The sequence below is a fragment of the Zingiber officinale genome, chromosome 9B (genome assembly GCF_018446385.1).
Source record: "Zingiber officinale cultivar Zhangliang chromosome 9B, Zo_v1.1, whole genome shotgun sequence".
In the NCBI taxonomy this organism is placed as follows: domain Eukaryota; kingdom Viridiplantae; phylum Streptophyta; class Magnoliopsida; order Zingiberales; family Zingiberaceae; genus Zingiber; species Zingiber officinale.
This window is the reverse complement of record NC_056003.1, coordinates 32,546,992-32,619,080: the sequence shown is the minus strand read 5'-3', so window position 1 is coordinate 32,619,080 and position 72,089 is coordinate 32,546,992. Positions and strand designations below refer to the sequence as shown.

At 38.8% G+C, this 72,089-nt stretch overlaps 10 non-coding genes across 10 annotated transcripts; all 10 read right to left on the bottom strand.

Annotated features, from left to right (window-relative positions):
- Window positions 1-37,037: 37,037 nt before the first annotated feature.
- LOC122026002 lies at window positions 37,038-37,248 on the bottom strand. The gene has a single exon (XR_006123988.1). It is a non-coding gene; the product is annotated as a small nucleolar RNA U3 (small nucleolar RNA).
- A 1,264-nt stretch (window positions 37,249-38,512) lies between these two features.
- On the bottom strand, window positions 38,513-38,723 carry LOC122026001. Its single transcript, XR_006123987.1, has one exon. It is a non-coding gene; the product is annotated as a small nucleolar RNA U3 (small nucleolar RNA).
- A 1,264-nt stretch (window positions 38,724-39,987) lies between these two features.
- On the bottom strand, window positions 39,988-40,198 carry LOC122026000. The gene has a single exon (XR_006123986.1). It is a non-coding gene; the product is annotated as a small nucleolar RNA U3 (small nucleolar RNA).
- A 1,263-nt stretch (window positions 40,199-41,461) lies between these two features.
- LOC122025999 lies at window positions 41,462-41,672 on the bottom strand. The gene has a single exon (XR_006123985.1). It is a non-coding gene; the product is annotated as a small nucleolar RNA U3 (small nucleolar RNA).
- A 1,264-nt stretch (window positions 41,673-42,936) lies between these two features.
- LOC122025998 lies at window positions 42,937-43,147 on the bottom strand. Its single transcript, XR_006123984.1, has one exon. It is a non-coding gene; the product is annotated as a small nucleolar RNA U3 (small nucleolar RNA).
- Window positions 43,148-44,410: 1,263 nt separating this feature from the next.
- On the bottom strand, window positions 44,411-44,621 carry LOC122025997. Its single transcript, XR_006123983.1, has one exon. It is a non-coding gene; the product is annotated as a small nucleolar RNA U3 (small nucleolar RNA).
- A 1,264-nt stretch (window positions 44,622-45,885) lies between these two features.
- LOC122026005 lies at window positions 45,886-46,096 on the bottom strand. The gene has a single exon (XR_006123990.1). It is a non-coding gene; the product is annotated as a small nucleolar RNA U3 (small nucleolar RNA).
- A 1,356-nt stretch (window positions 46,097-47,452) lies between these two features.
- LOC122026007 lies at window positions 47,453-47,663 on the bottom strand. Its single transcript, XR_006123992.1, has one exon. It is a non-coding gene; the product is annotated as a small nucleolar RNA U3 (small nucleolar RNA).
- Window positions 47,664-48,550: 887 nt separating this feature from the next.
- LOC122026004 lies at window positions 48,551-48,761 on the bottom strand. Its single transcript, XR_006123989.1, has one exon. It is a non-coding gene; the product is annotated as a small nucleolar RNA U3 (small nucleolar RNA).
- An 885-nt stretch (window positions 48,762-49,646) lies between these two features.
- On the bottom strand, window positions 49,647-49,857 carry LOC122026006. The gene has a single exon (XR_006123991.1). It is a non-coding gene; the product is annotated as a small nucleolar RNA U3 (small nucleolar RNA).
- Window positions 49,858-72,089: the final 22,232 nt, after the last annotated feature.

The window sequence follows — 72,089 nt, the reverse complement described above, 5'->3', positions numbered from 1 at the left end:
CCCTGGTGATATCTATAATACCAATTCAAATTATTGAACCTTCTAAAATTGGTTTTAGATGAGCAAGCAGAGTTTTTCAAGTTTTCTACTTGAATTTTTAAGTTTTGAATTTCTAATTTTAATTTTTCATTTTCTAAATTTGATTTATCTAGCATTTCTAACGGACAAGATGTAGCTAATATTGCTTTTAAATCTTTATTTTCATTTTCTAATTTGCAGCAATCTTTTGTTAAAATTTTAATGAATTTAAACATTTTATTAGGAGGAAGAGATCGTACCTCACTTACCTTGTCGATCTCGTTGTCGGTTTCTCCCCCTGAACTGCTGCTCTCTTCGGACGTGGCTCCCCCTTCATTGATGCTTTCGATGCTCATTTCGGAAGAGCTTGATTCGCAGTCGTCGTCTTGATAACTCGCCATTAACGCGAGCCCGGAGAACTCCTTGACTTCTGATTCCGACGACGTATCGTCCCACGTCGCTTTTAGGGCCTTGCGATTTTGGATAGGCTTCTTACCCTTGTCCTTCCCGTTGTTCTTCAGTTTAGGGCAATTGTCCTTGACGTTCCCTTCTTCATCGCAATGGTAGCAGCGAATGGTTCTTTTCTTTCTTCCTTGCGGATGGTTAGATTTCCTAGATTTACAAATATTTTTAAATCGTCTTACCATCATTACCATTTCCTCGTCGTCGAGAGAAGATTCTGACTCAGGTTCGTCTCTCGAAGCTTTAAGGGCGACATTATTCTTGGGCTCCTTCGGACCTTAGCGAATCTCGGTTACTTACCTCTTCTCCGAGATTCGTAAGTCTGGTGATGAGTTCCTGAATCCTCGAGTGTAGATGTGCAATTGTTTCACCTTCTTCAAATCGGAGGTTTGTAAGCTGGTTACGAAGTAAATCCCGTCTTGCAAGTTTGGCTTCGGATGTTCCTTCGTGTAACTCAAGGAATTTCTCCCAAAGCTCCTTTGCCGAGTTGTAGGTACCGACTCGATTGACTTCTTGTGTTGGAAGTACACTTAGCAGATGAAATTCTGCTTTCTTGTTTGCCACGTGGTCAGCCTGCTCCTTCTTTGACCATTGATTTCTTGCTTTGCCCTCTGGTGCTTCATAGCCAAATTCCATTGTTAGTAATAAATCATAATCTGTTTCAAGAAATACCTCCATTCGCTTTTTCCAGCTAGCGAAGTCCCCTTCGAATTTTGGTGCGTGGATGTTGGATCCGGCCATCTTGTTGCTTCGTTCGGGGGTTAGTCCTCCTGAAGCCTGGCTCCGATACCACTTGTTGGACCGATGCAGCCGGGTAGAAGAATAGCCCTGAAAATCAAACACAACCCTTTCTCGCACGATTAAGCTAATACATAAAATATAGATTAAAGAAAATAAAAAAATGAGGCACCGAATTTGACTTGGTTACAACCGGGAGGTTGTTAATCCAAGGATGAAGATCGCACTAAGAGCTCCTTCAGCGGAGAAGCCTCGTTTACAGCACAGAAAGAATGAAGCTAATCTAAACATTGGAAGCACACAAGTGTTGTTTACAATTTATGAACCGATGAAGAGCTTTTTGACCAAGGCTATATTTATAGCCTTGGTCGGGCGCTGGAAGGGTTCCGGCGCCCTGGGATAAAGTTTATCCCCAACGTTCAGATCGCGTAAATTGCGATCTTGGTCAAAATCAGGGTCCGGAAGCGTTCGGGCGCCCGGAGCAAAAAGTCAACTGCGGTTGACTTTTGTCCGGGACCACTTCTCCGTTAAGTCCCCGTCTCGGTCCGGGTCTTCTGCTCCGGATCCGCTTGATTGGGTGATCTCTGACATCCGGAATAGGGCTCACCCGAACCCATCTTCCGGTCTTCTCGAGCGTGCTTCCCTCCGGCTTCTCGTCCCTCGGAATTGCCGCGTGTCCCTTCTCGTCCACCAGTGTACTCATCCGCAGACTTCGTCCCTCGATCGCACCCCGTGCCGACCTTCGCGCTAGCTGCGTCTCTTGCTCCCCGAGCAATCTTCCGCTTCGGCTTTCGTACCTCGGAACCATCGCGCGCACTTCCTTCTCGTCCGCCGGTGTACTCTTCCGCAGCGCCTCGTCCCTCGGACGCACCGCGTGCCGTCCTTCTCGCTAGCTGCGTCTTCCGCTCGAGTACCTGTGCTCCTAAGCTCCTGCACACTTAGACACAATGTTAGAAAACAACAGAACCTAACTTAATTTGTTGATCACACCAAAACCAACCTTGGGGTTCCAACACTTCTCATATTTGTACTAATGTGCAGGCGCTGAGAAATAGCAGGGCATTGATGAAGGGCGAGGTGGGCCTACGAGTAGGCAATGGAGCACGGGTTGCTGCTGTTACTGTTGGAACTTACTATCTATCTCAACCCTCTGGGCTTTTACTAGAATTAGATGAATGTTGTTATGTGTCTGCTCTTACAAAGAACATCATTTCAGTCTCTTGTTTAGATAAGAAAGGTTTTTCTTTTGTAATAAAGAATAAATATTATTTTGTTTATTTAAAAGATATATTCTACTGTAGTGCACCTCTGATGAACGGACTCTACATTCTAGACTTAGAGAACCCCATTTATAACATAAGTACCAAAAGGTTCAAGTCAAATGAAATGAACCAAACCTATCTCTAGCATTGTCGCTTAGGTCATATAAATGAGAATCGCTTATCCCAGCTCCATAAAGATGGTTTACTGGAATCATTTGATTTTGAATCATATGAGACATGCGAGTCATGCCTACTGGGCAAGATGACCAAGACTCCCTTTAGTGGACACAACGACAAAGCGACTGACTTGTTAGGACTTATACATAGTGATGTATGTGGCCCTTTCAATGTCATTGTCAGAGGTGGTTATGGGTACTTTATTATATTTACTGATGACTTCAGTAGATATGGTTATGTGTATCTGATGACACATAAGTCACAATTCTTTGAAAAGTTCAAAGAATTCAAGAATGAAGTACAAAACCAGCTAGGCAAGAGTATTAAGATACTTCAATCAGATCGAGGTGGTGAATACCTTAGCCATGAGTTTCATGACTATCTAGCTGAGTGTAGGATTCAATCCCAACTCACTCCTCCTAGAACACCACAGTGGAATGGTGTATCTGAAAGGAGGAATCGTACCCTATTAGATATGGTACGGTCTATGATGAGTCACACAGATCTTCCTATATCCTTTTGGGGATATACTCTAGACACAACAACCTTCACACTTAACCGTGTTCCATCCAAGGCTGTGATAAAGTCACCATATAGGATATGGACTGGGAGAGATGCCCAGGTGTCTTTTATGAGGATTTAGGGTTGTGAGGCTTACGTTCGACGTCAAGTCTCGGACAAACTGGGACCCAAATCTGATAAGTGCTATTTTATAGGATATCCCAAGGAAACGAAGGGATATTACTTCTACATTGCCAGTCAACACAAAGTGTTTGTGGCTAAGACTGGGGTATTTCTAGAAAGGGACTTTGTTTCTAGAAAAACTAGTGAGAGTACGTTCAATCTTGAAGATGTTCAAGATATGGACCATAGCACTTATGCCTTGATGGAAGTTGAACTGGAACCACAAAATGTTGTGGATGATGAGATTGTTCCACAAGGAGTTGAGGAACAACAACCAGTTCAAGTAGACCTACCTCTTCACAGATCTGACAGGATACGTCGTCAGCCTAAGAGATACTCGTTTCTCTTGCCTGACCATGACGATATTATGCTCGTTGAGAATGAGCCTACCTCCTATCAGGAAGCTATGATAAGACCAGATTCTGAGTCATGGCTAGAGGCCATGAGATCCGAGATGGAATCCATGTACACCAACCAAGTATGGACTTTGGTTGATTCACCTGAAGGTGTCAAACCCATTGGGTGTAAGTGGGTCTTTAAGAGAAAGACTGATATGGATGGACATATTACCTATAAGGGTTACTTGGTAGCTAAAGGTTTCAAGCAAATTCATGGTATTGACTATGATGAAACCTTTTCTCCAGTAGCGATGTTTAAGTCCATTTGGATCATGCTTGCTATTGCAGCATACAACGATTATGAGATCTGGCAGATGGATGTCAAAACTACGTTTCTGAATGGAAACTTGCTCGAGGATGTGTACATGACACAACCTGAGGGTTTTGTAGATCCACTGCATACTGGCAGAGTATGCAAGCTGCATAAGTCCATTTATGGACTAAAGCAAGCTTCTCGGAGCTGGAATCTTTGATTCGATGATGCGATCAAATAGTTTGATTTTATCAAGAATGAAGATGAACCCTGTGTCTACAAGAAGGTTGTTGGGAACACAGTTGTCTTCCTTGTATTGTATGTGGATGACATACTACTCATTGGGAATGACATCCCTTTGCTGCAGTCTGTAAAGACTTGGCTAGGGAATTGTTTCTCAATGAAGGACTTAGGTGAAGCAGCCTGTATTCTAGGCATAAAGATCTATAAAGATAGATCTAAGAGATTGCTTGACTTAAGTCAAAGTACATATATTGACAAGGTATTACTATGGTTTGCCATGCAGAATTCCAAGAAAGGATTTCTGCCGATGTCATATGGTGTAAGTCTTTCAAAGACTCAAAGTCCCTCTTCTAGAGAGGAGAGATACTGCATGGATAAGATCCCTTATGCTTCAGTCATAGGATCTATCATGTACGTCATGCTATGTACTCGTCCTGATGTTTCGTATGCTTTGAGCATGACGAGAAGATACCAGTCAGATCCAGGTGAACATCACTGGATAACAGTCAAGAATATTCTTAAGTACTTAAGAAGGACTAAAGAATATTTCTTGATATTTGGAGGCGATGATGAGCTAGCTATAAAGGGTTACATTGATGTCAGCTTCCAAACTGACCAGGATGATTATAGATCACAGTCTGGGTTTGTGTTTTGCTTGAATGGTGGTGCTGTGAGCTAGAAGAGTTCACAGAGGCTAACGTTACTAATCCCTTGACAAAGGCTTTGGCACAGAGAAAGCATGATGGTCACACTAGGTCATTGGGCTTAGAGCCTACACTGATTGGCACTAGTGCTAGTGGGAGATTGTTAGTTAGAGCCCTAGAGCCAATCATTTGATGATTGTATTATGGACTTGTTGTATCATATTCTATATAAATAAAGGCATTTGGTTTTTGGTTATTATACTTACTTGTATTGGTGCCAAATAAACTAAGTATAATAACGTCCTTAAGTAGAAGGTTCTTATCTATATCAATCAATTGGTTGAATTGATAGTGAGATGATATAGAGAATACTACTCTTAATCATTCCTAGTCAAGTATTAACATTCAGGGACAATGTTAATGCGATGAGATTAGCATGTAGGTCAACTCGATGACTTGATCTCACAAGTCATGGATATAGAGATATCAAGTTGACACATGGGTATGCATTGGAGAATTGTATACTGAATGACCCGCCATAAGAAAGTATCATGGATTGTTATATGAGTGTCATATACTTTCTCATGTGACTATTAGTATGGCTATCAGTCCTTGGACCTGAAGTCACCATGGTTCCCTACATAAGGAGTTGCATACTTTGGCTTCATCAAACGTCACCCATAACTGGGTGGACTATAAAGGCGATTACTGGGTATGTAATAAATTATGCGGAGGGATATGAGTGATGTAGATGGGATCTATCCCTCCTATATGATGGGAGTGACATCATGATTCTTGATAGAGTGAGACCACTAAGTGCATGGTCATGCCCAAATAAGTCAATATGAGATATTGAGCTCATTTGTTTAGAGTGAGTCTACTTGGAGTTCAAGACATAGATTGATTCGAGGATGACATGGTCTATGCCTCAGTTGATCAATCTAGATGTCAATGATAGAAGGACATTGTCACATATTGTGAGAGTCACAATTAGTAGTCACAAAGGTGATATTGGATCTCAACATTCTTGTAACTTGGGTAGTAATGATGTGTTGCTAGATACCACTCATTACTTATGCTTCTAAATGTGTTTAGGAGCATTGCCAACGTTACAAGAACCTATAGGGTCACACACAAAGGGCAATTAGATGGAGATTAGGTTCATATGATGAACCAAGAGGATTAGGTTCATATGATGAACCAAATTGGATTAAGTATAATCCAAATTAGATTAATTGAGTAAGACTCGATTAAGTTAGACTTGAGTTAGACTCAAGTGAGGCTAGACTTGAGTTAGACTCAAGTGAGACTTAATGATGATATTCATTGAATTTTGAATTCAATGATAAATGGTGACATTCATTGAATTATAAATTCAATTTGAATATTAGATTCAAATTTCGATTCAAATTATGAAGAGAAGAGGAGTTTCAAAATGGTCATTTAATGAAGAATGAATATTCATTAAATACTCATTAAGACTCATTAATGAGGCTCATTAATGGAGTTAATGAGCATTAAGTATTTTCATTAGATGAAAATACTTAAGCCATTTTACTCTTATTTTTCAAAATAAACGGATCATCATTATTCTTCCTCTCTTCTAGCTCTCTCTCCCTCTCCTCCATTGCCGAGCCACCCAAGAGTGTTAGCACACTCTAAGTGGTTCTTCTCCACCTATTGTCCGTGTGGATATGTATAGAGGAGTGTACGCTTGACACTCTCGAGATCCGGCAACCTTTTGGACGAGCGGGATAAGTGAAGGGCTTCGCAACAAGGGTAACGCTTCTTATTCATGTAGATCTAAGGTAGATCTAGGTTAGAAACATGTACATGATTTATTTTATATATCTTCACACAGATCCGTGGCAAGACTTCGAGGTTTCCGCAACGCAAAAAGCGGTTTTTGTGGCTCGAAAGTCCCAACAGGTACAACCGCTCGGTCAAATAAAGTTGGTCATATCTTTAGGGGAGGAGCCCCTAATGAGGACAAGAAGATCTCACTTCATGGTGGTGGATGCCCCATCCGCCTATAATGTGATATTGGGTCGACCGGCCTTAAATGAGTTTAGGGCGGTTATTTCTACTTTTTGTCAGAAAATTAAATTTCCTGTTGGTTACCCGGTTGGGGAAATACGTGGTGATCAGAAGACGGCTCGTAAGTGTTATGTGGAGATCGTCAGAACTGAAGCCGATGCCGCCCAGAAAATGCAAAGAATGAAGGTCAGTACTATACAAGAGAAGTCACCTGTCCTGGTTTATGAGGAGAAGGAAGAGGTCCAGATACAGACCGGTCGACCTCAAGTCGTCACCTATGTAGTGGCCAACCTTGATCCTGCCCTGAAAACAGAGTTGGTTCAATGCTTGAAAAAAAAATAATGATGTCTTTGCTTGGACGACCAAAGAAGTTATGGGCATTTCTCCTTCAATAATGGAGTATTCTTTACATGTCTTCCCAGATGCTCGACCTGTCATGCAAAGAAAGAGGAATTTCAGTGTAGAGCAAAATCAAATCATCAAGGAAGAGGTGGCTAAACTGATGGAAGCCGGCTACATCAGGGAGGTGCAATTTGTTGGTGCGGCTAGCACTAACGATTTAACCCAGGTTTTGATGAATGACAAATAGGTTAAGTTAGTTTTGTTGTTGTCTGACACTTTGATCGAGTGTGCAGGAGAAGTCCAGACAGGTCGACGGGCTGACCGGATGTCTGGCACGAAGTCCAAGCGGGTCGACGGGCTGACCGGACGTTTGGCGAGAAGTCCAGAAGGGTCGACGGGCTGACCGGACGTCTGGCAGGTAAGTCACTGGAGGGGAGTGACTGTGAGGACGCGTTCCCGGGAAGGGGACATTAGGCGTCGATCCGGCTTAGATCCATTTCGGATGTCTAAGTCGAGATCGTGACTAGATTCCGGTCTCGGAAAGACGGAATCTAAGTCATACTCTTTTTATCCATCTGTTGAACTTTAACTGTGCTAACAATTTGTTTTACAGGATGTATATTTGCCTCGGACTAACCTTGTTTTGCAGGAAAAAGGAGTCTTTCTGGAACAAGGTGGTCCGGGCGCCCGGAAGGGATCCGGGCGCTCGGAAGGCGAATTTTATCCAGCCAAGTCGTCGCCACGTGGAGCATCTTGGTTTGAGCAGTTACGTCACACTCCAAGGGCCCGGAAGGGATCCAGGCGCCCGGAACAGCATATAAAAGAAGCCCCAGGCAGGAGCTTCAAAATCAACTTTTACTGAGAACTCTTCTACTGCTGATCTTGCTGCTCGACGTTCAAGTGTGACGTCAACTACGCTCCGACAAAAGTGCTCTTCCGGTTTTTATTTAATTTTCTTTGTCGGTATTGCTTTATTACTAGCATTTCCTGTACTTATTCTGTAATCATATTTCGACTTATTAGTGATTGCCCAACGAAAGTGGTCAAGACCACGGGCCTTCGAGTAGGAGTCGTCACAGGCTCCGAACGAAGTAAAACATTTGTGTCTATTTTAATTTTCCGCTGCGTTTATACTCTAAATTTTCGAATCGATATTCACCCCCCCTCTATCGAATCTAACGGTCCTACAAGTGGTATCTTCCACGATTTGGTGCAACCACCAATCAGACAGGGGGTGAATTTTTTTTATAATTAACTTTAAAACTGGTGTTTCGTTAACTTAATATTTCTCTAAACAATTTAAATTAGTGCAACACGAATCTAGATTTTTTTTCTATTTTTTTTCTCTTCCCGCACTACTAATCCAAGACCAAGTCTTGGGATTTTTTTCTGGTTATTTACCTGTGCACAGAATGTCCCAACAAGAAGGATTCAGCACAGTGCGAACTCCACTCTTCAACGGGGACGACTTCCCTTACTGGAAGAAGTGCATGGAGGTCTACCTCAAAACAGACTTCGACCAGTGGATGAGCATCACGAGACCCTACAAAATTCCAGTGGACAACGCCGGGAATCTAGTGGATCCAGAAGACTGAACAGCAGATCTCAAGAAAAAAGCATCAACTGAAAATAAAGCAATCAACACTCTACAGTGCGGATTGACAAGAGAAGAACTGAACAGAGTCGGTCCACACAAGAACGCTAAAGAGCTATGGGACAAGTTGATCGAACTGCACGAGGGAACGAGCGACACTAGGGTAACAAAACGAGACCTGCTTTTAAATAAAATTTTTAATATAAAAATGCAGGAAGGAGAAACAGCGAATCAACTACACGCGAGGATCAAGGACATCCTCAACGGGCTTTATGCAATAGGCCACCAGATGGAGAACAGAGACTTAATAAGGTACGCATTAAACGCTTTTCCACGTAATAGTTTATGGGCATCAATAGTGGATGCCTACAAAATTTCTAAGGATCTTTCTAATTTAAAATTAGATGAGCTTTTCTGTGAATTAGAATTACACGAACAAACTAATGCTAAAGCCGAGAAAGGTATAGCTCTATTTGCAGGGTCCTCCAAAGAAAAGAAAAGCAAGCCTGAATTTGAAGAAGAATCTGACCAAGACTCCGAAAACGAAGAACACCTGGTGAACTTGGTAAGAAAAATGTTCACCAGGAGAAAGGGGAGCTTCAGCAAAAAGGATCTTCAAAAGATCAGCTCTCCCTCAGAACAAAAGAATGTGACTTGCTACGGCTGCAACAAAAAGGGACATTACAAGAACGAATGCCCAAAACTAAAGTTCGACAAACCAAAGCCAACAAAAAAGAAAGCACTCAAAGCAACGTGGGACGACTCCTCGGACGAATCAGAGGAAGAAGAGCAGAAACATCAGAGCCACCTCGCACTGATGGCCCGCGAAGCCGAAACTGAAAATGAGTCGGAAGATGAAGACGGGTACGAACCCGAAACAAGCCACGAGTCCGTACTCGTTTCCGAAGGCTCGAATGAGGTATATTTTAATTTAAACAAAAAGTTTTTTAGAATCATTTCATGTTTAAATAGTAAATTAACTAAAGTAGAAAATGAAAACAAATCACTTCTTGAGGAAAATCAAAACCTCAAGGAACAACTAAAAAATTCGAATCCAACTCAAGATCTAACACTTGAGGAGGAGAATTTATCATTAAAAAATGAAATAAACAATTTAAAGGAGATGTTAGAAAAATTCACAACCAGATCAAAAAATTTAGACTTAATCCTAAATAATCAAAAAGCATGTTATAATAAAATCAGACTAGGATATAAGTCGAATTCAAATAAAACCTTCAAGTCATTAATAACCCAATACAAGTCAACCAATCTAGCTTGGGTTCCAAAAGCGTGTTTGACCACGCAAGTAGGACTCAATCAATATTATATACCTAAAGAAAAAATACATTATATAAAATTGAATAAACCAAACCAAAATCCAAAATACAAAACTAAATCAAATTCAAAATCTAAACAGTTTAAAAATCAACAAAATTATCACCAAGTTAACTATAACTATAAAAAGAATCGACACAAGCCTAAAATCAAAACTTAAACTAATGGCCAATAATTCAGGGGGAGACTCCAGAACAGGTGGCACCTCCAAAACTAACTTACCCGACAGGGTAACCCAAAACTAATTAACCCGGCAGGGTAATTAAATTTAGTTAAAAAGAGACCAAGTTTAACTTGAATCATGGTACTGGTGAAATTTTTGGATGATAGTACGTTAGGGAAGCTTGGGCATCGCATGTCTAGAAAGATATGGTTTCGATCTGGTGCATTTGGCCAAGTGGAACTGACCGAAGCTACCCTTAAATGAATCCTAACCAGTTAGACCAAGATTTAGTACTAAGTTCCGTGAATAGGACTATTCGGAAAATCTCGAAAGGTTGGTTACTTCTAATGACGTCCATGTGACTCACCAAGCTTAGAAATTTATCCGAAGAATGCCTATTTGTGGAGACCAAAGCTAAATCTGAATCTAACTCAAGTTAAACCAAAACTCCATAAAAAATAATATCTAATTTCATCTCACAAAATCATAAGATTCCCTGATTGATAATATAGATCGGGTGAGATGAATAAGGTTTAAAATTTTAAACTTAAAAAATTAATTTCAAAATTTTAATTGTAAATTTAAAAATTAATTTCAAAATTTTAATTTTAAAACTTAAAAATTAATCTCAAAATTTTAATTTTAAACTTAAAAATTAATTTCAAAATTTTAATTTTAAAACTTAAAAATTATTTTCAAAATTTTAATTTTTAAACTTAAAAATTAATTTCAAAATTTTAATTTTAAAACTTAAAAATTATTTTCAAAATTTTAATTTTAAAACTTAAAAATTAATCTCAAGATTTTAAATTTTAAGCTTAAAAATTATTTTTTAATTTTAAAACTTAAAAATTATTTTCAAAATTGTAATTTTAAACTTAAAAATTAATTTTAAAATTTTAATTTTAAACTTAAAAATTATTTCAAAATTTTAATTTTAAACTTAAAAATTATTTTCAAAATTTTAATTTTAGAACTTAAAAATTATTTTCAAAATTGTAATTTTAAACTTAAAAATTAATTTTAAAATTTTAATTTTAAACTTAAAAATTATTTAAAAATTTTAATTTTAAACTTAAAAATTAATTTCAAAATTTTAATTTTAAAACTTAAAAATTATTTTCAAAATTCTAATTTTAAACTTAAAAATTAATTTTAAAATTTTAATTTTAAACTTAAAAATTATTTCAAAACTTTAATTTTAAACTTAAAAATTATTTTCAAAATTTTAATTTTAAAACTTAAAAATTATTTTCAAAATTGTAATTTTAAACTTAAAAATTAATTATAAAATTTTAATTTTAAACTTAAAAATTATTTCAAAATTTTAATTTTAAACTTAAAAATTATTTTCAAAATTTTAATTTTAAAACTTAAAAATTATTTTCAAAATTTTAATTTTAAACTTAAAAATTATTTTCAAAATTTTAATTTTAAACCTAAAAATTATTTTCAAAATTTTAATTTTAAAACTTAAAAATTAATCTCAAAATTTTAAATTTTAAACTTAAAAATTATTTTTTAATTTTTAAACTTAAAAAATTATTTTCAAAATTTTAATTTTAAACTTAAATTAATGCATGCTCAAAAGACTAACTTGAAATCCTACTTACTGTAGGAAACCAAGTGGATTTTGGACAGTGGTTGCTTCAAACATATGACTGGAGATTACACCAAGTTCACTCAACTCACTTACAAAAGCCTAGGAACAATTGCCTTTGGAAACAACGGCAAACTCAAGGTAATTGGTATAGGTAATATTGAATTAAAATTAGACTTTATAATTACAAATGTCTTACTTGTTGAAAACTTTAAATATAATCTTCTAAGTATAAGTCAATTGTGTGATACTAGGTATAGGGTCAAATTTCTATCTACAGAATGCTCAATCAAACATCTAGATAATCCTACCATAAGCCTAAAAGGTTTTAGAAAAGACAACATCTATGTCATCAACTTAACCATTTCTTCCATTAAGTGTTATTTAACACAAAAAGAAGAAACTTGGTTATGGCATAGGAGAATGTCTCACACCAACTTTAGAAATATAAGTAAACTAAATGGACTTGTAAAAGGCTTACCAAAGTTACCTAACTTAGATTCAACTATATGTAATGCTTGTCAACAAGGAAAACAAACTAAATCAACCCACAAACAAACAAATCAACCACAAACTAACTCAATCTTAGAACTTCTACATTTAGATCTTTTTGACTCCCATGGAGTCAAATCCATTAATGGAAACTTATATTGTTTAGTAATTATAGACGATTACTCTAGGTTTACTTGGGTAAAATTCTTAAAACATAAAGATGAAACTTTTGAAATTCTTACAAATTTTTGCAAACAGATTGAAAATGAAAAAGATATTAAAATTAAAAGAATTAGGAGTGACAATGGGGGAGAATTTAAAAATCATAACTTTAACAGTTTTTGTCTAGAAAACGGTTACCATCATGAGTTCTCATGCCCTAAAACCCCCCAACAAAATGGAATTGTAGAAAGAAAAAATAGAACCTTACTTGAAGCTTCTAGAACAATGTTAAATGAGTATAACCTACCTAAATACTTTTGGGCAGAAGCCGTTAGTACAGCCTGCTATGTACAGAACAGAACAACAATAAATAAAACTCATAACAAAACCTTCTTCGAAATATTTTATAATAAACAACCAAACATAAAATACTTTAAGGTATTTGGGTGCCCAGTTTTTATCTTAAATACAAGAGAATACTTAGGAAAATTCACCTCTAAAATTGAAAATGGAATTTTTGTAGGATATTCCCTAAACAGTAGAGGCTACAGAATTTATAATAAGGTTACCTTAAAAATTGAAGAAACTACTAATGTAAAATTTAAAGAAACTAAACAAGACATAGAACCTACCCAACTACCGGAGTTTGTTCCAGAAACCAACCAAACTCTAAGTCATGAAGAAGAGGAACAACATCAAGAGAATCAACCTCCTAAAACAATAAGGGTAAACCCAAATCATCCAACTGATCAAATAATTGGTGACCCAGACTTAAGAGTTCAAACCAGATCATCTTTTAGAAACCTAAGTCAAATTTCATTAATTTCAAAATGTAATACCCCGGTTCTGAGATTCTGGTTAAGTATGGCTTAAAAGGTTAGATGGTACTATCCATATCACCAAGGTGCACCTTCCTTTTCGGAAGCCCAAACTCAAAGAACTCCAAAGTTAAGCGTGCTTGGCTTGGAGAAATCTGAAGATGGGTGACCTCCTGGGAAGTTTTCCAGGGTGCGTGCGAGTGAGGACAAAGCACGCTGAAAGGACCTCCGGTGGTCTGTGGAGCTAGTCGTCAACCTGATGGGCAATTCAGGTAGCGTTCCCGGTTCGGTTCGGGTGGGGCCCGCCCGAGCCGGGGCGTTACAGATGGTATCAGAGCGACCTTGCGACCGTGAGTGCGCCTGTGGTAGGAGCACCTAGGGCACCACCTAGCGAAGGAGATTCTGGGATTTGTTTGTGTTCTGATTTGTGGCTACACAACGAGGACGTTGTGTCTTTAAGTGGGGGTGATTGTAATACCCCGGTTCTGAGATTCTGGTTAAGTATGGCTTAAAAGGTTAGATGGTACTATCCATATCACCAAGGTGCACCTTCCTTTTCGGAAGCCCAAACTCAAAGAACTCCAAAGTTAAGCGTGCTTGGCTTGGAGAAATCTGAGGATGGGTGACCTCCTGGGAAGTTTTCCAGGGTGCGTGCGAGTGAGGACAAAGCACGCTGAAAGGACCTCCGGTGGTCTGTGGAGCTAGTCGTCAACCTGATGGGCAATTCTGGTAGCGTTCCCGGTTCGGTTCGGGTGGGGCCCGCCCGAGCCGGGGCGTTACACAAAAATTGAACCTAAAACTGTGGATGAATCCCTACTAGACCCAGATTGGATTATAGCTATACAAGAAGAACTAGCCCAATTTGAGCGTAATAAGGTCTGGGACCTAGTCCCACCACCTAAGAATAAGAAAATAATAGAAACAAAATGGGTAAACTAAGTGAAACTGGGGAAATTACTAGAAATAAGGCTAGGCTGGTTGCTAAAGGATTTAGTCAAGTTAAAGGACTTGACTATGACGAAACATATGCCCCAGTAGCCAGATTAGAATCCATTAGAATGTTACTAAGTTATGCAGCCCATAAGGGATTTAAATTATACCAAATGGATGTTAAGTCTGCCTTTCTTAATGGACTAATCAAAGAAGAAGTTTATGTAGGTCAGCCTCCTGGTTTTGAAAGTCTAGAACACCCTGATTATGTTTTTAAATTAAAGAAAGCCCTATATGGACTTAAACAAGCACCCAGGGCTTGGTATGAGAGGCTAACATCTTACCTAACATCTAAAGGATTCAAACAAGGTCAAATTGACCCAACCTTGTTTGTTAAATCACTAAATACAAACATATTTATTGCACAAATATACGTGGATGACATAATATTTGGCTCAACAAATTCAGAATTTCTAGAAGAATTTATTAATCTAATGGAAAAAGAATTTGAAATGAGCTTAGTGGGAAAACTAACATATTTCTTAGGATTACAAATCAAACAGACAAATGAAGGAAACTATATTTCTCAACATAAATACACCAAAGAATTACTTAAAAAATTCGGAATGGAAAATACAAAAGAAATAAAAACACCGATGGCTGTAAACACAATCTTAGATAGTGACCCAAATGGAAAACCAATTGATTTAAAATATTATAGAAGTGCAATAGGTAGCTTACTGTACTTAACTGCAAACCGACCTGATATTTTATTTGCAGTTAGTATGTGTGCTAGATATCAAACTTGTGCTAAGGAATCCCATTTGACACAGGTTAAAAGAATTTTTAGATATCTTAAAGGAACAACAAATGTAGGAATCTGGTATCCTAGGACAAATAATTTTGAACTAATAGGGTATTCTGACTCAGATTATGCTGGATGCAAATTAGACCGCAAAAGCACAAGTGGTGGATGCCAATTATTAGGTGCATCACTTGTTAGCTGGTTTAGTAGAAAGCAACATTGTGTTGCTCTGTCTACAACTGAGTCAGAATACATAGCTATAGGCGAATGTGTTGCACAAATATTATGGATGATGCATACTCTAAAAGATTTCAACTTAAATATCACAAATGTAAAAGTATTAATTGACAATATAAGTTCAATTAACTTAACCAAGAATCCTGTGCATCATTCAAGAACCAAACATATTGAAATTAGACACCACTTTATCAGGGATCATGTTACTAAAGGCGATATTGAACTCAAGTACATTGAGTCCAAATCAAATTTAGCTGACATTTTTACAAAACCTCTCCCTGAAAGTGAATTTAGCAACTTACGACGAAAATTAGGGATGTGCTCAATAGACTAGGACCTTTCAAAAATACTTTCAAAAATGATTTTACCAACTTATAGGTTAAACTTATTTGTTTTCAAAACTTTCCATTTTTAGACTTTCAAAAACAGTTTTGGCCTTAGACTAGCTTTCCATCCTTAGAAAGCATGTACCCATAGGACTAGTTTTTGAGCATCTCACCAACACCTTAGGTTTACCTTGCTTGTGTTTGATAAACATAGAAAGGGGTGAGATGCATAGGCCAATTGTCTAGACTTAAGATGCTTATTTCAGTGCATCAGCATAAGTCTGGACGTTAAACACAATTCAGATATTAATCAGATTAAAGTTCATCAGTCAAGTCAAACACTGACTGGTTATAATTAACTTAATCTGACTAACCAAGTGAAAGCTACTATCTTCTGATAGTTAGTTAGTACCTAATTGGTTAGACAGCTGGTTAGAGTTAAGTATCAAGTTCAGGGGGAGAATTAACTCAAAATTTTGTGTGTTTGAAAAATACCTTTTAAAACCTAACCTATGTTTGAACATTGATTTACAAAAAGTTAAATTTAACTAAGTATTTGAAAAAATGTGAAAGTTTAATCTCACCTAATTTTCAAACCTGATTTGAAAAGTCAACTATTTCCAAATTTAGCTTTTATCAAATTAGCCTTAAAAATTAATTTTTGACAAAAAAAAAAATTTCTTGAAAAATTACTTAATTTTTTTTTATTTGAAAAATCAAAGTTGAAAAAAAATTTACCTTTTTGAAAAGTAAATGTTACTTAAACATAAAAAGTAAATTTGAAAAACCTATTTTGAAAATTTCCACACGCTTGAGAGTTAAACTTAATTAACTTTAAATCTATACTTTTCAAAACTCAAACTGTCTCCCCCAAGTCAACTTGACTATTTTTTAACTTGGTATTAAAAATTGCACTCTTATCTTTCAAATTTTGAACCAAACTTAGATATCTTTCAAAATTTGATTACCTGTTACAGTAACTCTTCACTATGATTTTTTTACCTTTGTTCATTTTTTTTTATGAATGCCAAAGGGGGAGGAGGGTTAGGTGGTTAAGTTAGCTAAACCAATTTGAAAACACAAACTAACAAACTAACTTTAAAACCACACAAATGCGTTGTTTCTTGTATATGCTTTCACTAACTTAACCAGGTTGTCATTCCATCAAAAAGGGGGAGATTGTTGGTGCGGCTAGCACTAACGATTTAACCCAGGTTTTGATGAATGACAAATAGGTTAAGTTAGTCTTGTTGTTGTCTGACACTTTGATCGAGTGTGCAGGAGAAGTCCAGACAGGTCGACGGGCTGACCGGATGTCTGGCACGAAGTCCAAGCGGGTCGACGGGCTGACCGGACGCTTGGCGAGAAGTCCAGCTAGGTCGACGGGCTGACCGGATAGCTGGCGAGAAGTCCAAGCGGGTCGACGGGCTGACCGGACGTTTGGCGAGAAGTCCAGACGGGTCGACAGGCTGACCGGACGTCTGGCAGGTAAGTCACTGGAGGGGAGTGACTGTGAGGACGCGTTCCCGGGAAGGGGACATTAGGCGTCGATCCGGCTTAGATCCATTTCGGATGTCTAAGTCGAGATCGTGACTAGATTCCGGTCTCGGAAAGACGGAATCTAATCATACTCTTTTTATCCATACTTTTAAAATGTGCTAACAATTTGTTTTGCAGGATGTATATTGCCTCGGACTAACCTTGTTTTGCAAAAAGGTAGTCGGAAGGGAGCCGGGCGCCCGGAGGGGATCCGGGCGCCCGGAAGGCGAATTTTATCCAGCCAAGTCGTCGCCACGTGGAGCATCTTGGTTTGAGCAGTTACGTCACACTCCAGGCGCCCGGAAGGGATCCAGGCGCCCGGAACAGCATATAAAAGAAGCCCCAAGCAGGAGCTTCAAAATCAACTTTTACTGAGAACTCTTCTACTGCTGATCTTGCTGCTCGACGTTCAAGTGCGACGTCAACTACGCTCCGACAAAAGTGCTCTTCCGATTTTTATTTAATTTTCTTTGTCGGTATTGCTTTATTACTATCATTTTCTGTACCTATTCTGTAATCATATTTCGACTTGTTAGTGATTGCCCAACGAAAGTGGTCAAGGACCACGGGCCTTCGAGTAGGAGTCGTCACAGGCTCCGAACGAAGTAAAACACCGTGTCTATTTTAATTTTCCGCTGCGTTTATACTCTAAATTTTGAATCGATATTCACCCCCCCCTCTATCGAATCTAACGGTCCTACACAATTCCCCAACTGGTTGGCTAATGTTGTCCTGGTCTCTAAACCGGGAAACAAATGGAGGGTATGTATTGATTTTCGTGATCTTAACAAGGCATGTCCAAAGGATTATTATCCATTGCCCCCGATAGATCAATTAGTGGATTCTACGGCAGGATGTGAATATATTTCTATGTTGGACGCCTATCAGGGTTATCATCAGGTCCCTTTTGCTATGGAGGATCAAGAGAAGGTCAGTTTTATAACATCTGAAGGTACTTATTGTTATAATGTTATGTCGTTTGGACTAAAAAATGCAGGAGCAACTTATCAAAGACTTATGAATAAGGTCTTCCAGAAACAGTGGAAGAAATATGGAAGTATATGTTGATGATATCTTAATTAAGTCTCTTCAGGCTACTGATCTCTGTAGGGATGTAGAAGAAACTTGCAAAACATTAAGGCAGTATAGCCTCAAGTTGAACCCGGGCAAATGTTTGTTTGGAGCAAAAGGTGGAATGTTCTTGGGTTATATGGTGTCCGAGCAGGGAAAAGAGGCCAACCCAAGCAAAGTCATAGCACTTCAAAATATGGAGATGTTGGTTAGTCCTAGGAAAACGTACCGGTTCCACTATATAAAAAAATTTTGTACAAGTGTTGAACCTTTCCTTAAATAACCTATTGTGTTCTTTAGAAGTTAAATTAGGAATCGCAGATGGAACTTAACATCATTGATTCCAAATTTAACTTATCTGTTCTTAATGGTTTTGATTTGAATCGCAAGCGGAACTTAACACTATTGATTCAAATCCACCTATGTTATTAATTTCATTAAATATTAATTTTCAAAATTGACTTCCAGGACTGCATGGCGAGGCACATGGCCTTCTTGGATATGGGAGCAACCACCACCGCCTTTTAAGGAAAGCTAATATTTAATTTCCTTAAATAACTCTAGGTTAACCAAAAATAACAATCGAATCACAAATTTGAAAAATAAAAGAAAAGAAACACAACTTCGAAACAAATCTGAAAACTCTAGAATCATATGCATCTTGTGTTTGGTATTTCAAAAAATAACTATAAAAAGAAAACTAGTATGATGCGGAAAATAATTACTAGTTATACCTTTCTTTGTAAGCAAATAACCTCTTGATCTTCTACCGTATTCCTCTTCTTATCCCGGACATTGTGTGGGCAATGATCTACCGCAATGAGAATTCACCTAAGTCACCTTCTTCTCCAAGCAAAATTCGGCCACCATAATTCTCCAAGAGAAGTAAAGGTCCGGCCACCACCACCAAGATCCAAGGGATGCTAGAAACAAAAACTCCTTTCTCTCCTTCTTCTCCTAGCTAGAACCGGCCACCATTGATTGCTCTTTTGTTGATGCCGCCGACCACAAAGGAGGAAGAGAAGAGAAGAGAAGAAGAAGAGACCCTAGGGTCGGCCACACCAAGGAGGAAAAGAGAGGAAGAAAAAGAATAGAGTCGTTAGCCATGAAGGCACCTCTACCCCCTCTTTTATATTCCTTGGTCTTGGCAAATAAGGAAATTTTAATAAAAAAAACTTCCTTAATTCCTTTGCTATGAAAAAGAAAATTTTAATTAATTAAAATCAAATTCCTATTTTCAATTACAATGGTCGGACACCTCTTGAGCTATAAACAATGAGAGTTTTAATTATAATAAGAATTAAAACTTCCTAATTTGTCTCCAAAAATTTATAAAAAATTTCTCCAATAATTTTTCCCTTCATGATGGATTATAAAAAGGAAATTTTATAAATTTAAATCTTTCTTTTAAACATGTGGATAATTTTCAAAAAGGAAAGTTATCTCTAAAAATTAAAATCTCTTTTCAATCTATAAATAAGGAAAGATATCAAATCTTTTCTTAATCTTTTGTAGAAACTAATAAAAGATAATATTTAATTTGTAAACTCTCTTTCAAATCATGAACATGGTTAAAAAAGGAAAGTTTTCTCAAAATTAAAATCTACCTTTCAATCTACAAATAAGGAAAGATTTCAAATCTTTTCTTAATCTTTTGTAGAAAGCTATAAAAGGAAATATTTAAATTTTAAACTCTCTTTTAAAACCATGGAATCCACACAAGAAAATTTTAAAAAATAAAATTCCTGTTTATTTTAATAGGGCCGGCCACCTAAGCTTGGGTTCAAGCTAGGGTCGGCCACCTCATGAACCCATGAACGATACCTTTGGCCGGCCCTAGCTTGGACTCCAAGCTAGCTTGGCCGGCCCCTATAGGATGGGTAAGAAGGTGGGTATAGGTGGGTATAGTACTCTATAATTAAGAGGCTACGATAGGGACCGAGAGGAGAAATTGGTTTTGGTCTCCCGATAAAATTAAGCATCCCATGTTCACCCCGAACACATAACTTAATTTCATCAATAATAATTCATTCCACTAAAGAACTATTATTGAACTATCGCACCAATCCCAAATTATATTTTGGGCTCCTTCTTATTATGAGTGTGTTAGTCTCCCTGTGTTTAAGATAATGAATGTCCACTAATTAAATGAGTTACTGACAACTCACTTAATTAATATATTAGTACAAGAGTAGTACCACTCAACTTTATCGTCATGTCGGACTAAGTCCACCTGCAGGGTTTAACATGACAATCCTTATGTGCTTCTCTTGGGGTCATTCTCAACCTAGATTACTAGGACACAGTTTCCTTCTATAATCAACAACACACACTATAAGTAATATCATTTCCCAACTTATCGGGCTTATTGATTTATCGAACTAAATCTCACCCATTAATAAGTCAAAGAAATAAATACTAAATATATGTGTTTGTTATTATATTAGGATTAAGAGCACACACTTCCATAATAACTGAGGTCTTTGTTCCTTTATAAAGTCAGTATAAAAAGAAATGACCTCTAATGGTCATACTCAATACACTCTAAGTGTACTAGTGTAATTATATAGTCAAGATAAACTAATACCTAATTACACTACGACCTTCCAATGGTTTGTTCCTTTCCATCTTGGTCGTGAGCTACTGTTTATAATTTATAAGGTACTGATAACATGATCCTCTGTGTGTCCACACACCATGTTATCTATAATATAAATTAATTGAACAATTACATTTATCATAAATGTAGACATTTGACCAATGTGATTCTTATTTCTAGATAAATGTTTATACCAAAAGCTAGGCTTTTAGTATACATCCTAACAATCTCTCACTTATACTAAAAGACTATGCTGCCGTAAATGCTTCCATACATCTGATTCCCATCTATTCAATATGTCCATCAAAAGCTCTTGCCTTAAGGACCTTAGTGAAAAGATCCACAGGTTATCACTTGATGCAATATAGCCGGCAACAACTTCTCCTCGTTATACGATGTCTCGTATTGGGTTCTACTTGCGCTCTATTATGTTCACTTGCTTTATGGACTCATGGTTTCTTCGAGTTTGCTACTGCACCAATATTATTACAATAAATTGTAATAATCTTTGGACAAACCAGAAATCATATCTAAGCCCATCTTGAGATTACTGAGTCACTCAACTTCTATGGCTGCCTCTAAGGTTGCCACATACTTAACTTCCATAGTGGAATCTGAAAAGCACCTATGCTTAACACTCCTCCATAGTTATGGCTTTACCTCCTAAAGTAAACACAAACCCCCGAGGTCAACTTACTATTGTCCCTATCTGATTGGAAGTCTGAATCCATACAACTCACAGGGAGTAAATTATCTGCCTTGTAAGTTAGCATATAATCTCTAGTCCCTCTAAGGTACTTTAATATATACTTTATGGCAGTCTAGTGTCCCGGTCCTGGGTTACTTCGATATCTGCTAACTATGCCCTGGGCAAAACAGATATCCAGTCTCGTGTATAGCATACATTAGTCTTCCGATAGCCGAAGCATAAGGAACTGCCTTCATTTTCTCTATCTCCTTTGATGTCTTCAGAGACATCTCTTTAGATAAAGCTACTCCATGCTAAAAAGGTAAGAAACCTTTCTTGGAGTTTTGCATGCTTAAAACGAGCAAGGATTGTTTCGATATATGAAGCTTGGGATAAGTAAAATATTCTTTTCTTGCGATCTCTTATTACTTTGATCCCAAGAATATATGCATTCTCCCAAGTCCTTCATATCGAATTGTTTGGACAACCATACCCTTACTTCTGACAACACTTTGATATTGTTTCCAACTACCAAAAATGTTATCTACGTAGAGTACAAGAAATACCACCACGTTTTCATCACACTTCTTGTATACACTAGACTCATTCGGTTATTAAATAAATCTATAGGTTTGGATTACTTTATTAAACTGGATGTTCCAAGACCTTGAAGCTTTACTTCAGTCCATAGACTGATTGAGCTTACACACAAGATGCTCTTTGTTCTTTGCAATGAACCCTTCTGGTTGCTATATATGGATGTTTTCTTCAAGACTTCCATTACGGAATGTCGTCTTGACATCCACTTGTTAAATCTCATAGTCCATATGAGAAGTAATAGATAAAAGAATCTAGATAGACTTAAGCATGACTACCAGTGAAAAAGTTTTCATTTTCAACAAGCCTTACTTTGAAAGTTTCTACATTCCTGTCTATCCCTCTTTTCCTATTGTAGACTTATTTTCACCCAATGGCTTTTACACCATTTGGTGATTTTATAAGCTCCCAGACTCTATTTGAATACATATATTCTAATTCTGTATTTATTGCTCTTTGCAAAGACGCTGCATCTTTATCTTGGAGTGCTTTGTTATATGTCCGGGGATCAAGTTCATGTCCACCAGGGATCAAGTCCAAAGACTCTCCTAAAACATGAATCTTTTTAGGTTGCCTAACAACCCTCCTACTAGGATGAGACACTTTCTGTAATAGTGTATCATTTGTGATACGTGTTACAATTTCTTGTGATATTTCATCTTGTACAGTTGGTACTAGATTAGACGTGTCCTTTAATTTCCTTAAGAACAATTTTTACTCATGGGCTTGTGGTTCATAGTATAATCATTTTCTAAAATCGGGTATTGGTGCCAACAATGAGCTTCAGATTTTAAGGACTATAAACCTCTTTTCATTTTTTCTAGGATAACTCACAAACAAGTGAACTCATGTCCAACTTATCAGTGTCTCTCATGTGCTAGACCACCCAAATCTGAATATGCTTCAGACTAAGCTTATGCCTATTCTGCAATTCTATGGGAGTAGAGAGTTCTGATTTAGAAGGTACTATGTTCACTTCTGTTTCCAGTGTATATCCTTAAAACGAATTTGATAATTTTCTGAATAACTCATTATCGATCTAATTATTCCATAAGAGCCTTATACCTTCTTTCTACTACACCATTCTGTTGGGGTGTACCAGGTGCAGTTAGTTGGGATTAAATCCCGACTTCTGATAAATGACTCCTAAACTCTCCTAAGAGGTACTCGTTACTACTATTTCACCGTAGTGTCTTGATACTTTTATTTTAACGTTACTCCTCATCAGCCTAGTACTCTTTAAACTAATCAAAGCACTTAGACTTGTGGCGCGTCAAGTAAATGTATCCTTATCTCGAATAGTCGTCTATAAAAGAGATGAAATATTCGAAACAACCTCTTGCCTGGATAGTCAAAGGTCTACACAAATCAGAATGAACCAATTCCAGCATATCTTTGGCTCTATACCCCTTAGACTTAAAAGCTTCTTGGTTATTTTTCCTTCCAAGTAAGACTCGCAGGTTGGAAAGATTTCCACTACTACTGAACCCAAGAGTTCATTGGTTATTATCCTTTGAATCCTACTCAAGTTAATATTGTAGGACCGTTGGGCCGGCTAGAAGGGGGGTTGAATAGCCTAAAAAAAATAAACAGAAAAGACCCTTCTCGAACTTTCAACAGAACACTTGCATAAAGTAAATTAGCAGTAAATAAAAAGCAGAAAGAAGAGGCTCACAATTTGACTTAGTTACAACCAAGGAGGTTATTAATCCAAGGAATGAACGTGCACTAAAATATCTCCTTCAGGCGGAGAAGCCTCTTACAGCAGTGAAAGCACAAAAGATAGAAGCTAAACTAGAACAGAAGCGCACAAGTGTTTGGAATGTAAATTTCTGAGTTGATTATAAGCTTCTGGACCAAGGCGATATTTATAGCCTTGGTCGGGGCGCCTGGAAGGGTTCCGGGTGCCCTAGGGGGATAAAACTTTATCCCCCAACGTTCAGATCGCGTAAATCGCGATCCTGGTCAAAATCAGGGTTCGGGCGCCCGGAAGGGTTCCGGGTGCCCCGGGTGGCTCCGGGCGCCCCGGACTGTTCCGGGCGCCCCGGAGCCCAAAGTCAACAGTGTTGACTTTTTTGTCCGGGACCTCTTCTCTGGTTCAGTCCCTCCTCGGTCCAGTTCTTCTCCTTCAGATACGCTCGCTTGGGTGATCTCTGCCATCCGGAAAAGGGCTCACCCGAACCCAACTTCCGGTCTTCTCGAGCGTGCTTCCCTCCGGCTTCTCGTCCCTCGGAATTACCGCATGTTTCCTTCTCGTCCGCCAGCGTAGTCATCCGCAGTCTTCGTCCCTCGGTCGTCGACCTTCTCGCTAGCTGCGTCTCTTGCTCCCCGAGCAATCTTCCGCTCCAGCTTTCGTCCCTCGGAACCACCACGCGCTTCCTTCTCGTCCGCCGGTGTACTCTTCCGCAGCGCCTCGTCCCTCGGGCGCACAGCGTGCCGTCCTTCTCGCTAGCTGCGTCTTCCGCTCGACTACCTGTGTTCCTAAGCTCCTGCACACTTAGACACAAGGTTAAATACACAGGACCTAACTTAACTTGTTGATCACACCAAAACAACCTTGGGGATCCAACAATCTCCCCCTTTTTGGTGTGAACAACCCAAGTTAAGCTAGGGTTAAAATAGACATAAAATTGAATTAAGTAAATTAACTTAAATTGCAAAAAGATAGAAAAAATTAAATCTATCTACCTTCCCCTAGACTTATACTTTCCCTTCTCCCCTTTGATCACAAAAAAATGGGGTTCCAAGAAAAATAATCTAAGGGTTAAAGACTTAGAAAAAGTATTTCTAAAAAAAATCTAAGTTTTTAAAAAATTTAGAAAATTTTTCTAAGAAATTAAAGCTGAGATTTCTAGTTTATAGAAAAAAATTCTTAACTTAGGAAAAAAATAATTTTTGAGAATATTTCTAAGTATATAAAAAAAATCCTAACTTACATTTTTAAGTTTTTTTTTTTTAAATGACTTAGGCAAAAAAAATTCTAAGTAAATTTCTGAAAAAAAAATGTTTTGAATAACCTTTTTAAAGCACTAATGAATTCTTGTATTAATGCTTTATTAGTAAGTTAATTAAACATTTATTTCAATATTTTGGCTTCCAGGTCGTGGCGAGGCACTAGGCCTTCTTGGTTATTGGAGCAACAACCACTTCCTTGACAAAGCCTCATAAGGAAATTCTTTGTTTAATTTTCTCACTTAAAGCACTAATTTTATAATTTAGTTTAGACATGATTTAGGAACCCAATATAGGTTTCATCCTACTGGATTATTTAAAAAGCTTTTAGGGACATGTTTTCTTGAAATGTTCCTAATTTATCCCGGGTGATATTTAAAGTACCAATTTAAATTATTAAATCTTTTAAAATTAGTTTTAGATGAACATGCATAGTTTTTCAAGTTATCTACTTGAGTTTTCAAATCGTCATTTTCAAATTTCAATTTTTCATTTGCTATTTTTAATTTATCTAATTCTTCTAAGGGACAAGATTTAGCTAGAATTACTTTTAAATTTTTATTTTCACTTTCTAATTTGCAGCAATCTTTTGTTAAAAGTTTAACGAACTTGAACATTTTATCGGGAGGAAGAGATCGTACCTAACTTACCTTGTCGATCTCGTTGTCTGTTTCTCCCCCTGAGCTGCTGCTTTCTTCCGACGTGTCTCCCCCTTCATCGATGCTCTCGATGCTCATTTCGGAAGAGCTTGAATCGCAGTCGTCGTCTTGATGACTCGCCATCAGTGCGTGTCCAGAAAATGCTTCGACTTCCGATTCGGACGAGGTATCGTCCCACGTCGCCTTCAGGGCCTTTCGTTTTTGGATAGGCTTCTTACCCTTTTCCTTGTCTTTGTTCTTCAGCTTTGGGCAGTTGTCCTTGACATGCCCTTCTTCGTCGCAATGGTAGCAGCGGATAGTTCTTTTCTTTCTACCCTGTGGATGGTTAGTTTTTCTAGAATTGTATAACTTCTTAAATCATCTTACCATCATTACCATTTCCTCGTCGTCGAGAGAAGATTCCGATTCAGGTTCGTCTCTCGAAGCTTTGAGGGCGACGTTGTTCTTTGGCTCCCTCATTCCTGCACATCTTGACTCATGCACTTCAAATGTTGAAAAAAAATTCTTCTAATGAAATTTTTTCTAAGTCCTTCGAAATGTAAAAAGCATCTACTAGTGATGCCCATTTTGAATTTATAGGGAAGGAATTTAAAGCGTACCTGAGCGAATCTCGGTTACTTACCTTTTCTCCGAGATTCGAAAGTCCAGTGATGAACTCCTGTATCCTCGAGTGTAGATGTGCAATTGTTTCACCTTCTTCAAGACGGAGGTTGGTGAGCTGGTTGCGAAGTAAGTCCCATCTCGCAAGCTTGGCTTCGGATGTTCCTTCGTGTAATTCAAGGAACTTCTCCCAAAGCTCCTTTGCCGAGTTGTAGGTGCCGACACGGTTGACTTCTTGTGGCGGAAGTACGGTTAGCAGATGGAATTCTGCTTTCTTGTTTGCCACGTACTCGGCCTGCTCTTTCTTTGTCCATTGATTTTTCGCTTTGCCCTCGGGAGCTTCAAAACCATGTTCCATTGTTAGTAATAAATCAAAATCGGTACCGAAAAATACCTCCATGTGCTTCTTCCAGCTTGCAAAGTCCCCCTCGAATTTTGGTGGGTGGATGTTAGATCCGGCCATCTCGTTGCTTCGATCGGCGGTTAGTCCTCCTGAAGCGTCTCGGCTCTGATACCACTTGTAGGACCGTTAGGCCGGCTAGAAGGGGGGTTGAATAGCCTAAAAAAAATAAACAGAAAAGACCCTTCTCGAACTTTCAATAGAACACTTGCATAAAGTAAATTAGCTGTAAATAAAAAGCAGAAAGAAGAGACTCACAATTTGACTTGGTTACAACCAAGGAGGTTGTTAATCCAAGGAATAAACGTGCACTAAAATATCTCCTTCAGGCGGAGAAGGCTCTTACAGCAGTGAAATCACAAAAGACAGAAGCTAAACTAGAACAGAAGCGCACAAGTGTTTGGAATGTAAATTTCTGAGTTGATTATAAGCTTCTGGACCAAGGCTATATTTATTGCCTTGGTCGGGGCGCCTGGAAGGGTTCCGGGCGCCCTGGGGGGATAAAACTTTATCCCCCAACATTCAGATCGCGTAAATCGCGATCCTGGTCAAAATCAGGGTCCGGGCGCCCCGGAGCCCAAAGTCAACAACGTTGACTTTTTTGTCCGGGACCTCTTCTCTGGTTCAGTCCCTCCTCGGTCCGGTTCTTCTCCTCCGGATCCGCTCGCTTGGGTGATCTCTGCCATCCGGAAAAGGGCTCACCCGAACCCAACTTCCGGTCTTCTCGAGCGTGCTTCCCTCCGGCTTCTCGTCCCTCGGAATTGTCGCGTGTTTCCTTCTCGTCCGCCAGCGTAGTCATCCGCAGTCTTCATCCCTCGGTCGTCGACCTTCTCGCTAGCTGCGTCTCTTGCTCCCCGAGCAATCTTCCGCTCCAGCTTTCGTCCCTCGGAACCACCGCGCGCTTCCTTCTCGTCCGCAGCGCTTCGTCCCTCGGACACACAGCGTGCCGTCCTTCTCGCTAGCTGCGTCTTCCGCTCGACTACCTGTGTTCCTAAGCTCCTGCACACTTAGACACAAGGTTAAATACACAGGACCTAACTTAACTTGTTGATCACACCAAAACAACCTTGGGGATCCAACAAATATAACCTAGCCTTAGATGCCAAAAATATGATTGGTTCATTTCAGAAGGTTACTTTCTCTTATTAAAGTTAGAAAATGTGTTATTAATTTTCATTCATCGTGGGAGTTATTGGATTATAAATTGTCAACCAACGTACCAGAATAGATAACTTCCCTATTTTTCTTGATAACAAGTTTGTTATCAAAATAGACAGAATATCTATTCTTTAATAGTTTAGAAATCGAAATCGGGTTCTTTCTAAACTTAGTACAAAAAGACTATTTCTGAAAATCTATATTCTATTCCTATCAAAGGATAAACATCTCCCACTGCAACAGCTGCTACTATTATAGTAGTGCCCATGTAGACGATGATTTATATAGTTGTCGGGTTTCCTGGAACCCCTGTATTGAATTGCAGACATAATCAGTGGTTCATATATCTACACACCAGGTACCGGTAGATAACACCACTAAATATGTTTCAACAACTAATAAAATACACCGTTATTGTTCTCAGTTTTGAAAAGACAGTCTACCTTAATGTCCAAGTTTTCCAATCATTACAATTGGGACTACTAAGTCTATTCTATAGTATAACAACTAGGGGATTGACTAACATTTGAAATCCTAAGAATCACAAAAATATTTGGTTAAGACCAACATCTCAAAATCCGCGTGAATTTTGTATGTCACGATAGTGTGGACGTATACAAATTCTAAAAGGATATTTTATCCATTAATTTTATTATCTTGTCAACTTATGACAAATAAAATTAATAGTTGGTCTGTCTTTAATCAAATATTTGGTCAAGACTATAAATTTAAAATAATATTGATTCCTCTAACAATACTATTTAAATTTACCAACACCTCAAAATACCATGAATTTTGCATGCCACGTTAGTGTGGACGTATACAAAATCAACATTTGTAAGAGGAGGGTTTTACCCATTAACTATCTTGTCAACCTAACTTTATGATAAATAAAATTATCTCAAACACAGTTAATTTTGTATACCATGTTAGTGTGGATGTATACAAAATCAATCATTTGTAAGAGGAGTTTTAACCCATTAATTTTATTATCTTGTCACCCTAATTTTATGACAAATTAATAGTTGGTTTCCTTTTTGGTCACACAAGTGATAGCAGTGACTCCGTTGGGGAGGATATTATTAAATGTGTCTAAGTGTATATCATTACTTGATACTTAGTCCATTAAATAAGATTGTGCCCCTTCAGTTGGAGAAGATCACACACATCCTAAATAACATCCTATAACCATCTATTTAAGGAAGTTTGATCTAGTGATCCGCAAACAAACTCATCCGTTGTGGAGGGAGGCACTCAGAGCCAACATGCAAGCTTGTTGCATCACTTACAAACCAGTAATGGAGACCGTGGGATTTATATACTAATCCCTCTCCCACTTAGTTATTTAAAGTGAGGAATTTTAACCTATGCTAGCATATAACACATGCACACACACAGTAAATAAAAGCAATAAATTTGGAAATTAATTTTCCAACTATTATGGCATTTTCATCACTATCCTCCGTGTGCTCCAACTCTAGCTGCTGCCATCTTTAGCCACTGCCATCGGGTCGAGTTGTCGCATCTATCTTGCTTCTTATTCCGCTACGCCTCTGGTCCTCCGATAGCACCACACCTCACAAAGATACGATCCGCGACAAATATAGAATTTTACATACATCGATCCTATATTCCATAAAGGAATGTACATGTATTCTAGATCGAACAAAAAAGTAAAATTCTCCAAATTTATTCAAAAAAAGATTTGGTCATAGTGGTATTCTTGTACATAAAAGCAGGTAGAAGAGCATCAACTGAAACATAAGAATCAGGTGTCAGTAGGAAGAATAGTTAGCAAATAGCTAATAAACATAGTCGAGAATGTTTGGACATACCAAAGGAGACCTCCAAGGGGGTTTCAATAGGTCTTAGTCCAAAAGGAAACATTAGACCCTCAACAATCAAGGTTGATAAACAAAATTTGACCCCCTTTAGCTTGGATAAGGCGAAAGAGACAGAGGGATCAGTAAGGAGGTGGGAAGTGCTAGGAACTAGAGGGAGATCGTATATCCAGTTGATAGGAAAAGGAGGGGGAGAAGGGAGACGCATAAAGAAAAATTTGTGACGCCATTCCTCTTGAGGAAGAATCCCACTAAATAAAATAGCTTTAGGACGAGACCGAAACTTAAAAATACTAATGTCTACTTGGTGGGAAACGAAGAAGTGATGAAAAAGGCGAGGGGATAAAGGAAAATCTAGTAGTTTGGATACCCCAACAAAACCCACAAGGATAGAAAAAGATTGAGGAATAAGCTAATTAAGAGGAATATCAAAGTAGATACTAACATAAGAAAAAAAGGGATGAAGGGGGAATCGGAAACCTTGTAAAGCTTGATCCCAAAAGATAGATATACTTCCTGGAGGAGGGAGATACGGACCATTATGAGAGGAAGGACGAACCATTTAGGAGGGAAAACCGTAGTTCATTTTCAATTCCACCTCCTCTGAATCGATAAGGCGAGAAGCACACGAAAGAAACCACACTGGGGAAGAAGTGGTCATGGTTGAACAGTAGAAGGAAGGCGAACAAAGGAAGAAGAAGAGGAAGGGATAGGCTCGGAGCAGAAGATAGCGTCTTAAATCTTTTTTCCCTTCCTCTATGCCTTATACCAAAAACCCTTAAACAGAGATGGAAGAAGAACTAGAAAAAGATTGAAACTCAAAGACCAATGATAGTTCATGCAGAACTTAGGTACAAAAGAGGGTAGGAAAAGAAAAGGCATAAACCCAACAAAGAAGAACACACAGAATTATAACTTCCATAAAGAGGTGATATCATCGAGGAATGAGATCAAATTCAAAAAGAAGGCTAGATCCCAAGGAGAGGGTGATAAGCTCAGCAATCATTCCTGAAAAACGTGATTGGTTTTCCTCTCTTCTGCACCTGATTCTTAAAAGATTCAATGAGGTATGGGGGAAAATTGGTCGGGTATAAGGCCAATCAAGTGGCTTAAGACTACCTATCTGATTAAACAACATACCTGGACGATTATGTTAGATCGGACGAAATCTAGTTAAGTATAAAGTATCGGACGATATTTGCAAACATAATGGTAAATCGACCGGTTATAATAGACCGGTCGAGATTGATGGTATTATAATGTACTGATTAAAAATTAGGACCTTATTTAAATATAGTTAATTAATAGCAATAGACCGGGCAATATTTGACATGTTAGGATAAGGTGAGCAAGAGAAAGCCAGTTACGAAAAGGGGATAAATTCAGGAAGGAGGCAGTAAATCACCAAAAAAAACAAGTTTGATAACAGGGGAAGAATAATTTTAAACATATAAATGTGAAAAGATAAAAGCATAAAATAAGCATATGAACCAAGTGGTCGGGTAAATTCATTAACACAAAAAAAAAAGTTAACATCAAAAACAAATAAGAAGTTTAACTTCACAAAAATAAACCAGTTTCTGATAGGAACTGTCATAACAAGTCATAGTTAACTTTATAGTAAAGTAAAAGGGTTATTCTATAGATAATTGAGGAAACAGATTATCAGACCTATTATCAATCAGCTTGCGTCGATCCAAGAAGTTGGGAGGGGGATTATGGGATAGGAAGCCTTTCTCTCATAATTGTTCAACGACTTCTTCAGCTCCGGCAGTATAAGCTGCCAAAATAGATTTCACAATCGGCCTATTGAATTCAGTAAATCTAATTAGGGTTGTGGCTCACTCCTTGAAATGATCATCTTCACCAGCTTTGTAAACAACTAGGGTTGTTTTAAGAAGTCTTCAATTCGGCATCTTTAGTGGAGACATTTGTTTTAGCTGTGTTCAAGGAGACGTTCAAAGAAGCTATTTCATCATCTTTCAAATGTAGAGTTTTAAGTTTGTCAGCTAATGCAGACTTATAATCATACTTCAGTTTGTTTGTCTCAGTAATCTGCTTCTCTAATTTGGAAGATAATTCAGTGTTGAGGTCTGTAGCCGATTTAAATTGAGACTGAAGGCTCTCAAGCTGGGCTTCATACTGTTTCTTAGATTCTTCTAAAAGTTTGGTAGAGGACATCTCAACAACCTGTTGTTTAAGCTTCTCGTTCTCCGAATATAAGTTGTTTATTAGTCTAGACAGACCCATATTGGCCATCAATCGCTAAGAACATAAGAATGGGTCATGAACTAGTCAGGGATAAACCATAAAGAAATAATAGTAAAATACCTTGGTTTCCTCATGGGAAAATTGATCATTTATCTCGGAAGGGGTAAGCCCTCCAAAGAGTGGGCGAATTTCCTCCCGGGCAGTAGTGAAAGAACCTTCCAGCAATATAGAGAGGACAAGAAAAGAAGAAGAACTTATAGAAAGGGAAGAGGTTAGAATAGAAGGGGGAGCGAAAACCAAATAAGAAGAGGATGAAGTAGGTAAAGACCCAGATTCTGGAAGAGATAGGATAAAAGTAAAAGAAGTACCACCGGAAGCAGTACTGCTGGAAGAAGGAGAGGAAGAGAAAATAAGGGAAGGATAAAGATCAACCAAAGTAGGCTCAGTAGGGGGAAGGGTAGTAGGAGCAAAACCTTCTGAAAGTAATTCCTCAGAAGGAAGAATGAGTCTCCTTTTAGAAGGGGGAGCTCTGGTGAGTTTGCGCCCCGGGCATTTGCCAGGGGCAACCTTAGCAGGGGATTTTTCTAAGATTACAAGGGATGTAAGCTTGATAATAGGAAGAGAAGTGGTAGGTAAAGGAGCAATAGCCACGGACGAAGAAGTAGCTGGCAAAGGGACAGCAGGAGTTCCTGCCGAAAGGTCCTCAGGAACCACTTGAGAGCTGGAAGCTTCGACCAGAGGAACCGAAACTCCAATTGAAGATGGTGGATTAATTGCAGCAAGAAGTTGTTGCTCTTTACCATGAAGTTCGGCCTCTTATATAAGTAGTTCTTCATCAATCAGAGCAGCATAAAAACTAGCTACTACACAAAATGGAAGAAAATGTTTTAGTTAGTAAAAAGTAATAGGAGAAGAAACAAGAACTTTACCTAAGGAGCCGTGTATCTTAAATTTGATCGGGCTCAAACCAAACAGATACAGAAGGTCGCTCTGTAGCCATTTAGTGATAGAAAGGAGGTAAGCGCCTAACATAGCAACTTTTCACAATAAAGGGGAAAAGAAGGGTGAAGATGAAACTCCTTGATATCAGGTAAAGGAGGTAAAGAAGATCTCCAAGCATGGGACCAAGGAATAGGTCCCGAAAACTTTTTAAAGAAGAAACGAGATTTCCAGACTTTAAGAGAAGAAGGCATATCATCAAAAAGGACCATCTTAGTCCGAGATTGGAAAAGAAAAACACCTGGCTCTGCCACCTTTGGATAGGAAAACATGAAAACATTTTGAGGAGTAGGAGGAATATCGAATGTACGAAACAACATGTATGCGCCTCACAAATAACGAAAGGCATTAGGCACAAATTGTTGAAGAGGAATGTCGAAGTATTGGCTTACATCAATCAGAAAAGGAGGAATGGGAAACCTTAAGCCCCCTATCAACTAATCCCTAAAGAAAGTTACGCAGTTAGCAAGGGGATGGTGAGGATGCTCATCTGGTTTAGGAATTATGATGCCATATTCCCTAGGAATTTCATATTACTTACAAATAGCAAGCCTAGCATCCTTGTTGAAAGAGGATGAAATTTGAACATACCAGGGGGAAATCGTTTCTTCAGCCATAGATAGAAATAAGGATTAACAGAAAAACGAGTTACTTACTGAGAGTTGAAAGAGAAGATCACTGGAAGAAGACAATCATGAAGATTGATCAAAAGATTACAGTAAAGAAGAAACGCTAAGGCGAGGAAGAAGGGGCAAAGTCGACAAGAAGATGAAGGGTTTAGGGTTGAAAGAACATACAACCACCGTTAGATTAGAATACCTTTTTTCAACGGACACCGTTGATTATGGAGGTATGCAAACTCCAGCATTACAAAGAAGAGGGGAAAGGCATGCCTCATATGACCAATAATAGGCATTTAGGACGGACGAGACAAATCGAATCATGTAGGGGTTGGTGGCGCCTCGTCGTGCGCCTCCAATGTTCTCTCACCATTGAAGGGCCAATCATAGTCAAAGAAATTCTGGAAAGAGGGAGCAGTTTACCAAGTGCAATAAAGGAGGGAAGGGGATAGTAAAACCATACAAAGCCTAATCTGTCGGTTACATTTCTTTTTGACCAGACTCAAAGAAGAGGTTGATGACATGGGTTAGGTTTCGAGGTCTCTTGGTTCGGTCGAAAGGGGGAAATATCGATCAGGTATTACAGATCGGGCAGGTATAGAGGCCTTTAGCCTTATGTGGTCCGTGTTGTAATATCGATTCACTAAATGAAAAATATTGGACGGGATAAGAAGACACTTAATCTTATATAATTTACAGCACATAAATGACTAAATAAGTACAGATTAAGGCGAAGTCTGGCCAGTTTTCTTGCATTTGGGGTTTTTGTGATAGGAAGAGCGTAATTTGACTTAATCTAGTGCAACCTGCAGAGAATTCACCTGATCTCTTAGAAGGCCCGTCCGTGGTCATGGATGAAGGACTGGACGAATTAATATAATTATAGAGGATAGACCAATATCGGCCAGGTTAACACGCTTATAAGAGGCAGGCCAATATCGGTTTAGTTAATACATCTATAAAAGATAGGTCAGAGTATCGGTCAAGGTCAAGGGGGTTGATTGAATATAATATGTTGATCGCATTGGAGGTATTTAGACTTATATAACATAGAGCATATCATCAGTTAAATAAAAAACAAGTAACACTTAATAGGCAAAGCCCGAATGAGCACGTAATATTGCTCAAGCTGTGTAACTCAACTAAACATAAATGCATGTCTAGTCAGTCGGCTGATACCTCCTTCGACTAGACTTAAAGGGAAGGCTAGTGATATAGGTTACGTTTAATAGGTCCTCGGTGGGAAGGAGAAAAGAGATAGCAGGATTAAACAAGCATGGATATCGGCCGGGGTAATATGCTCGAGAAAATAGGTCAATATCGGACGGGATAATACTTTAAGAAAGATTGGTCAATGTCGACCGAGTTTGCACTTTAAGATAGATGGTCGGGATTGTCTGAATTAGTACATCTGGATATAGACTAGTATGGGTCGGATGTATATGATCACTTCGGTATATAAAGAAACAAAGCCGTACATAATTTATAGTATATTATTGGACGAATAGGACATAGGTTGAATAGTAATAATAATCCGCCCGAACATAACGTATGTCCAATTCCGTCCGATACAAATCATAGTAAAATATCGGGTTGTATATAACATAGCAAAAATAGGGCAAGCAGGCATAAGTGATAATATACCTCGATATAATTTATAAGATAGGGCGGGAACAAATATTTCGGGAATATTTATAAATAGCTTATGAAAATATCTGCAGCATGTGATTGTATAACAGGTTGATTAATTTGGCGGGAAGAATATTTCTAGACTCTTCTGCAGGTACTAAGCGACAAAAAGGGTACATCCGGGGTACAAAAAAAATTCCTTAAAAACTATTTTATGCAAGTACATGGCTTATGTCATCTCATAATAAACTCTAACAAACCGAGGTCCACTTCATGACTATGGAGGTTAGATGAAGTGGTATAAAAAGGGGAATCCTCTCCATTGGCCAGGTATGCTCACGCTCACAATACACATAGTCATCTATTGCAAATCCTAATTTAGAGTTATTGTTCATCTTCTTCCTTCTTCCTTCTTCCTTCTTCCTTCTTCCTTCTTCCCCACCGAGAGAAATCACTAACTTGAGCGTCGGAGGGCCTAGCCAGGGATTCCCACCCCGATCTTAGATCGCAGACAATAGTGTTGGCTGGTCTCTTGTGCGCAGGAGGTTGTTAAGGCTCCAGATCCTGGTATTCTTCCGGGGATTCTTCCTTCCGCCCATGGATCTTTGCACAAAGAGGTATTCTGTGATTTTCTTCTTCTGAATCCACTTTGGTTTTATCGGATCGGAAGTCTCCAGGTATTCTTTTTCATCAACATTGGGTTCTCTCCCCAGCTTTCCGTTTCGTTAAGTTTCTCAGACAGGATCATCACCAATTTTACTTTTTAAAAAAATAACAAAATATTAATAAAATGTATAAAAAAAATATTATTTCTGATTTTGGAAAATATGATATTTCACTATTATTGGCGGAAGGAGAAAAGATCAAAATGACTTTTTCAAAAAGGATTTTGGAGGGAAAAAACGAAAGGCGTAAGAATTTATTTTAAACACAAACTATAACTATTTTATTAATAATAATTGAATATTCGACATTAAATTCAAATCTAAAATCTTTCATTAAAATTATTTTAAAAAATTTTTCAGAATTATTTATTCTTAAATATTAATCAAATATCGTATTTAATAAATAAATCAATTAATTATTGAATATGAAGTGAAGATACTTAAATTATTTTTTTAATACGTTAACGACTAAGGATAAATTTCGAAATTTATTTAATTCCCATTAGTGACGTCGATTTAAACCAAACTCTAGTAATATAATTCTTGTTCTTATTCCTATTGACCAATTAATTAAACTCATTGCTATTCCGATTTACAAATTTGAATCAAATGCCCCTTACTGTTTAATTATTATTTGAGGAGAAATTTAAAAAACGTAAGCTTATTAAAACGGACGCAAAAAAAAAATAATAAAACATAAAATAATGATGTCTGTCAGACAATCTCGAGACCACCCCAGCAAAGCGTTGATCTGCTAAGAACACTCCTCTACAGCTTGGCATCCCAAGGGACCAGAACCGTTAATCATGCTCTGATCTCGAGATCTTACGTCATCAACCAGAGTGGTTGCCTGTATAAATTTCGAAATTTATTTAATTCCCATTAGTGACGTCGATTTAAACCAAACTCTAGTAATATAATTCTTGTTCTTATTCCTATTGACCAATTAATTAAACTCATTGCTATTCCGATTTACAAATCTGAATCAAATGCCCCTTACTGTTTAATTATTATTTGAGGAGAAATTTAAAAAACGTAAGCTTATTAAAACGGACGCAAAAAAAAAAATAATAAAACATAAAATAATGATGTCTGTTAGACAATCTCGAGACCACCCCAGCAGAGCGTTGATCTGCTAAGAACACTCCTCTACAGCTTGGCATCCCAAGGGACCAGAACCGTTAATCATGCTCTGATCTCGAGATCTTACGTCATCAACCATAGTGGTTGCCTGTCTCCTTTACACTCAAGGATACAGTTGTACGAGCCTATAGAACAGATCCTGTTCAAGTAAGGTCGTGCTTGACTTTGCTCCTGCTGCAATAATAAAAGCTTCATCTACTTCAAAAATAACGGATGTGGGACTAATACTAAGCTTCCATCCAAATAAACTGGCGCATGCCCCAATTAAAGTCCAGGATTTCTTTTACTAACAAATTAAAAATCACAAACTCAGTGATCAAACGAGGTGATAAACAAATGATAAAACGTCGTCACCAAACTTTTTTTTTTTTTTGAAAATGTATCAGAAGAAAAAAAATACTGACAAAAGAATAAAAATAGCATATTTATATGTTTAAATAGGGTATGAAAATATTGGCCTTCTATTCATGTGCGCGCCTCTTAATTTAGTCGCAGGATTAATAAATTTTTTTTATAGGGCTGCTTAAATTATTCAATTTTAGAACTTGGAAAAAAAAAAAAAAATCACGTGTAGCTGATAGGTTAGAAAGCAGGATTAGTTCGAAATTTAAATTAATAAATACTAATTGAATATTTGACATTAAATTCGAATCTAAAATCTTTCATTAAAATTATTTTAAAAAATTTTTCAGAATTATTTATTCTTAAATATTAATCAAATATCGTATCTAATAAATAAATCAATCAATTATTGAATATGAAGTGAAGATACTTAAATTATTTTTTTAATACGTTAACGACTAAGGATAAATTTCGAAATTTATTTAATTCCCATTAGTGACGTCGATTTAAACCAAACTCTAGTAATATAATTCTTGTTCTTATTCCTATTGACCAATTAATTAAACTCATTGCTATTCCGATTTACAAATCTGAATCAAATGCCCCTTACTGTTTAATTATTATTTGAGGAGAAATTTAAAAAACGTAAGCTTATTAAAACGGATGCAAAAAAAATAAAATAAAACATAAAATAATGATGTCTGTCAGACAATCTCGAGACCACCCCAGCAAAGCGTTGATCTGCTAAGAACACTCCTCTACAGCTTGGCATCCCAAGGGACCAGAACCGTTAATCATGCTCTGATCTCGAGATCTTACGTCATCAACCAGAGTGGTTGCCTGTATAAATTTCGAAATTTATTTAATTCCCATTAGTGACGTCGATTTAAACCAAACTCTAGTAATATAATTCTTGTTCTTATTCCTATTGACCAATTAATTAAACTCATTGCTATTCCGATTTACAAATCTGAATCAAATGCCCCTTACTGTTTAATTATTATTTGAGGAGAAATTTAAAAAACGTAAGCTTATTAAAACGGACGCAAAAAAAAAAATAATAAAACATAAAATAATGATGTCTGTTAGACAATCTCGAGACCACCCCAGCAGAGCGTTGATCTGCTAAGAACACTCCTCTACAGCTTGGCATCCCAAGGGACCAGAACCGTTAATCATGCTCTGATCTCGAGATCTTACGTCATCAACCATAGTGGTTGCCTGTCTCCTTTACACTCAAGGATACAGTTGTACGAGCCTATAGAACAGATCCTGTTCAAGTAAGGTCGTGCTTGACTTTGCTCCTGCTGCAATAATAAAAGCTTCATCTACTTCAAAAATAACGGATGTGGGACTAATACTAAGCTTCCATCCAAATAAACTGGCGCATGCCCCAATTAAAGTCCAGGATTTCTTTTACTAACAAATTAAAAATCACAAACTCAGTGATCAAACGAGGTGATAAACAAATGATAAAACGTCGTCACCAAACTTTTTTTTTTTTTTGAAAATGTATCAGAAGAAAAAAAATACTGACAAAAGAATAAAAATAGCATATTTATATGTTTAAATAGGGTATGAAAATATTGGCCTTCTATTCATGTGCGCGCCTCTTAATTTAGTCGCAGGATTAATAAATTTTTTTTATAGGGCTGCTTAAATTATTCAATTTTAGAACTTGGAAAAAAAAAAAAAAATCACGTGTAGCTGATAGGTTAGAAAGCAGGATTAGTTCGAAATTTAAATTAATAAATACTAATTGAATATTTGACATTAAATTCGAATCTAAAATCTTTCATTAAAATTATTTTAAAAAATTTTTCAGAATTATTTATTCTTAAATATTAATCAAATATCGTATCTAATAAATAAATCAATCAATTATTGAATATGAAGTGAAGATACTTAAATTATTTTTTTAATACGTTAACGACTAAGGATAAATTTCGAAATTTATTTAATTCCCATTAGTGACGTCGATTTAAACCAAACTCTAGTAATATAATTCTTGTTCTTATTCCTATTGACCAATTAATTAAACTCATTGCTATTCCGATTTACAAATCTGAATCAAATGCCCCTTACTGTTTAATTATTATTTGAGGAGAAATTTAAAAAACGTAAGCTTATTAAAACGGACGCAAAAAAAATAAAATAAAACATAAAATAATGATGTCTGTCAGACAATCTCGAGACCACCCCAGCAAAGCGTTGATCCGCTAAGAACACTCCTCTACAGCTTGGCATCCCAAGGGACCAGAACCGTTAATCATGCTCTGATCTCGAGATCTTACGTCATCAACCAGAGTGGTTGCCTGTATAAATTTCGAAATTTATTTAATTCCCATTAGTGACGTCGATTTAAACCAAACTCTAGTAATATAATTCTTGTTCTTATTCCTATTGACCAATTAATTAAACTCATTGCTATTCCGATTTACAAATCTGAATCAAATGCCCCTTACTGTTTAATTATTATTTGAGGAGAAATTTAAAAAACGTAAGCTTATTAAAACGGACGCAAAAAAAAAAATAATAAAACATAAAATAATGATGTCTGTTAGACAATCTCGAGACCACCCCAGCAGAGCGTTGATCTGCTAAGAACACTCCTCTACAGCTTGGCATCCCAAGGGACCAGAACCGTTAATCATGCTCTGATCTCGAGATCTTACGTCATCAACCATAGTGGTTGCCTGTCTCCTTTACACTCAAGGATACAGTTGTACGAGCCTATAGAACAGATCCTGTTCAAGTAAGGTCGTGCTTGACTTTGCTCCTGCTGCAATAATAAAAGCTTCATCTACTTCAAAAATAACGGATGTGGGACTAATACTAAGCTTCCATCCAAATAAACTGGCGCATGCCCCAATTAAAGTCCAGGATTTCTTTTACTAACAAATTAAAAATCACAAACTCAGTGATCAAACGAGGTGATAAACAAATGATAAAACGTCGTCACCAAACTTTTTTTTTTTTTTGAAAATGTATCAGAAGAAAAAAAATACTGACAAAAGAATAAAAATAGCATATTTATATGTTTAAATAGGGTATGAAAATATTGGCCTTCTATTCATGTGCGCGCCTCTTAATTTAGTCGCAGGATTAATAAATTTTTTTTATAGGGCTGCTTAAATTATTCAATTTTAGAACTTGGAAAAAAAAAAAAAAATCACGTGTAGCTGATAGGTTAGAAAGCAGGATTAGTTCGAAATTTAAATTAATAAATACTAATTGAATATTTGACATTAAATTCGAATCTAAAATCTTTCATTAAAATTATTTTAAAAAATTTTTCAGAATTATTTATTCTTAAATATTAATCAAATATCGTATCTAATAAATAAATCAATCAATTATTGAATATGAAGTGAAGATACTTAAATTATTTTTTTAATACGTTAACGACTAAGGATAAATTTCGAAATTTATTTAATTCCCATTAGTGACGTCGATTTAAACCAAACTCTAGTAATATAATTCTTGTTCTTATTCCTATTGACCAATTAATTAAACTCATTGCTATTCCGATTTACAAATCTGAATCAAATGCCCCTTACTGTTTAATTATTATTTGAGGAGAAATTTAAAAAACGTAAGCTTATTAAAACGGACGCAAAAAAAATAAAATAAAACATAAAATAATGATGTCTGTCAGACAATCTCGAGACCACCCCAGCAAAGCGTTGATCTGCTAAGAACACTCCTCTACAGCTTGGCATCCCAAGGGACCAGAACCGTTAATCATGCTCTGATCTCGAGATCTTACGTCATCAACCAGAGTGGTTGCCTGTATAAATTTCGAAATTTATTTAATTCCCATTAGTGACGTCGATTTAAACCAAACTCTAGTAATATAATTCTTGTTCTTATTCCTATTGACCAATTAATTAAACTCATTGCTATTCCGATTTACAAATCTGAATCAAATGCCCCTTACTGTTTAATTATTATTTGAGGAGAAATTTAAAAAACGTAAGCTTATTAAAACGGACGCAAAAAAAAAATAATAAAACATAAAATAATGATGTCTGTCAGACAATCTCGAGACCACCCCAGCAGAGCGTTGATCTGCTAAGAACACTCCTCTACAGCTTGGCATCCCAAGGGACCAGAACCGTTAATCATGCTCTGATCTCGAGATCTTACGTCATCAACCATAGTGGTTGCCTGTCTCCTTTACACTCAAGGATACAGTTGTACGAGCCTATAGAACAGATCCTGTTCAAGTAAGGTCGTGCTTGACTTTGCTCCTGCTGCAATAATAAAAGCTTCATCTACTTCAAAAATAACGGATGTGGGACTAATACTAAGCTTCCATCCAAATAAACTGGCGCATGCCCCAATTAAAGTCCAGGATTTCTTTTACTAACAAATTAAAAATCACAAACTCAGTGATCAAACGAGGTGATAAACAAATGATAAAACGTCGTCACCAAACTTTTTTTTTTTTTTGAAAATGTATCAGAAGAAAAAAAATACTGACAAAAGAATAAAAATAGCATATTTATATGTTTAAATAGGGTATGAAAATATTGGCCTTCTATTCATGTGCGCGCCTCTTAATTTAGTCGCAGGATTAATAAATTTTTTTTATAGGGCTGCTTAAATTATTCAATTTTAGAACTTGGAAAAAAAAAAAAAAATCACGTGTAGCTGATAGGTTAGAAAGCAGGATTAGTTCGAAATTTAAATTAATAAATACTAATTGAATATTTGACATTAAATTCGAATCTAAAATCTTTCATTAAAATTATTTTAAAAAATTTTTCAGAATTATTTATTCTTAAATATTAATCAAATATCGTATCTAATAAATAAATCAATCAATTATTGAATATGAAGTGAAGATACTTAAATTATTTTTTTAATACGTTAACGACTAAGGATAAATTTCGAAATTTATTTAATTCCCATTAGTGACGTCGATTTAAACCAAACTCTAGTAATATAATTCTTGTTCTTATTCCTATTGACCAATTAATTAAACTCATTGCTATTCCGATTTACAAATCTGAATCAAATGCCCCTTACTGTTTAATTATTATTTGAGGAGAAATTTAAAAAACGTAAGCTTATTAAAACGGACGCAAAAAAAATAAAATAAAACATAAAATAATGATGTCTGTCAGACAATCTCGAGACCACCCCAGCAAAGCGTTGATCTGCTAAGAACACTCCTCTACAGCTTGGCATCCCAAGGGACCAGAACCGTTAATCATGCTCTGATCTCGAGATCTTACGTCATCAACCAGAGTGGTTGCCTGTATAAATTTCGAAATTTATTTAATTCCCATTAGTGACGTCGATTTAAACCAAACTCTAGTAATATAATTCTTGTTCTTATTCCTATTGACCAATTAATTAAACTCATTGCTATTCCGATTTACAAATCTGAATCAAATGCCCCTTACTGTTTAATTATTATTTGAGGAGAAATTTAAAAAACGTAAGCTTATTAAAACGGACGCAAAAAAAAAAATAATAAAACATAAAATAATGATGTCTGTCAGACAATCTCGAGACCACCCCAGCAGAGCGTTGATCTGCTAAGAACACTCCTCTACAGCTTGGCATCCCAAGGGACCAGAACCGTTAATCATGCTCTGATCTCGAGATCTTACGTCATCAACCATAGTGGTTGCCTGTCTCCTTTACACTCAAGGATACAGTTGTACGAGCCTATAGAACAGATCCTGTTCAAGTAAGGTCGTGCTTGACTTTGCTCCTGCTGCAATAATAAAAGCTTCATCTACTTCAAAAATAACGGATGTGGGACTAATACTAAGCTTCCATCCAAATAAACTGGCGCATGCCCCAATTAAAGTCCAGGATTTCTTTTACTAACAAATTAAAAATCACAAACTCAGTGATCAAACGAGGTGATAAACAAATGATAAAACGTCGTCACCAAACTTTTTTTTTTTTTTGAAAATGTATCAGAAGAAAAAAAATACTGACAAAAGAATAAAAATAGCATATTTATATGTTTAAATAGGGTATGAAAATATTGGCCTTCTATTCATGTGCGCGCCTCTTAATTTAGTCGCAGGATTAATAAATTTTTTTTATAGGGCTGCTTAAATTATTCAATTTTAGAACTTGGAAAAAAAAAAAAAAATCACGTGTAGCTGATAGGTTAGAAAGCAGGATTAGTTCGAAATTTAAATTAATAAATACTAATTGAATATTTGACATTAAATTCGAATCTAAAATCTTTCATTAAAATTATTTTAAAAAATTTTTCAGAATTATTTATTCTTAAATATTAATCAAATATCGTATCTAATAAATAAATCAATCAATTATTGAATATGAAGTGAAGATACTTAAATTATTTTTTTAATACGTTAACGACTAAGGATAAATTTCGAAATTTATTTAATTCCCATTAGTGACGTCGATTTAAACCAAACTCTAGTAATATAATTCTTGTTCTTATTCCTATTGACCAATTAATTAAACTCATTGCTATTCCGATTTACAAATCTGAATCAAATGCCCCTTACTGTTTAATTATTATTTGAGGAGAAATTTAAAAAACGTAAGCTTATTAAAACGGACGCAAAAAAAATAAAATAAAACATAAAATAATGATGTCTGTCAGACAATCTCGAGACCACCCCAGCAAAGCGTTGATCTGCTAAGAACACTCCTCTACAGCTTGGCATCCCAAGGGACCAGAACCGTTAATCATGCTCTGATCTCGAGATCTTACGTCATCAACCAGAGTGGTTGCCTGTATAAATTTCGAAATTTATTTAATTCCCATTAGTGACGTCGATTTAAACCAAACTCTAGTAATATAATTCTTGTTCTTATTCCTATTGACCAATTAATTAAACTCATTGCTATTCCGATTTACAAATCTGAATCAAATGCCCCTTACTGTTTAATTATTATTTGAGGAGAAATTTAAAAAACGTAAGCTTATTAAAACGGACGCAAAAAAAAAATAATAAAACATAAAATAATGATGTCTGTCAGACAATCTCGAGACCACCCCAGCAGAGCGTTGATCTGCTAAGAACACTCCTCTACAGCTTGGCATCCCAAGGGACCAGAACCGTTAATCATGCTCTGATCTCGAGATCTTACGTCATCAACCATAGTGGTTGCCTGTCTCCTTTACACTCAAGGATACAGTTGTACGAGCCTATAGAACAGATCCTGTTCAAGTAAGGTCGTGCTTGACTTTGCTCCTGCTGCAATAATAAAAGCTTCATCTACTTCAAAAATAACGGATGTGGGACTAATACTAAGCTTCCATCCAAATAAACTGGCGCATGCCCCAATTAAAGTCCAGGATTTCTTTTACTAACAAATTAAAAATCACAAACTCAGTGATCAAACGAGGTGATAAACAAATGATAAAACGTCGTCACCAAACTTTTTTTTTTTTTTGAAAATGTATCAGAAGAAAAAAAATACTGACAAAAGAATAAAAATAGCATATTTATATGTTTAAATAGGGTATGAAAATATTGGCCTTCTATTCATGTGCGCGCCTCTTAATTTAGTCGCAGGATTAATAAATTTTTTTTATAGGGCTGCTTAAATTATTCAATTTTAGAACTTGGAAAAAAAAAAAAAAATCACGTGTAGCTGATAGGTTAGAAAGCAGGATTAGTTCGAAATTTAAATTAATAAATACTAATTGAATATTTGACATTAAATTCGAATCTAAAATCTTTCATTAAAATTATTTTAAAAAATTTTTCAGAATTATTTATTCTTAAATATTAATCAAATATCGTATCTAATAAATAAATCAATCAATTATTGAATATGAAGTGAAGATACTTAAATTATTTTTTTAATACGTTAACGACTAAGGATAAATTTCGAAATTTATTTAATTCCCATTAGTGACGTCGATTTAAACCAAACTCTAGTAATATAATTCTTGTTCTTATTCCTATTGACCAATTAATTAAACTCATTGCTATTCCGATTTACAAATCTGAATCAAATGCCTCTTACTGTTTAATTATTATTTGAGGAGAAATTTAAAAAACGTAAGCTTATTAAAACGGACGCAAAAAAAATAAAATAAAACATAAAATAATGATGTCTGTCAGACAATCTCGAGACCACCCCAGCAAAGCGTTGATCTGCTAAGAACACTCCTCTACAGCTTGGCATCCCAAGGGACCAGAACCGTTAATCATGCTCTGATCTCGAGATCTTACGTCATCAACCAGAGTGGTTGCCTGTATAAATTTCGAAATTTATTTAATTCCCATTAGTGACGTCGATTTAAACCAAACTCTAGTAATATAATTCTTGTTCTTATTCCTATTGACCAATTAATTAAACTCATTGCTATTCCGATTTACAAATCTGAATCAAATGCCCCTTACTGTTTAATTATTATTTGAGGAGAAATTTAAAAAACGTAAGCTTATTAAAACGGATGCAAAAAAAAAAATAATAAAACATAAAATAATGATGTCTGTCAGACAATCTCGAGACCACCCCAGCAGAGCGTTGATCTGCTAAGAACACTCCTCTACAGCTTGGCATCCCAAGGGACCAGAACTGTTAATCATGCTCTGATCTCGAGATCTTACGTCATCAACTAGAGTGGTTGCCTGTCTCCTTTACACTCAAGGATACAGTTGTACGAGCCTATAGAACAGATCCAGTTCAAGTAAGGTCGTGCTTGACTTTGCTCCTGCTGCAATAATAAAAGCTTCATCTACTTCAAAAATAACGGATGTGGGACTAATACTAAGCTTCCATCCAAATAAACTGGCGCATGCCCCAATTAAAGTCCAGGATTTCTTTTACTAACAAATTAAAAATCACATACTCAGTTATCAAACGAGGTGATAAACAAATGATAAAACGTCGTCACCAAACTTTTTTTTTTTTTGAAAATGTATCAAGAAGAAAAAAAATACTGACAAAAGAATAAAAATAGCATATTTATATGTTTAAATAGGGTATGAAAATATTGGCCTTCTATTCATGTGCGCGCCTCTTAATTTAGTCGCATGATTAATAAATTTTTTTTATAGGGCTGCTTAAATTATTCAATTTTAGAACTTGGAAAAAAAAATAAATAAAATCACGTATAGCTGATAGGTTAGAAAGCAGGATTAGTTCGAAATTTAAATTAATAAATACTAATTGAATATTCGACATTTGTTTATCACTAATCCTGCTTTCTAACATAAAATAAAGATGTCTGTCAGACAATTAAACTGACGCATGCCTCAATTAATTCCAGGATTTCTTTTACTAACAAATTAAAAATCACAAACTCAGTGATCAAACGAGGTGATAAACAAATGATAAAATGTCGTCAACAAACTTTTTTTTTTTTTTTGAAAATGTATCAAGAAACAAAAAAAAAAAAAGCTGACAAAAGAATAAAAATAACTAATTTATATGTTTAAATAGGGTATGAAAATATTGGCCCTCTATTCATGTGCCCCCCTCTTAATTTAGTCGTATGATTAATAAAATTTTTTTATTGGGCTGCTTAAATTATTCAATTTTTGAACTTGGAAAAAAAATTTAAAAAAAAAATAAATAAAATCACGTATAGCTGATAGGTTAGAAAGCAGGATTAGTTCGAAATTTAAATTAATAAATACTAATTGAATATTCGACATTAAATTCGAATCTAAAATCTTTTATTAAAATTATTATAAATTTTTTTTCAGAATTATTTATTCTTAAATATTAATCAAATATCGTATCTAATAAATAAATCAATCAATTATTGAATATGAAGGGAAGATATTTAAATTGTTTTTTTAATACGTTAACGATTAATGGTGAAATTTGAAATTTATTTAATTCCCATTAGTGTCGTCGATTTAAACCAAACTTTATTAATATAATTCTTGTTCTTATTCCTATTGACCAATTAATTAAACTCATTGCTATTCCGATTTACAAATCTGAATCAAATGCCTGTTACTGTTTAATTAATATTTGAGGAGGAATTTAAAAAACGTAAGCTTATTAAAACGGACGCAAAAAAAAAATAAAACAAAAAATAATGATGTCTGTCAGACAATCTCGAGACCACCCCAGTAGAGCGTTGATCTGTTAGGAACAGTCCTCTACAACTTGGACTCCCAAGGGACCAGAACCGTTAATCATGCTCTGATCTCGATATCTTACGTCATCAACCAGAGTAGTTGTCTGTCTTCTTTAAACTCAAGGATACAGTTGTATGAGCCTATAGAATATATCCTGTTCAAGTAAGGTCGTGCTTGACTTTGCTCCTGCTGCAATAATAAAAGCTTCATCTACTTCAAAAATAACGGATGTGGGACTAATACTAAGCTTCCATCCAATTAAACTGGCGCATGTCCCAATTAAAGTCCAGGATTTCTTTTACTAACAAATTAAAAATCACAAACTCTGTGATCAAACGAGGTGATAAACAAATGATAAAATGTCGTCACCAAACTTTTTTTTTTATTTGAAAAAGTATCAAGAAAAAAAAAAAAGCTGACAAACGAATAAAAATTGCAAATTTATATGTTTAAATAGGGTATGAAAATATTGGTCCTCTATTCATGTGCGCGCCTCTTAATTTAGTCGCATGATTAATAAAATTTTTTTATTGGGCTGCTTAAATTATTCGATTTTAGAAATTGGAAAAAAAAATTTCAAAAAAAATAAATAAAATAACGTATAGCTGATAGGTTAGAAAGCAGATTAGTTCGAAATTTAAATTAATAAATACTAATTGAATATTCGACATTAAATTCGAATCTAAAATCTTTCATTAAAATTATTTTAAATTTTTTTTTCAGATTTATTTATTCTTAAATATTAATCAAATATCGTATTTAATAAATAAATCAATCAATTATTGAATATGAAGTGAAGATACTTAAATTATTTTTTTAATACGTTAAGGGTAAAATTCGAAATTTATTTAATTCCCATTAGTGACGTCGATTTAAACCAAACTCTAGTAATATAATTCTTGTTCTTATTCCTATTGACCAATTAATTAAACTCATTGCTATTCCGATTTACAAATCTGAATCAAATGCCTTTTACTGTTTAATTATTATTTGAGGAGAAATTTAAAAAACGTAAGCTTATTAAAATAGACGCAAAAAAAATATAACAAAAAATAATGATGTCTGTCAGACAATCTCGAGACCACCCCAGCAGAGCATTGATCTGCTAGGAACACTCCTGTACAGCTTGGCATCCCAAGGGACCAAAACTGTTAATCATGCTTTGATCTCGAGATCTTACGTCATCAACCATAGTGGTTGCCTGTCTCCTTTACACTCAAGGATATAGTTGTACGAGCCTATAGAACAGATCCTGTTCAAGTAAGGTCGTGCATGACTTTGCTCCTGCTGCAATAATAAAAGCTTCATCTACTTCAAAAATAATGGATGTGGGATTAATACTAAGCTTCCATCCAATTAAACTGGTGCATGCCCCAATTAAAGTCCAGGATTTCTTTTACTAACAAATTAAAAATTACAAACTCAGTGATCAAACGAGGTGATAAACAAATGATAAAACGTCGTCACCAAACTTTTTTTTTTTTTTTGAAAATGTATCAAGAAAAAAAAAACTGACAAAAGAATAAAAATAGCAAATTTATATGTTTAAATAGGGTATGAAAATATTGGCCTTCTATTCATGTGCGCGCCTCTTAATTTAGTCGCATGATTAATAAAATTTTTTTATTGGGCTGCTTAAATTATTCAATTTTAGAACTTGGAATAAAAAATTTTAAAAAAAATAAATAAAGTCACGTATAGCTGATAGGTTAGAAAGCAGATTAGTTCGAAATTTAAATTAATAAATACTAATTGAATATTCGACATTAAATTCGAATCTAAAATCTTTCATTAAAATTATTTTAAATTTTTTTTTCAGATTTATTTATTCTTAAATATTAATCAAATATCGTATTTAATAAATAAATCAATTAATTATTGAATATGAAGTGAAGATACTTAAATTATTTTTTTAATACGTTAAGGGTAAAATTCGAAATTTATTTAATTCCCATTAGTGACGTCGATTTAAACCAAACTCTAGTAATATAATTCTTGTTCTTATTCCTATTGACCAATTAATTAAACTCATTGATATTCCGATTTACAAATCTGAATCAAATGCCTCTTACTATTTAATTATTATTTGAGGAGAAATTTAAAAAACGTAAGCTTATTAAAACAGACGCAAAAAAAATACAACAAAAAATAATGATGTCTGTCAGACAATCTCGAGACCACCCCAGCAGAGCGTTGATCTGCTAGGAACACTCCTGTACAGCTTGGCATCCCAAGGGACCAGAACTGTTAATCATGCTTTGATCTCGAGATCTTACGTCATCAACCATAGTGGTTGCCTGTCTCCTTTACACTCAAGGATACAGTTGTACGAGCCTATAGAACAGATCTTGTTCAAGTAAGGTCGTGCTTGACTTTGCTCCTGCTGCAATAATAAAAGCTTCATCTACTTCAAAAATAACGGATGTGGGACTAATACTAAGCTTCCATCCAATTAAACTGACGCATGCCCCAATTAAAGTCCAGGATTTCTTTTACTAACAAATTAAAAATCACAAACTCAGTGATCAAACGAGGTGATAAACAAATGATAAAACGTCGTCACCAAACTTTTTTTTTTTTTTGAAAATGTATCAAGAAAAAAAAAGCTGACAAAAGAATAAAAATACCAAATTTATATTGATCCGGTAGTGAGAACAGGGGACCTAGCCCTGTGGAGTCAACGCCACGAGGAAGTCAAAGCGGCAGTTGTCCATCTGGAAAGGGCCGGGCCAGACCGGACGTCCGACCGACCGACCGGTGGAATATAACGTCCGGATGGATGGGTCCGATCGGCTTGCCGAGCGGACGATGCTCGGCTGATGGTTAAGGGCGCCCTAACGAAGATAGGGTTCCGGCGCTCATTGTAAAAGGTCGCGGGGCCGAGCGGACTGTACGCTCGACCAAAGCCATAAGGTAACACTTCTAATAGTCTCCACAAAGCACGTGGTGGGGAACCTCCCCAAGTAAACCATCGCATATGTCCGGACGGATGTGGAGGAAGTTGTCCGCCCGGACGCTAGATTTGGAGCAAAGGGGAAAAGGACAAAGGATGTCTTTTTCTGACAGCAGGTATGTTTCACGTGTAGGCCATGCTCCAAATCTCGTGACAGGGGATTCCGATGTCCCATCAAGGACATGCTGAGACTGAAGCAGTATGAGTTAGGGAAGCTCACTAGCAAGCCCTTACTGGGGTATGGGCCATGGACACGTGTACACCTCGGTAGATGTACACTCACTTCTTCACTGCCCTATATAAGGGCCCTCATTCCTCGCCGGAGGTACGATTTTTTTTACTACTACGAATTCTGAAGCCACTTTTTCTTTTTTGAGCTTCGCCTGACTTGAGCGTCGGAGGGTCGCCGCCGGGAACCCCTTCCCGGCCCGACTTCTGTGCAGGTTCGCCGGAGCTTCAGAGGCCTACGCCATCGACTGGGAGCGCGCCACGTGCCCAGCGCCCTTTGGTTCGGTGATTCGGACAGGATCAAATTGGCGCCGTCTGTGGGAACGCTCCTGCATCCGATCGGAGACAATGGACGAGGCTGGACGACAGCATATGGTGACGCTTTCGAACGAGGAACTCGACGCTCTGATTGAGATAAGGGCCGCCAAGCTCGTGGAGCAAAAGCAGAAAGCCACAGCCGAGCGGCCGGAGCAGCAAGCAACATCAGCGTCTGGCGCCCGAGCGGAAGAACCACCTGCCACCGTCGCATTTCCTCGGGCTCTGTTCCGCACCCCTGAAGCCGTGGCAGCCCACCGAGATAGGGGATCTTCTTCGGATGAAATGCCTAGACGCGATAACAGAAAAGGGAAAGCCCCCAGAGCGGACGTATCGCCCGAGCGGATCAATCGCCAATTTTCAGAGGCTATCCTACGAGACCCTCTGCCAAAGCACTACGCGCCTCCGACGATCGGCGAGTACAGTGGGACAACCGACCCAGATGATCATCTGGGTAAGTTCGATAACACAGCTACTCTCCATCAATACACAGATGAAGTAAAGTGCCGAGTTTTTCTTACGACTCTCTTCGGCTCGGCTCAACGGTGGTTTTGGAGATTGCCGGACGGATCCATCACAAGCTTCAAAGATTTCCGAACGGCCTTCCTCCACCATTTTGCGAGCAGTCGACGCTACCAGAAAACGAGCGTGAGCCTGTTCGCCATCAAGCAAGAAGCCCGTGAATCGCTTCGAGCTTACATCCAGCGGTTCAACCAAGTGGCGATGGACATTCCAACGGCCACCTCAGAAACCATGATGAATGCCTTCACACAAGGCCTGGTGGATGGGGATTTCTTCCGATCGCTCATCCGAAAGCCGCCCCGAGACTATGATCACATGCTACACCGGGCGAACGAATACATCAACGTGGAAGAGGCACAAACGGCTAGGAAAAAAGAAATTCCAACCGAGCGGGCTCCTCCAGCCGAGCGGAAACAACTCGCAACCCATCAGCCGCCCAGAGGACCAAGGGCCGAAGCAATCCGATCCCCCCATGCCAGGTCCCACGTGCAAGAGGTAGCCGCCGCCCGGTCCAAGCCAAAAAAGAAATGGACCCCGATGTTATGCTCCTTCCATCAGACGGATACGCACAACACAAGGGATTGTCGAAGTCTTCCCTTCGTGTCTCATCCCGTACCCCGGAATGCCGAACGACGGTCTCCCTCAGTCGACAGGCGACAGGGAATTCATGAAGCCGATCGGATGCGAGCTGATAGGCGACAGCAACAGACTCCCGATCGGCACCGTTCCCCAAGGCAGGAGAATCGCCGAGCGTCCAGAGAACGGTCTCGACCGTCCGCTCGGGAAGAGGAAAATAAAAGCAATACCTCCCGAGGCGAGATTAACGTTATTGCTGGCGGGCCGACCGGAGGAGACTCCAACAGAGCAAGAAAGGCGAGCGTTCGGCAGCTCCAAATTCATGCCGTCGGCTGCAGCCAAGAACGGGCGAACGGACCGGAAATCAGTTTCGGGCCAGGGGACTTGGAAGGAGTTGAAGTACCCCACGACGATGCTCTGCTCATCAAAGTGGTAATAGCCAATTACACAATTCACCGAGTATTTGTTGACACAGGGAGCTCAGTCAACATCTTATTCAAGAAGGCGCTCGATCAGCTGCAAATTGATTGAGCCGAGCTGTTACCCATGACAACTCCGCTCTACGGGTTTACGGGTAACGAAGTTCAGCCGGTCGGACAGATCCGTCTGGCTACCTCGTTGGGAGAAGAGCCGCTCAGGAGGACAAGGACAACAAACTTTGTGGTGGTCGATTCTCCCTCGTCCTACAACGTCATTCTGGGACGACCGACGCTCAGCGAATTCCAAGCGGTCGTCTCAACCTTCCATCAGAAGATCAAGTTCCCCGTGGAAGACAAAGTGGGGGAGGTACGAGGAGATCAGTTAGCAGCTCGGCGATGCTACATCGAGATGGTCCGAACAGAAGCCAATTCCGCTCGGAAGGCGCCCCGGATCGAGGTAAACGCCATCACCGAAAAGTCACCCTCTTTAATTTATGAAGAAAAAGAGGAAGTGCAGATTCATTAATCTCGATCGGAGGCCACAACCTTTATTGCGTCCGACCTGGAGGAGAAGCAGAAAGAAGAGATGACCCAATGCCTCCGAAGAAATCATGATGTCTTCGTCTGGTCGACACATGAGTTGCCCGGAATTTCGCCGAGCATAGCGCAGCACGAGTTACATGTCCGACCGGACGCTCGGCCGGTAAAGCAGAAAAAAAGAGATTTCAGCGCCGAGCAGAACGTTATCATCCGGGCGGAGGTGGAGAAGCTTCTGGAAGCCGGCCATATTCGCGAGGTTCAGTTCCCGAGCTGACTGGCGAACGTAGTATTGGTCTCCAAACCGGGCAACAAATGGAGAGTGTGCATAGATTTTCGGGATCTCAACAAAACTTGCCCGAAAGATTTTTATCCTCTGCCCCGGATAGACCAGCTGGTGGACTCTACGGCCGGCTGCGAATTAATCTGTATGCTCGACGCCTACCAAGGCTATCACCAAGTGCCGCTCGCCCGTGAAGATCAAGAAAAGGTCAGCTTCGTGACGACCGACGACACGTATTGCTATAATGTGATGCCGTTCGGATTGAAGAACGTGGGAGCCACATATCAGCGTTTAATGAATAAAGTGTTCAGAAAGTAGATCGGGCGGAACTTAGAAGTTTATGTGGACGACATTCTCATCAAATCCTTCCGAGCGGCAGATCTCTTCAAAGACATGGAGGAAACCTTCCGAACGCTGCGCAAATATGGAGTTAAGCTAAATCCCCAGAAGTGCCTGTTCGGAGCAAGAGGGGGGCGTTTTCTGGGGTACATAGTGACCGAGCGGGGAATCGAAGCAAACCCCAGCAAGGTGAAAGCCCTACAAGACATGCCACCCCCAAGGAATACAAGGGAAGTGCAGCGTTTGGCCGGTCGGATAACCGCTCTATCCAGATTCATCTCCAAAACCGCCGATCGGAGCCTTCCTTTTTTCAAGATCTTACGCAAAGCTACAAAATTTCACTGGGACGGAGAATGCGACCGAGCATTCAAAGATTTGAAGGCATATCTGAATTCGCTCCCGGTATTAGCCAAGCCGACTATTGGTGAGCCACTTTGTATTTATCTATCCTCGACCGAGCAGGCAGTCGGCTCAGCATTGGTGAGGGCGAGCGGAGAGGAGCCTGTGTATTTCCTTAGTCACATTTTAAAAGATGCTGAATCTCGCTACACCGGGCTCGAGAAGTTAGCTTTTGCTCTGGTCCTCGCCGCTCGGCGCCTTCGACCGTATTTTCTGGCGCACACCATCATCGTCAAGACCAATAGTCCGCTCGGGCGTGTGTTACTGAATCCAGAAGCCTCCGGACGGCTCATCAAATGGACGACGGAGTTAAGTGAATTTGACATCCAATACCAGCCCCGCTCGGCGATCAAAGCGCAATCCTTGGCCGATTTTGTGACTGAGGTGCAAAGGCCAGAGCCAGAAGCTATGTGGAAAATATATGTGGATGGGTCGTCCACTCGGCTCGGGAGTGGTATTGGTGTATTATTGCTATCTCCGCAAGAAGAGAAGATGCACTTATCCGTCCGGCTGGATTACAAAGCTACCAACAATGAAGCAGAGTATGAGGCCCTCATAGCCGGCTTGCAGGCTGCCCGGCATGTGGGAGCCGGTCGGGTAACACTCCACTCGGACTCGCAGTTGGCCGCTCAGCAGCTTTCTGGTACCTTCGAAATCAATAGTGCTCGGCTCAAGCTCTACGCTGAAGCCTTCGAGAAGCTCAAAGCTAATTTTTGAGAAGTTATTGTTCAGAAGATACCCAGAGCAGAAAATCAAGCAGCCGATGAGTTAGCCAAGCTCGCGAGCTCAATAACGCCGGTCACCATTCAGCAGCCAATTGAAAAAGTACTGTTGGTAGCGCACGTCGATCGGATGGAAGACCTCACATTTCCAAGCGACTGGCGGACGCCCATCATAGAGTTCCTTCGCTCGGGCGCCACACCATCCAATGAGTATGAAGCCCAGCTGCTAAGGAGGAGAGCCGGTCGGTTCACACTCATCGACGATCAGCTTTATAAAAAGGCTTTCTCACGCCCGTTGTTAAAATGCGTAAGCTCGGAGGACTCGGCTTATATCCTCCAAGAAGTACATCAAGGATCGTGCGGGGGACATCCGGGCGGACGAGCACTAGCTAAGAAGATCCTGCTAGCTGGATACTTCTGGCCGACTTTACAAGCAGATGCCGCTCGGACAGTGTCAACGTGCCTTTCATGCCAAAAGTACCATAACTTCAACCACCGACCGACAGAAGAAATGAAGGCATCAACGGTTTCATGTCCGTTCGATCAATGGGGAATGGATATTGTTGGTCCATTTCCGATAGCGACCGGGCAGCGGAAATTTTTGCTAGTGGCGGTTGATTATTTTTCCAAGTGGGTGGAGGCCGAGCCGCTAGCCAAGATCACCGAACAGATGGTCAAAAAATTTATCTGGCAACACATCATCTGTCGGTTCGGCATCCCTCGCCGATTGGTCTCAGACAATGGGCGGCAATTCATAGGGAAGATGCTAGAGGATTGGTGCAAAAGCTACGGCATCAAGCAACACTTCACGTCCGTGGCTTATACCCAAAGCAACGGTCAAGCCGAAGTGGCCAATCGGGAAATTCTTCGTATTCTGCGTGCTCGGCTCGACCATTTGGGAGGAAGTTGGCCAGATGAAGTGCCGGGCGTCTTATGGGCCATCCGAACGACTCCGAAGGAAGGGACGGGCGTCACACCGTTCCACTTGGTGTATGACGGAGAGGCGGTCATTCCGGTTGAAGTCGGTGTTGAGTCCGTCCGGAGGATGAGCTATGATGATGGCAACGCCGAACGGAGGAATATGGAGCTGGATTTGGTCGACGAGGAGCGAGCCAAGGCGTCCGTTCGGCTGATGGCGTACCGGCAGCGGATGAAGCAAAACTACAATCGCCGCGTAATCCCCAGATCATTCCAGGTCGGCGATCTCGTCTGGAAGAAAGTCAGGCCGGTCGGCGACGTCGGCAAGCTGGAGGCACCGTGGGCGGGCCCCTTCAAAGTTATTGAAAAGCTCCGCTCGGGCGCATATTATTTGGAGGATGAAGCCGGGCGGTAGCTAGATCGACCGTGGAGTGCAAATCATCTCCAGCCTTATCGAGCTGGATGAAAGGTGCACGAATGTAATTCATTTTTGTGTATATGCTAGTCGCCTGTGTACTTGTAATGCAGGAAGCAAAAAGATGAAAAACACATTGAGCATCCTCCGCCGAACGGCTTACTGCGTGAAGACCCCGTGCCGTTCGGCCTGGGCATATAAATATACGAGCCGAATGCTCGAGGACGAAGACCTCGCGCTGTTCGGCGGGGGGAATTGTATTCGAGCCAAAGGTTCGATATTGAAGGCCCCGGACCGTTAGGCCGGAGGTATATTAAACGAGCCAAAGGTTCGATATTGAAGGCCCCGGACCGTTAGGCCGGAGGTATATTAAATGAGCCAAAGGTTCGATATTGAAGGCCCCGGACCGTTAGGCCGGAGGTATATTGTACGAGCCATACGCTCGATTACGAAGACCCCTCGCCCTTCAGCAAGGCATATATAATCAGTTAAAAGTTAACCGGGAAGACCGTCGAGCTCCGACGTTAAATATCGAGAGACGAGCCGGCGTCTATAAACCCTCCGAGCGGAAGACCGTCGAGCTCCGACGTTAAATATCGAGAGACGAGCCGACCCTCCGAGCGGAAGACCGTCGAGCTCCGACGTTAAATATCGAGAGACGAGCCGGCGTCTATAAACCCTCCGAGCGGAAGACCGTCGAGCTCCGACGTTAAATATTGAGAGACGAGCCGACGTCTATAAACCCTCCGAGCAGAAGACCGTCGAGCTCCGACGTTAAATATCGAGAGACAAGCCGACGTCTATAAACCCTCCGAGCGGAAGATCGTCGAGCTCCGACGTTAAATATCGAGAGACGAGCCGGCGTCTATAAACCCTCCGAGCGGAAGACCGTCGAGCTCCGACGTTAAATATCGAGAGACGAGCCGGCGTCTATAAACCCTCCGAGCGGAAGACCGTCGAGCTCCGACGTTAAATATCGAGAGACGAGCCGGCGTCTATAAACCCTCCGAGCGGAAGACCGTAAGTTGATAGGTTAGAAAGCAGGATTAGTTCGAAATTTAAATTAATAAATACTAATTGAATATTCGACAGTAAGTTCGAATCTAAAATCTTTCATTAAAATTATTTTTAACATTTTTTCAAAATTATTTATTTTTAAATAGTAATCAAATATCGTATTTAATAAATAAATCAATCAATTATTGAATATGGAGTGAAGATACTTAAATTATTTTTTTAATACATTAAAAAAAGTAAGGTCACCTTGCGTCTTTGAACCGATAACCATCCTTCGGCTAACCTAGCCTCCTCCGTCCCTCGGAGGCAACAAGGGGTAGTACAGATATATTCACTTGTTGTCCATCGACTACGCCTTTCGGCCTGATCTTAGGCCCTGACTCACCCTCTGTGGATGAACCTTGCGGAGGAACCCTTATGTTTTCGGGGCATTTGATTCTCACCAATGTTTGTGTTACTCAAGCCGATATTCTCACTTCTGCTTCATCCACACCTTCTTGCGCAGGTGCTCCGCTCTAAGGCGGAACACTCCCCTACCGATGCATTTTTACATCCCACAGCTTCGGCAGATCGCTTAGCCCCGTTCATCTTCGACGTAAGAGCGCTCGATCAGTGAGCTATTACACACTCTTTCAAGGGTGGCTACTTCTAGGCAAACCTCCTGGCTATCTCTGCTGTAATGACCGACTTTCTGAAACCCTAACTTAGGGCTCGGACGTTACTCTTACCATACCTTCTAAGGACATTGTTATTTCTACTTCGCTTGATTCAGAAATCTAGTATGAACTTGTTTTGACTGTTAAACCATGGTTTGGAGCGAAGTAGAGCTGAGAGGTACTCTATAGTTGTGGAGGGGTCTAGACCATGTTTCCCTAACCAGCCCTGTGACCCTACTCGTGAAGGGGCATGCTATGGCCGTGTCGTGATGACCAGTCGTGTGGCCTTACCAGACCCAAATTTGGGCATGACCGTGTAAGGCCTTCCCTGCTGGAGCAGGGCACGACCGTGTGGTTTCCACACGGCCGTGTCACCTGGCAGTGAGGAAGAGGGGCACGACCGTGTGTCTCACACGGCCGTGTCACCTCGGCTGTGACAAAGGGGTGCACGGCCGTGTGAAACCACACGGTCATGTCATCTTACGCGAGAAGAAGAGGTGCACGGCCGTGTGCTACACACGGCCGTGTCACCTTGAGCGAGACCAAAAGAGATGCACGGCCGTGTGAAGCCACACGACCGTGTTACTACGACCGACAGGAAGAGGTGCACGGCCGTGTGAAATCACACGACCGTAGCACCCTGGCTAAGAGGGAGCAAGTGATGGCCGTGTGTATCCACACGGTCATGCCACCCTGGCCGAGAGGGGGCAGGTGATGGCCATGTGAATCTACACGGCCGTGTCACGGGCCGTGCAGGGGTCACACACAGCACTACAAAGGAGGTTGGTTCTCCCCTTTGTACTCCTTCTTGGCTTACCGTTCTCTCCCATTTCTTTAGGAAGAGTCTTTGACATGCTAATTACTAACAAACTGTGTATTTCATCATACACAACTCTTAATAGCATTTTTATACTAAGCAAGATAAGACAATAGGTCCATCAACACCAAAATCTAACATATTCCATGCACTAGCAAGTTCCAAGATCACTTCCCACTGTTCCGTCACACACACCAGCAAACATTACTCCTGCTGCCTCCTCTTACTCGAGCTTTCCTTTACCTTTATTTACAGTATAAGGAAAAGTAATCTATAAGCAAATGCTTAGTAAGTACCATCTACTCACAAAACAATGCATTCAAAGAGTACATGTTTTTTTTCAAACTGCTTGCGGAAACCAAAACATGCACTTAACAATCATTTATGCTAAAATACATAACTCGGAAATATGTATATGACATGCATTTTAAAATAAGTTTATCATGCAAAATATCCACTTAACTCATGTAATGAAAATATAAAACTTGCTATGCCATATAGATCAAACCCTACACTCTCTAACTCTAGTTCTCAACTTAATAATGTTTTCACTTTAACAAATCAATGAGCTTTGAAAACTTAATCTTACATACTAGTGAAAATAATAATCACTTGCTTTGGGTCCGCCATTGTACCACTTTGCGCGCATCCTTAATAAAGTCCGAGGTAGCTAATCCCGAACTTATTAAGATACTACTAGGCGATCTAGGGACCTAGGGGCGATCTAGGAGCCCACCCATGGACCTTGTGTCCAGTACATGCCATCTTAAAGTAAAATACTTTCTTTTTAATACTTCGTTCTTATACTTGCACTAACTTGTCATTTCAACAAACACCTTGTGTGCACTTAATCCCTCACACTTATAGGGAAGCACCTTGGGGGCACTTGATTATGGTTCTTAGTCCAAAAACTTAATGGGAAGCAAATCAAATACTCTAAACGTGCTCTTAATCCCAAAACTTTATAGGGCATCTTACAATCATAACATCTATCTCCTTTAACATACATAAAACATATCATGGCATGATTCTTCTTTTAACTTGCATAGACACATACTACAACATTCATCGACGAAGCAACTTATACCGCAGGTGAGAAGTACTTACATCCTTTTGCTAAATCTTACTACTATAAGATGTAGGGAAGACAATCTTCTCTTGCCCTCCCTAATTCCCAAGACACCTTCCTGCATGTTCTACTTCCTTGGGAGAGACCCTCCCCTTAGATTCTTCCCTTGAAAAATTTAAAGACGTGAAGCCCTAGGTTTGTTGGTCGAAACTTGAAAGGAGGAAGGAGAGATTTCGGCTAGAGAGGAGAAGAGGAAGATGAAAAGCTAGGTTTTCATCTCTTATTTTTCCTTTTATACTAGGTGGAAGTTGAAGCATCTTTTCAAAAAAAAATCTACTTATAATCAATTGTTTCCTATTCTTAATGTGATGCTTTACCACCACCCTAATGACAACTTCAACTAATTTTAAATAAAAGGTCTTGGGTTCAATTCTAGCCCAAGGCTATGTATAAATCTATTTTTTTTTAATTTCTTTTATTGTCTCCTATTTATTTTTGCTCTTTTGACATAGAGGAAATTTATGGTATTATAATTATCCATACCTTATAAAAAGTTCATCCTCGAACTTAGAATAATTATGGATACTTCTGTCTCATATCATCCTCGCGTTCCCATGTTGCTTCTTCATACTGTTGACTTTGCCACAACACTTTTACTAACGGTATCTCTTTGTTTCTCAGTTTCCTAACTTCTCGATCTATTATCTGAATAGGTCGACTTTCATAATTGAGATCCTCTTGAACTTGTACCGTCTGTGGTTCAATCACTTGGTTTGCATCGAGAACATGCTTCATCAGCATTGAGATATGAAATACATTATGAACAGCTGACATTTCCTGAGGTAGTTCCAACTCATAAGCTACCTTGCCAACTCTTTTGGTGATCAAGTATGGCCCCACATATCATGGACTCAACTTTCCTTTCTTCCCAAACTGCATTACTCCTTTCATAGGAGCTACTTTGAGGAATACTGAATCACCAATCTCCAATTCTAGCGGTCTACGATGCACATCCGCATAGCTCTTCTGCCGGCTCTGAGCAGTTTCTATTCTCTGGCGAATGTTCTGAATAGCTTTGGTGGTGTCTTCGATGAGGTATGTCTGGAGTCCCATTTCTTTCTTTTCACCACCTTCATACCAACAAATAGGAGATCTATATCTCCTCCCATATAGAGCCTCATAGGGTGCCATTCCGATAGTAGCTTGATAGCTATTATTGTATGCGAATTCTGCTAAGCATAGGTATCGACACCAGCTCCCCTTGAAATCTAAGGCACAAGCCCGTAGCATATCCTCCAAAATTTAGTTCACCCGTTCTGTTTGCCCGTCAGTTTGAGGATGAAATGTAGTGCTAAATCGTAATTTAGTGCCAAGAGCTCTCTGAACACACTCCCAGAAGTGTGAAGTAAAACGACCGTCTCTATTATAAATTATGATTTTGGGAACTCCATGCAATCTGATAACCTCTTTAACATACATTTGTGCTAGTTGTTCAATAGAGTAGGACGTTCGGATGGCTAGGAAGTGAGCAGACTTGGTCAATCTGTCCACTATTACCCAGATGGCATCATGTCCATTTGTAGTTCTGGGTAATCCTACTATAAAATCCATAGATATATCCTCCCATTTACATTCTAGAATCTGGATAGGCTATAGAACTCCCCCCGGTCTCTGATGTTCCGCTTTAACCCTTTGGCATGTCAGGCAAGTACTAACATATCTTGCAACATCTCTTTTCATTCCCGACCACCAGAAGCGTTCCTTCATGTCTTGGTGCATCTTGGTGGAACCAGGATGCATGGCATAGGGTGTTCCATGACCTTCATCTAGAATTTTCTTTCGTAGTTCTTCTTGATTAGGGACACAGAGGTGATGACCATAATATAGTATCCCGCGATCTGATACTCGGAACTCTCCATTTTCTCCTTCTTGTATTCCTTGCTTGATCTTCTGAATATTAGGATCTTCATCCTGCCCTTTCTGTATATCATCAAGCAAGGTTGACACTAGTGTCAAAGTGGAGAGTTGCCCAGTAATAATTTCTAGCCCAAAATTTACTACTTCCTTCCGTAGGGGTTGGGACATGACAGATAAGGACAATAAACTCGCACAAGATTTTCTACTTAGCGCATCTGCCACCTTGTTCGCCTTCCCTGGATGGTAGAGGATTTCACAATCATAGTCTTTGACTAACTCAAGTCATCTCCATTGTCTCATGTTTAGGTCTTTCTAAGTGAAGAAATACTTCAGACTCTGGTGATCTGTGTAAATCTTGCACTGAGTTTCATATAAGTAGTGCCTTCAGACTTTGAGAGCAAAGACTACTGCTGCTAACTCGAGGTCATGAGTGGGATAGTTCTTCTCATAATCCTTGAGTTGTCTCAAGGTGTAGGCAATGACTCTGCCATTCTACATCAGCACAGCTCTGAGTCCCAATTTAGAAGCATCGCTATACATATCGAAGCTCTCTCCATTTTCTGGAAGAGTCAGGATTGGAGCACTGGTCAGTCTCCTTTTTAGTTCAATGAAACTCTTATCACAATCCTCTGTCCACTTAAATTTTCTATTATTTTTGGTAAGTGCTGTCAATGGAGAGGCAATCCTTGAGAAGTTCTCAACAAATTTCCTATAATAGCCTGCTAATCCAAGGAAACTTTTGATTTCACTGACATTCCTGGGTCTATTCCAGTTACTCACAGCTTCTATTTTTGTCGGGTCTACCATAGCCCCATCCTTGGAAATAATGTGACCTAGGAAGGACACTTGATCGAGCCAAAACTCGCACTTGGAGAACTTCGCGTACAACTATCTCTACTGAAGAATCTGTAATACTGTCTTCAGATGTTCAGTATGTTCTTCCTGACTTTTGGAGTATATAAGAATATCATCTATAAAGACGATTATAAACTTATCCAAATACGCTTTGAACACTCTGTTCATCTGATCCATAAACGTGGCCGGAGCGTTCGTCACTCCAAAAGGCATGACTATGAACTCGTAGTGTCCATACTTCGTTCGGAATGCTGCCTTTGGTACATCATCTGCCCTCACTTTCACTTGATGATATCCGAAACACAAGTCTATCTTGAAAAAGACCGTGGCTCCCTTTAACTGATCAAATAGATCATCAATCCTCGGCAAGGGATACCTATTCTTGATTGTTACTTTGTTCAGCGCTCGGTAGTCCACACACATTCGCATGGACCCGTCCTTCTTCTTTACGAACAACACCGGAGCTCCCCATGGTGAGTGACTAGGGTGAATGAAGCCCTTGTCGTGTAGCTACTGTAGCTATACCTGAAGTTCTTTCAATTCTATTAGTGCCATGCGGTAGGGTGCTTTTGAGATTGGATGGGTACCAGGGATGAGTTCAATCTCAAATTCAATTTCCCTATCCGGAGCTAATCCTAGCAATTCGTCTGGAAATACTTCTGGGTAGTCACATACAACTCTAACTTCCTCTAGCTTTTGGGCTCTCTCTTGCTGGGTGTTAACCACATGAGCTAGAAACCCAGTACATCCGTCGGCTAACATTTTCTGAGCCTTCATGGCCGATAAGAATTTCTGGATTCTCTTCCTTAATTCTCCAATGAACTCAAATTTAGACTCTGCCTCAGGTTGAAATAGGACTCTTCGCTTACGACACTCTATGGAAGCACCATACTTGCTTAGAAAGTCCATCCCAAAAATAACATCGTAATTAGACATGTTCAGCATTATCCGATCGCTGTATAATTTTTTGTCTGAAATTTTGACTGGCACAACTCGTAGCCAGTGCGTAGATGTCATTATCTCTCCCGAGGGTAGTGTCATCAAGAATTGTTCACTTAGGACCTCCGAGGGTATATCTATTCTTTCCTCAAATACTATGGAGACAAACGAATCGGTTGCCCCAGTATCAAATAACACAGTTGCATATTGATTAAAAATTGTGACAATGGCGGAGACATTTGCTACTTCCTCTCTGATAAGGGAGAAAACTCGAGCATTTGTAGAACTTAGTGGAGCTTCCAGTCTGCCTTGACTAATATGAGGACCCTCCAACGTGGCCTACATCTGATGTAGCTATGCCTGCTTGCCTCCATATTGCACAGGTTATCCAGGAGGAAGGTTGATCTTGGTCGGGCAATTCTTGGCCATATGCCCCTCTTGACCACATGTATAACAGCCACTCGTGCCCTTGCGACAGATTCCAGGATGCATCTTTCCGCAGGTGGAACATGTGGCATACTTAGGTTGCTTGTTTACGGATCCTCCCTTCTTATTACTCCACTGCTTCCTCTTGGAGCTCCCTTTCCAGGTTGACCCATGAATCTGGGGTTTCTGAGTGCCAGAACTCCCTTGACCTTTGTTCTCTATTAGTACTGGCTTCTGCTGCTTGATACTGTTCAGATAATGCTCCATGATTAGGGCACTACTAATCAGCTCTTCTGCAGTCTACGGTCTATTAATTCCGCTAGCTACATTCAGAGCTATCTCTGGCCTCAACATCTTCAACATTAGTCTTACCCTTTCTCTTTCTGTACTGACCAGCTCGAGACATAGGCGAGCCAACCTATTGAATTTCTTCATGGCTTCCTCTACTGATAAACTTCCTTGTCGAAATTCCGTGAACTCATTGTAATGTTTATTCGTGACTCACATATGGAAGAACTCTTCGAAGAACTCAGTCTCAAAGTCAGACCAGGTCATTTGATCTACCTTTCGTTTTGCCTTGACCCGTTCCCACCACATTCTTGCATCCCTAGTGAAGCAAAAGGAGGCACACTTAATCTTTTCTACCTCTGACCAATCCAGTAGCTCCATTATACTCTCTAGGGTTTTGAACCATGTCTGAGCATCCCATGGTTCATTGGTGCCAGAGAAATTCTCTGGTTTCAGTTTCTGCCACTGGATGAGGTATGCTTCTTGCCTCACCACCTATGCTGGGGCTACAGGTGTAACGGATTGTATTTCAGCTATAGTAGGTGTTACCATATTGACTTCCGGTGGGACCACAAGGGAAGCTTGCTGGTTAGCAGTTAGGGCGGCAATAACCTGCTGCTGCTCAACCACTTGTCTCTGAAACTAAGCCACTACTTCTAAAAGGTTGGGCTGTGGTGCAGACTCATTTTCCCCTAGTTGAGGTTCATTAACCCTCACCTATCTAGCTGGTCGTCCTCTAGCCATTCTACATATCATAAGTCAAAATCAGTGAAAACATACATCAGCCACTCCTCATTCCTACTTGTTATAATTACTACTTTCATCTATAAGCATGCTAAATCTTAACAAGCATTTCTTACTAATCATAACAGAAATAAAATGCATAAAAATTATGAGAAGGTACTGTCTTACTTGGGAACTACATGATCAATGCTTAATATGTGTGTGGCGGAAGGGTGGAACCTGCTCTGATACCAATCTGTAACGACCAACTTTCTAAAAACCTAACTTAGGGCACGGACGTTACTCTTACCATACCTTCTAAGGACATTGTTATTTGCACTTCGCTCGATTCAGAAATCTAGTCTGAACTTGTTTTGACTGTTAAACCATGGTTTGGAGTGAAGCAGAGCAGAGAGGTACTCTATAGTTGTGGAGGGGTCTGGACCGTGTTTCCTTAACCAGTCCTGTGGCCCTACCCGTGAAAGGGCATGCTATGGTCGTGTGGTGATGACCGGTCATGTGGCCTTACCAGACCTAAGTTTGGGCACGGCCGTGTGCGCCACACGGCCGTGTAAGGCCTTCCTTGCTGGAGCAGGGCACGGTCGTGTGGCTTCCACATGGCCGTGTCACCTGGCAGTGAGGAAGAGGGCCACGGCCGTGTGTCTCATACTGCCATGTCACCTCGGCTGCGACAAAGGGGTGAACGACCGTGTGAAACCACATGGCCGTGTCATCTTACCTGAGAAGAAGAGGTGCACGACCGTGTGCTTCACATGGCCATGCCACCTTGAACGAGACCAAAAGAGATGCATGGCCGTGTGAAGCCACACGACCATGTCACTACGGCCGACAGGAAGAGGTGCACGGTCGTGTGAAACCACACGGCCGTAGCACCCTGGCCGAGAGGGAGCAAGTGATGGTCGTGCGTATCCACACGACCAGGTCACCCTGGCCGAGAGGGGGCAGGTGATGGCCATGTGAATCCACACGTCAGTGTCACGAGCCGTGCAGGGATCACACACAGCACTACAAAGGAGGTTGGTTCTCCCCTTTGTACTCCCTCTTGGCTTACTGTTCTCTCCCATTTCTTTAGGAAGAGTCTTTGACATGCTAATTACTAACAAACTGTGTATTTCATCATACACAACTCTTAATAGCATTTTTATACTAAGCAGGATAAGACAATAGGTCCATCAACACCAAAATCTAACATATTCCATGCACTAGCAAGTTCTAAGATTACTTCCCACTGTTCCGTCACACACACCAGCAAACATTGCTCCTGCTGCCTCCTCTTACTCGAGTTTTCCTTTACCTTTATCTGTAGTATAAGGAAGAGTAATCTATAAGCAAATGCTTAGTAAGTACTATCTACTCACAAAATGATGCATTCAAAGAGTACATGTTTTTTTTCAAACTACTTGCGGAAACCAAAACATGCACTTAATAATCATTTATGCTAAAATACATAACTTGGAAATATGTATATGGCATGCATTTTAAAATCAGTTTATCATGCAAAATATCCACTTAAACCCATGCAATGAAAACATAAAACTTGCTATGCTATATAGATCAAACCCTGCACTCTCTAACTCTAGTTCTCAACTTAATAATGTTTTCACTTTAACAAATCAATGAGCTTTGAAAACTTTATCTTACATACTAGTGAAAATAATAATCACTTGCTTTGGGTCCGACATTGTACCACTTTGCACGCATCCTTAATAAAGTCTGAGGTAGTTAATCCCGAACTTATTAAGATATTACTAGGTGATCTAGGGGCCTAGGGGAGATCTAGGAGCCCACCCATGGACCTTGTGTCCAGTATATGCCATCTTAAAGTAAAATACTTTATTTTTAATACTTCTTTCTTATACTTGCACTAACTTGTCATTTCAACAAACACCTTGTGTGCACTTAATCCCACACACTTATAGGGAAGCACCTTGGGGGCACTTGATTATGCTTCTTAGTCCCAAAACTTAATGGGAAGCAAATCAAATACTCTAAACGTGCTCTTAATCCCAAAACTTTAGAGGGCATCTTACAATCATAACATCTATCTCCTTTAACATACATAAAACATATCATGTCATGATTCTTCTTTTAACTTGCATAGATACATACTACAACATGCATCGACGAAGCAACTTATACCGCAGGTGAGAAGTACTTACATTCTTTTGATAAATCTTACTACTATAAGATGTAGGGAAGACAATCTTCTCTTGCCCTCCCTAATTCCCAAGACACCTTCCTGCACATTCTACTTCCTTGGGAGAGACCCTCCCCTTAGATTCTTCCCTTGAAAAGCTTAAAGACGTGAAGCCCTAGGTTTATTGCCCAAAACTTGAAAGGAGGAAGGAGAGATTTCGGCTAGAGAGGAGAAGAGGAAGATGAAAAGCTAGGTTTTCATCTCTTCTTTTCCCTTTTATACTAGGTGGAAGTTGAAACATCTTTTCACAAAAAATCTACTTATAATCAATTATTTTCTATTCCCTGTTAAAGTGTATACTAAAAGTCTAACCTTTTGTAAACATTTTATTTTGAAATAAAGAATCACATTGGTCAAATGTCTACATTTATATGCTAAGCGTAGTTGTTCAATTAATTTATATTGTATATAACATGGTGTGTGGTGTCACACACAGAAGATCATGTTATTAATTCCTTATAAATTATAAACAGTAGCTCACGACTAAGATGGAAAGGAACAAATCATTGGAATAGTCATAGTGTAATTTGATATTAGTTTATCTTAACTATAAAATTACACTAGTACACTCTAAGTGTATTGAGCAGGACCATTTATGGTAAGTTCTTTTTATACTGACTAAATAAAAGAACAAGACCTTTTGTTATTATGGAAGTGTATGCTCTTAATCCTGATATAATAACAAACATATATATCTAGTATTTATTTCTTTGACTTATAAATGAGTGAGATTTAGTTTGATAAATCAAGAGGCCTGATAAGTTGGGAAATGATATTATTTATAGTGTGTGTTGTTGATTATAGAAGGAAACTATATCCTAGTAATCTAGGTTGATAATGTCCCTAAGAGGAGCTCATAAGGATTGTCATATAAACCCTACAGGTGAACTTAGTCCGACATGATGATAAGGTTGAGTGGTACTACTCTTGGACTAAGATATTAATTAAAATGAGTTGTCAGTAACTCACTTAGGTAGTGGACATTCGATATCTTAAACACAGGGAGACTAATACACTCATAATAAAAAGGAGCCCAAAATGTAATTTGGGATTGGTGCGGTAGTTCAATAATGATTCTTTAGTGGTATGAATTATTATTGATGAAATTAAGTTGGGTGTTCGGGGCGAACACAGGAAGCTTAATTTCATCGGGAGACCAAAATCAATTCCTCCTCTCGGTCCCTATCGTAGCCTCTTATATATAGAGAATTATATCCACCAAATACCCACCTTCTTACCCAACCTTAGGTGGCCGGCCAAGCCAAGCTTGGAGTTCAAGCTTAGGTCGGCCAAAGCCAAAGGGTTGAGCCATTGTGGTGGCCAGCCAATGCTTGAAGCTCAAGCTAGGTGGGTCGGCCACAAGAAAATAAAAGGATTTTATTTTTTTTAAAATCTTTGCTTATGTGGATATCATGGTTTTAAAATAGAATTTAAAATTTAAATCTTTTCTTTTATAGTTTTCTACAAAAGATTAAGTGAAAGGTTAGATATCTTTCCTTATTTGTAGTTAAAAGGAAGATTTTAATTTTTGATAAAACTTTCCTTTTTTGTAACCATCTTAATGATTTAAAAGAGAGTTTTAAAATTAAATCTTTCCTATTATAGTTTCTATAAAAGATTAAGAAAGATTTGATATCTCTCCTTATTTGTAGATTAAGAGGAAAGATTTTAATTTTAAAGATAATTTTCCTTTTTAGAAATCATCCGCATGTTTTAATAGAGATATTTTAATTTATAAATTTTCCTTTTATAACCAACCATGAAGGGAAAATTAATAGAGAAATTTTTATTTTAAAAATTTCTGGAAACAAATAAGGAAGTTTTAATTTTGTTTTAAAAACTTGCCTTATTAAGAGCATGTGATGTGGCCGGCCATAGCATGGGTTAAAAGGAATTTTTAATTAAATTTTTCTTATTAACCTATGGCAAGGAATATAAGGAGATTTTAATTATAATTAAATTTCCTTATTTGCCAATACCAAGTAATATAAAAGAGAGGGTAGAGGTGTCTCACCTCACAACACATATTTTATTATTCCTCTCTCTTTTCTTCCTTGGTGTGGCCGGCCCTATTCTCTTCTCCTTTCTTCTTCTTGTGGACGAACCTCAACATCTCTTGGAGCTCTTGTGGTGGCCAAATTTTGCTTGGAGAAGGAAAGAAAGGAGGCTTTGCTCTTGCATCCCTTGGAGCTTGAAGGTTGGTGGCCGAAACATAGAAGAAGGAAGTTGTCTTGGTGGTTCTCATCTTGGTAGATCGTTGCCCACACAACATCCGAGATAAGAAGAGGAATACGATAGAAGATCAAGAGGTTGTTGCGTACAAAGAAAGGTATAACTAGTAATTATTTTCCGCATCATACTAGTTTTCTTTGTATGATTTTTGAAATACCAAACACAAGAGGCATATGATTCTAGGTTTCAAATTTGTGATTCGAGTTTGTGTTTTTTTATGTTTTTTGAATTTGTGATTCGATTGTTCTATTTGGTTAAACCTAGGGTTATATAAGGAATTAAATATTAAATTTCTTTAAAAGGCTTTGTCTAGGTGGTGGTGGATGATCACATACCAAGAAGGCCTAGTACCTCGCCATGCAGTCCTCGAAGCCAATTTTAGAAATTAATATTTAATTAAATTTATAACATGGGTGGATTTGGATCAATAATGTTAAGTATCGTTTGTGATCCAAGTCTAAACCACTAAGAACAGATAAGTTAAATTTGGAATCAATAATGTTAAGTTCCATTTGCGATTTCTAATTTAATTTCTAAAGAACACAATAGGTTGTTAGTAAAGGTTCAGGACTTGTACAAAATTTTTGTACAGGGGAACCGGTATGATATTCCGCATAACAACCAACAATTGGTATCAAAGTTAGGGTTTGCCTCTGTGTGTTTGGTTTTCAGTTTAATTATGTACATGTCATACATAATTTAGGTAGGATAATAGTAGGATGTGCTAACTCTGTGGTTGCAGGCTCCAACTATTATGGCTTATAGATATTGTATTTGATTAGACCCTTGGACATGTCAAGAGAATTTTTGTGTGTGCATGATTGTATGTATTAAATACAACAGGAACTGTATTAGTTTTAGGATTTTACATCTTTGTTTCGATCTAGATTACATGTACATTCCTTTGTGGAATATATGATCGATAATTGTAAAATTCTATTTTTGTCGCGGATCGTATCCTTGCGAGGCGTGGTACTTTTTGAGGACTAGAGACGCAGTGGAAAAAGAAACAAGACGGATGCGGCGACTGGACCCGATTGCGGTGGCTAAAGATAACAGCAGCTAGGGTTGACAACACACAGAGGACAGTGATGGAAAAGGCCATAATAGTTGGAAAATTATTTTTTCATATTTGTTGTTTTATTTGCTGTGATGTGCGCTTGCATAGTTAAAATTCCTCACCTTAAATGACTAAGTGGGAGAGGAATTAGTAAAAAAATTTCACGGTCTCCATTACTGGTTTGTAAGTGATGCAACAAACTTGCGTGTTGGCTCCGAATGCCTCCCTCTGTTGGTGCGGGAAGTATCCGACGATCGAACCCAAGTTTTTATAATGACAAAGGGATTCAAAGTTAGGATTCCTTGTTATCTAACGTGCTTAAATGAGGTTTCAGGGAAGTCCTAAGTTAGGCAAGTGAAAATCCTAAGGGGTGGTAACCTTAGGTCCTAGGGGGTGGTAACCCTAGGTGGAGGAAAACCCTAAGGGGCAACAACCTTAGGTCTTAGGGGGTGGTAACCCTAAGTGGAGGAAAATCCTAAGGGGGTAACCTTAGGTCCTAGGGGGTGGTAACCCTAAGTGGAGAAAAACCCTAGGGGGCGGTAACCCTAGGTCCTAGGAGGTGGTAACCCTAGGTGGAAAGTCCAGTCAGTCTGGAGGACCGGACTGATATCAGGTAATCTCTCCTGAGGGAAGTAGGTGAGGACGCGTTCCCCGGAAGAGGGAACAGTCGGCGTCGGTTTGACCTAGGGTTTCCAGTAGGAAATCCAAAGTCAGAATCGGACAGTCCGGAGACTATCAATCACTGCTTTTACTATATTTTATGTGTGCTAACTTTGTCTTGCAGGGTATGTGTGTGTTTGGTGAACTAACATGCTTTGCAGGGACAAATGAGTAAGGCAAGCCTTGGATGAACAGTGTCTGAGGCGCCTCCATGGAGCTTGGAGGCACCTCGGATGCAGAGTGTTAGCTGGCTACGAAGAGGAGCTGGAGGCGCCTCGGATGGAGCTAGAGGCTCCTTGGACCAGAGCTTGGAGGTGCCTTAGAGTGGCCATGGAGGCACCTCAAGAAGGATAAGAGATGAACTGTTCAACACTGATCCACGCGGTTGACTCGGCATGTTGGAGGCGCCTTGGATGGTGTTGGTGTTAGCTAGAGCCCTAGAGCCAATCATTTGATGATTGTATTATGGACTTGTTGTATCATATTCTATATAAATAAAGGCATTTGGTTTTTGGTTATTATACTTACTTGTATTGGTGCCAAATAAACTAAGTATAATAACGTCCTTGAGTAGAAGGTTCTTACCTATATCAATTGATTGGTTGAATCGATAGTGAGATGATATAGGGAACACTACTCTTAATCATTCCTAGTCGAGTATTAACATTCAGGGACAATGTTAATGCAATAAGACTAGCATGTAGGTCAACTCGATGACTTGATCTCACAAGTCATGGATATAGAGATATCAAGTTGACACATGGGTATGCATTAGAGAATGTATACTGAATGACCCGCCTGTTGGTGCAACCTTAGGTCAAGGTTGACCTGGTTGACCCGACTCGAGTTGACGTGACTCGAGTTGTATTTTGATGTTTGACTTGGGAAGATTGTCGGTGCAACCTTAGGTCAAGGTTGACCTAGTTGTGTTGCATGTTGATGTTTGACACTCGTGAGAGAGTTCTATTCTTGATGTGGGACAAGAATAGATGTTTGGGAGATTATTGATGCAACCGTAGGTCAAGGTTGACCTGGTTGACCTGATTCGGGAAAAGTCCAAGTATGAAGACTTGGCACGGAAAAGTCCAAGCAGGG